Genomic DNA, 71,314 nt, shown 5'->3' on the forward strand with positions numbered 1-71,314 from the left:
ATTTTAATGCACAGGGAATTAAAAAAAAAGTTGAGCACAGCAGATTGTTCCGGCAGCTTCTAAGACAGCTGTATGATTCCCCCTGCAAATATTTGCTTAATTTAGGCTTCCCCAACCTGGGGCCCTCCTGATGTTGTTGGACTTCAGCTCCCATCTGACCCAGCCAGCATGGTAAAATGGACAGAAACACCTATGGACTACTGGATGGATAACGGTCTCCTTTTAGTGAAGGGCCTCTTTCCTTGCATTTAGAATCAACATGTTTTGCAGATTTCAGATTTATTCCTCATAAAGTGGTGGTGGGGACGGCAGGGAGGGAAAGAAAACTAACCGGGCCTGATGCAGTGCAACTCAACCTGGCCCCAATGGGCTAGTCTTGCTTTGAAGGGCGGATTTAAAAAGACAAGCTAAGAAACCAACAGTAGCCTGTATCCGTTATTCAGTAGTTTATTGTGGAGACATACAACTGCTTTGACAGCAAACACACTCAAAAGGGGGAACCACATTTCACCCTAAAGGACAGAGCCTTGTTCACCCGCCAACCAACCCCCCCCCCTTTGAGTTCCATTAATCTTTTCTTTAAGCCCAGCATGGATGGAAAAGAAACCCAAGAACAAATGCAAGTTATGAGTTAGTGCATCCTCATCTCTGAAATGTGCATGCCCTGGGTAAGGTGAGAAAATATATTGGTGGTGGTGCGTGTAGCTAGACATATTATCCCCCGCTGCCATTCCTGAACACGACACTGACGCCTGCTACCTTCCCTCCCCGAGCCCGCTTCACCAGTCCTGCATGCATCATTCCACCTTGCGGCATGTAGGATGGCCAGGTGGGGAGGACTCAGAACACACCGCTCTCCACTCCTTTCGGTTGGCCTAGAATGTTCAAGTCTATGCCAGTGCAGGCAATATGGTCCATTGGTTCAGAAGGCTGGTGGGAATAAGGAGAAGGAGGAAGAGGAGAAGTCATGGGGAGGGGGGGGAGAGAGAGAGAGAGAAAGAGGAGATTTTCATGCTACTTCTTCCTCTGCCTCCTCTTCAAACTCCCCTTCTTCAGCAGTAGCATCCTGGTACTGCTGGTACTCCGAGACCAGGTCGTTCATATTGCTCTCTGCCTCCGTGAACTCCATCTCATCCATGCCCTCGCCCGTGTACCAGTGGAGGAAGGCCTTGCGGCGGAACATGGCTGTGAACTGCTCAGAGATGCGCTTAAAGAGCTCTTGGATAGCTGTGCTGTTGCCAATGAAGGTGGCGGCCATTTTGAGGCCGCGGGGCGGGATGTCGCACACAGCCGTCTTCACGTTGTTGGGGATCCACTCCACAAAGTAGCTGCTGTTCTTGTTCTGCACGTTCAGCATCTGCTCATCTACCTCCTTCATGGACATCCTGCCTCGGAAGACGGCCGCGACAGTCAGGTAACGCCCGTGGCGGGGGTCGCAAGCCGCCATCATGTTCTTCGCATCGAACATCTGCTGCGTCAGTTCCGGTACGGTCAAGGCCCGGTACTGCTGGCTGCCACGGCTGGTCAGAGGGGCAAAGCCAGGCATGAAGAAGTGGAGGCGAGGGAAGGGCACCATGTTCACAGCCAACTTGCGGAGGTCGGCGTTGAGCTGGCCGGGGAAACGGAGGCAGGTGGTCACACCACTCATGGTAGCAGAGACCAAGTGGTTCAGGTCCCCATAGGTGGGAGTGGTGAGCTTGAGGGTCCGGAAGCAGATGTCGTACAGAGCCTCATTGTCAATGCAGTAGGTCTCGTCCGTGTTCTCTACCAACTGGTGCACCGAGAGAGTGGCGTTGTATGGCTCCACCACTGTGTCAGAGACCTTGGGCGACGGCACCACGCTGAAGGTGTTCATGATACGGTCGGGGTATTCCTCCCGGATCTTGCTGATCAACAGGGTCCCCATCCCAGATCCAGTGCCGCCACCCAGAGAGTGGGTGAGCTGAAAACCCTGGAGACAGTCACAGCTCTCGGCTTCTTTCCTGACCACATCTAGGACGGAGTCCACCAGCTCAGCGCCTTCTGTGTAGTGCCCTTTGGCCCAGTTGTTCCCAGCACCACTTTGACCTGAGCACCAAGGAAAGGGGGGGGGGGAAGAGGGAGGAAACGCACTTGTCTCATTATTGGCCTTCCGCAACTAAGAGTTCAACCCAGCGTCTCTCTGCTGCCTCTCGCAGCCATTCCCTAAAGCAGCTTTCCCCAACCTGGTGCCCCCGCCCCCAGCATTCCCAGCCGAGTCGGGCCCCTCCTTCCGACACTGCGCACCATCCTGATTGGAGTGGCGTGCAAATGAAAGTGCGCTTGCCGGCCAGGTGTGCAGCACTTTGCTTGCCATTTCCCCCTCCCAAATGGGAAGGAGAGCAGCATGCGAAATAAGGGGAACCCACTTGTTATCTTGATCTCTGCTTACAGGTAACAAGGGGATTCCTCTCCCCATCTCCTCCGGTAGCTTCTAGGACGGGGCGGAGGGGCCTGCAGAGGGAGCCCAGGACTCCATGGGCCAGGAGAAGTCCACAGGCCGGGGGACCCTTTGCAGTAGCAACAGCTGCCACTTTGGAAAGGCAGTCTGTGAACACTCCTCACAGATGGAACCTGCTATTTTGGGCTGCATTAATAGAAGTATAGCTTCCAAATCACGTGAGGTACTGGTTCCTCTCTATTCGGCCCTGGTTAGACCTCATCTAGAGTATTGCGTCCAGTTCTGGGCTCCACAATTCAAGAAGGACGCAGACAAGCTGGAGCGCGTTCAGAGGAGGGCAACCAGGATGATCACGGGTCTGGAAACAAAGCCCTATGAAGAGAGACTGAAAGAACTGGGCATGTTTAGCCTGGAGAAGAGAAGATTGAGGGGAGACATGAGAGCACTCTTCAAATACTTGAAAGGTTGTCACACAGAGAAGGGCCAGGATCTCTTCTCGATCCTCCCAGAGTGCAGGACACGGAATAACGGGCTCAAGTTAAAGGAAGCCAGATTCCAGCTGGACATCAGGAAAAACTTCCTGACTGTTAGAGCAGTACAACAATGGAACCAGTTATCTAGGGAGGTTGTGGGCTCTCCCACACTAGAGGCCTTCAAGAGGCAGCTGGACAGTCATCTGTCAGGGATGCTTTAGGATGGATTCCTGCATTGAGCAGGGGGTTGGACTCGATGGCCTTGTAGGCCCCTTCCAACTCTGCTATTCTATGATTCTATGATTTACGTAGTGAGGGATCATGCCATTAACAGGGGTGGGGAACATGTGGCCCTCCAGATGTTGTTGGTTAGCAACTCCAAGCAGCCCTAGCCACCATAGCCAATGGTGAGGGATGATAGGAGTTGCAGTTTAACAAACATCTGGAGGGTCACAAGTTGCCCGACGTTATTTTAAAAGGAGGCAAGCAGTTTTGCCCTTGCTTGCATGGCCCATGAGATGGAAGTGAAGACAGATGCCCCCCCTTTTATGGCAAACAAAACATTTCACATGAGGAACACCTCGACGCCTGTCAACTTCAGGGTCCATCCCAGAAACCTCAATGGAAGGTCGCACTTGGTGCTTTTCAAATGGGTAAACCCACCCCTCTCAAGCCCTGGGATAACTCATATCAGCATGCAAGGTTTTGTGCATAGGCAACAGATCCAGTTACGATTAGGCTTCTCAGTCATCAACTCAGCAGCAAAGGCGGTGTCTGTAAAAGGCTCTTGCGCTCAGGGTGGGACGCTTTTGTACCCTGCATGATTAAACTGTTCTTTCCGGCCTCCTACCATTTACCCATGCAAAGAGTAATTACCCTCCTGCAAAGAACAAGAGGTTCTAAAAAGCCCTAAGTTGATTTGGAATGATGTGTACGGAACTAGGACACAAGCCAAACGCACCGTTTCTGTGTACACAGCATTGATCTGCATAACTAGTTCTGTGCACACTCCCCACTCCTTTTTACTGCAAGGGAACCTTCCCCTGAGAAGTGTCCTTGATCAAGTGCAGTGACCTTAAGTGACACCCTCACCCATCCTGGATTTATATGATCTGAACATGATTCAAAGACATGTAGTTAAAACAATCTCTGCAGGAGCCAGAACCTGCCAATAGCTATAAAAGCTGGCGTTCCACATTATGAGATGCCACTGCTATTCCTCAATCCTAACGCTTATCTACAACTTCCCAAGTGGACTCTTACGCTCTCCGTTCTAGAACATTCCATTTCTCTCCACCCCACTCCCCTCCTGATCTCCCTCTGCCCACCGTAAACCAAGCCACGCTGCAAATTCTTCACAGGCCGTTATCAGAGGCAGTGATTTCCTGCTCATGCCTTCCCGCACCCCAGGCATACATGCCGGTCCATGCCTGCACTTGTGGAATCCAAGCTAGTACAGAGAAGGCCGAAAGGGGTTCCTGCCTTATTCCATCGTTTCTTCCTCCAGGCATGTCTCAAACACAGGGAAGGTGGTTTTAATTAAGAGTTGCTTTATGCAGAATGGGTGCTGCATCAAGCAGCTGCAGTTTTTAAACTTGGGAACGCGGCAAATAATCAGGTTACTCCTGCTAGCACCGGGCTCACCATTTATTAGAAATTCACCCAAGGACTCATAGTTTTGCCTCCCCTGTCCCACCCTGAAGCACACCGCACTTGAGAAAACGACCACAGCAGCCTTCCCTAATCTGTGGCTCTCCATATGTGCTGGAGAAAAAACCCATATCCCACCCCAGCCAGGATGATAGGAATTGTCATCAAACACCTCTGGAAGGCAGCAGGTTGGGGGAGGCTGCATCACAGGGTCAGAGCACACAGCACTCCTCAGTAGCCAGAAGCTGGCCAAGGCCGGAAACCTCCAGAGCCACATATGTGCCTAGTCTCACACTAGATCCAGTGAGAATTTGATTTGTAACTCCGTACTAAAGGAGGGGCCCTGCCCTCACCAAGGAAGACCAGAAACCCCAATCATATAACACGAGGAGCACAACTTGGAAGCCAATACAGCCCACCAAATACACTTGCAGCCCACTCTTAAGCCTTGGAAAGTACATAAGTGATTGGGGAGGGGGGGCAATCCTATGCGTGCTCAGACAGAAAGAAATCCTACAACTCCCAGCAATCCCCAGCCAGCATGGGAGTTGCGGGACTTTTGTCGGTCTGAACATGCATAGGAATGTGCCCTGAAATTATATGTATGTTCCTCACTGAGCAGCATACATATTCCTCCCTATTATCCGTACAAACATCCTGAAAAGCAGGTTATTCAGAAGAACTTAAAATTGTGACCTTGGGCCCGTCACAGCTGATTTTCATGGCCAAGCAGAAATTCGGACCTGGATCTTCCTAGCCCAAGCCCAACACTATATCCCCTACTTCACCCACTTAGAAGAAATTGTTTTTCACCATGCCTACTTGGATAAGAGCTGGCTTATCACCCCAAAGTTGAAAAACCTTTGGTTTGAGGCAGTGTGATAAGAGGTGCACATACACACTTGTGAAACTATCTGATCTTCTAACTTGAAGTGACCGTGTCTGCAGCAGCAGCGGCAGCAGCTGAACAACATGCCTTCCTGAACATTCCTTACCGAAGACAAAGTTATCAGGCCTGAAGATCTGCCCAAAAGGTCCAGACCGGACGGAGTCCATGGTGCCAGGTTCCAGGTCCACCAAGACAGCCCTGGGCACATACTTGCCACCTATGGGGAGAGAAAGAAATCTTTGAGAGTTGTTTTAAAAGAATCCATCCTCCTGCTGGCCAGCCTTCCCTCCCAACACATCCCTCCAGCATTTACCCGAACAAATGCACAGGCTGAGCAAATGAGCTGGTGCAAAGATGGGGACACGTTCGACCACCTGCTTCAAGGATAGGCAACTCAATGTCCTCTAGATATTTGGGACTACAACTCCCACAATCCCCAACTAATCCAAAACATATGGAGGGCACCTGGTTTGCCTATCCCCAACACCCACTCTCTGGCAGCTGTAAGGGTTTCCGCGGTAGAACTGCATCATGTCCTTTCAAACTGTCTTTTGGGTTTTCTACAGACTTTTCTACAACCAGGATGATCAGGAGTCTGGAAACAAAGTCTATGAAGAGAGACTGAAAGAACTGGGCATGTTTAGCCTGGAGAAGAGAAGATTGAGGGAAGACATGATAGCAGTCTTCAAATACTTGCAAGGTTGTCACACAGAGGAGGGCCAGGATCTCTTCTCGATCCTCCCAGAGTGCAGGACACGGAATAACAGGCTCACGTTAAAGGAAGCCAGATTCCGGCTGGACATCAGGAAAAACTTCCTGACTGTTAGAGCAGTGCGATGGTGGAATCAGTTACCTAGGGAGGTTGTGGGCTCTCCCACACTAGAGGCCTTCAAGAGGCAGCTGGACAACCATCTGTCAGGGATGCTTTAGGGTGGATTCCTGCATTGAGCAGGGGGTTGGACTCGATGGCCTTGTAGGCCCCTTCCAACTCTGCTATTCTATGATTCTATGATAAGTTGCTTCTGCAATGGGCCGCTTGCTATCATGATCTCTGACAGCTGCTAGGAAACATCTAGGAACTTTCCACGAGCGTCCTAAGTAGGTGACTGTGACAGGCTCTTCTCCCCAGAGTTCACATAAAGGTTTCTCTGCACAATCCCATGCAAGACATGGGTCATGTGGCAGCACAAGCAACCTGTTACATGAACCAGCTGATGACATGAGCCTTATGGATTCTATTACATCTAGCACCTCTCCCTGCGCCCACACCCCTTAGCCCAACTTACATTGGACACACAAGGATGGAGGTCAGGGACTTGGTGAACAGGAAGGAATAGGCCAGAGGTCAGCAGAGATGGGATAGAAAGATGTTGGGTGGTGAGATGAAGGCCGGGCTAGGGAGACCAGAGGTGGAGAAGGATTCACAACCTTCCCCAGCTTGGTGCCCTTTAGATATTTTGTACGACACCTCCTGGTGCTCCTGATCACAGTCCAAGCTGGTCGGGGCTGATGGGAGTTGAAACCCAAAACTTACGGAGAGCATAAGGCATGGGAAGTCTGCATTAATAGGACACAGCTGAGACCCAGCTTCAACCTGGTCACAAACTGAAGCCGTAAAACACAGCCAGGCAAGCAGGGCCACGTGCCACCGGGATACAACTCCTGGTTTATCCACGTCGCCCTCCTGCTGTAATCTGCTCAAGAACCAATAGATAATTGATTACTGGGTGGATTTGAAATGTAATAAATAAATAAGCAAGTGGCAAATTTCAATCAGGAACCGGGAAGGTCCTGATTGGATTGCCACTTTTAGCTTTGCCTTCCATTGATAGAGCATCCTTGGCCCAAAGGGAGAGTAGCGATGGCAGGGCGGAGAAGAGAAAGCAGTTGATTGCCATGGAGTTTGGGCAGCACAGAGTAAGTCAAGAGAGACAACCTTTGAGCATCCAAAATACAGTACAGCAGCGCAGTGTGAACACACCTGAGGCCTCATTGTAGTAGACATTGATCCTCTCCAACTGTAAGTCACTGTCCCCGTGGTAGGTGCCAGTGGGGTCTATGCCATGTTCATCACTGATGACTTCCCAGAACTGTAGAGGGGGGGAAGGAGAGTCAAAGCATTAGTGATCAAACAGTCCCAGAAACCAGATCCAGCACTGTCTCTTGTGAAACAAGCAAGCAAGCAAGCAAGCAAGCAATGGGGGCGGAATGCAGACCACTTTTTAGATACCACCATGAGCTTGCATATCTTTCATTTGTTTCCATGGGGCACGAAGAGAAGAACATCATCCCAGCGGTCTGGACTCCCATGTTAGCATGGAGGGTGCAACTGGGATTTTCTGCTTCAAAGGCACAAGACATAGGAATCCTTCCCTTTCATGAAGAATATAAGAAGGGCCGTGCCAGATCAGACCAATTATTATTATTATTATTATTATTATTATTATTATTATTATTATTTATTTATATAGCACCATCAATGTACATGGTGCTGTAAGATGGAGACCAAGGCTCCATCTAGTCCAGCACTCTTTTCACACAGTGGCCAACCAGCTGTCGGCCAGGGACCAACAAGGCAGGACACGGTGCAACAGCACCCTCCCACCCATGTTCCCCAGCAACTGGTGTATATAGGCTTACTGCCTCCAATACTGGAGTTAGCACCTGGCCATCAGGACTAGTAGCCATTGATAGCCTTCTCCTCCAGGAATTTATCCAACCCCCTTTCAAAGCCACCCAAATTAGTCTCTTGAGCAGGCTAGCCTTGCAAGGGGATGCATTTCTTCACAGCTGCAGTTGGCAGCCGTAGTTTCAGTCACTGTACACCTGCGGCACGGGAGAACCATGAACTCCAATACCTCCAAGGGGGGTAAGTTCAGGTATCCGCATCACCCACCCCACCCCCCACCTCACAACTCAGATGCCACATGTTGGAATTGCTACCCATTCTCTCAAGTGCTGGCTAGCCAAGGGTATTGGTTACTCTTCATTCAACACGCTCCATCTTGTCATCCTGTCCTCTGAAGGAACTTGCGTGACAGAGATGGCATATTTCATTTCACAGAGAAGCCAACCAACCGTGTGGTTTAGCATGCAGCTGTGTGCTCTGAGATTTTCAAAGGCTCTACCTTCAGGGAATGCTTTCTCTACAAGCTCAGCTGCTATGGACAACCACTCCCCCACCTATTATGGAGAATTCTGGGAGATGTTCAAAAGGTGCACACTCTAGGACATTCCACACGTGTTATGGCAAGAAGTTCAGCTTTGACACGAAAGCCAACTCAGCTCTTCTGTATGATCAGGGACAGCCCTACCATTAGGCCGAATGAGGAGGCCACCTCAAGCAGCAGATCCTGGGAGGCAGAGAGCAGTCGGATTCTGCATCTGGACTGGGTGGGGGCATCTTTTTCTTCACGTCAGGCAGCAAAATGTCTTGGGTGGCCCTATGTACGATACACATTTATCTCATTCACTCAGACATCCTCATTCAGACATACACGCACACCTTTTTTTTAGTTGTACACCTATGAACACATAGCGGCTCAGTTCATTCAGGGCAATGGTCAGGCCTAGTAGGCCAGCCTGTTATCACCTGATGACACCCAAGCACACACCTGAGCACTCCAGGGCTGCAGGTGTCAGGGAAAGGGAGGCAGTGGCAGGCCAAACTGTCCGTTAGAGAAGCTGGTTTGCCATAATTGATCTTTGCAGTGAGGAACCTCAGATGAACTCCTGACACATGCAGCCCCACAGCTTCCTGGAATACAGTTTGAGGACCATTAGCTTTAGTAAATTCATCCAGTTACCAAGAGGGAGAATGGAAAAGGAGGCAGCAGGAGCATTCAGGAGGCCTTCAAGAGGCAGCTGGACAACCATCTGTCAGGGATGCTTTAGGGTGGATTCCTGCATTGAGCAGGGGGTTGGACCCAATGGCCTTGTAGGCCCCTTCCAACTCTGCTATTCTATGATTCTATTATGCTTTAGGGTGGATTCCTGCACTGAGCAGGGGGTTGGACCCGATGGCCTTGTAGGCCCCTTCCAACTCTGCTATTCTATGATTCTATGATCAGGAAAAACTTCCTGACTGTTAGAACAGTACGACAATGGAACCAGTTCCCTAGGGAGGTTGTGGCCTCTCCCCCACTAGAGGCCTTCAAGAGGCAGCTGGACAACCATCTGTCAGGGATGCTTTAGGGTGGATTCCTGCATTGAGCAGGGGGTTGGACCCGATGGCCTTGTAGGCCCCTTCCAACTCTGTTATTCTATGATTCTATTATGCTTTAGGGTGGATTCCTGCATTGAGCAGGGGGTTGGACCCGATGGCCTTGTAGGCCCCTTCCAACTCTGCTATTCTATGATTCTATAATCAGGAAAAACTTCCTGACTGTTAGAACAGTACGACAATGGAACCAGTTCCCTAGGGAGGTTGTGGCCTCTCCCACACTAGAGGCCTTCAAGAGGCAGCTGGACAACCATCTGTCAGGGATGCTTTAGGATGGATTCCTGCATTGAGCAGGGGGTTGGACCCGATGGCCTTGTAGGCCCCTTCCAACTCTGCTATTCTATGATTCTATGAACAGCAAGCAAGCATGAAGCCAGCCCGTTTCATAGAGCCATCAGCCCCACTAAATTCAGCTTGTGGATGACGCACCATTGCAGGACTATAACCTAATAGTTATTTCTCTGCACTTCCAGACAGGGCTCCGACTCAGACTTCTTTAATTATATATCGATATAGGAAATAAATTTCCTATATATTTCCTACATCGACTGGAAGCACGCAAATTTTTAGAACCCTAACCTGTTAAAGCCTGGGTCTAAAGGCTATAGCTAAGACATTCTGGTTTTTTTTTAATTTTATTTATTAAAGAAGCCCAAAAATGAAAACAATGAGGCTCTTCCAAACACCAAACCACATGTGTTCCAGGAGTACAGGTCACTGATAGGAAGAGATGACAGCTCAGTGGGAGAAGCACACACTTGGCATACAGAAGGTCCTGGGTTCCGTCCCAGGCATCTCCAGGTAAGGACCAGCAACGATACCTACCTGAAACCCTGGAGAAGCACTGGGTCAGCATAAGCAATGATAGACCAATGGTCTGACTTGATTGTATAGGAACACAGGAAGCTACCTAACATCACATTATACCTGCATATTTGGACTGACCATTAGAGGAGTGGCTACGTACACATTCACGGGAAAGACAGATCTAAATATGGCAAGGTCCCAAGAACACTAGTATCACACTACTTGTATCTTTTGCACAAAGCAGATGCATTGTTAATATAGCTCCCGGTACATCTCTCTCTCTCTCTCTCTCTCTCTCTCTCATATGCTATAATTCAGACACGTGACTAATCTGCAGATACCACACCCAGGGTTTAAAACTAACTCAGCAAATTGTCACACAGTCATTTGAACCAAGGAAGTCGGTCACTCTCTGGTACAGATGCTGCTGAGTCAAAAAGCACATTTGCTATGACACAAGAAGCCACCCAAGTTTGCAAGCCAGCCATGATCCACAAGGGACCTCAAAGGAGCCAGTTCGGGGAGAGCAAGCTTAGTTTGTGAGGTTTTGAAGCTGGGAGAGATGGGCCACCTGTCAGAACTCTTAAAACGTTCAAATTATGGGTTCTGACCACAAGATCTTAGTAGAAACCACACAGGTGCACTGAACCCCATAAGGATCAATGCCACAGCTGCAAAGCTCCAGATGTGCACCAGCCCATGCAAATAGATATGAAGACTCCCCCGGAGGGCAGCCAGCCAACCTTTGAAGATCTTCACCTTGCAGCTAGACAGAGCCAGGCAAAGCAAGGAGCAAGGAACACAACTGGAGGGAGATGATCCCACTCTGACAAAATGGCTTGGGGCTGAAGTGGAAATGGAGGATGAAAGGCTCAAAGTAGGTGTGGCTTTCAGGGCCTTTTGGGGATCAACTATTGTGTGGCATGTCCAGACGAATTAGAGCAGCCATCCCCATATATGTACAGCAGGAGGGGCTAAAGAAGGCATCCCCACCCAGCCATGTTGGCTGGGGAATGCTGGGGATTGTAGTTCAATACATCTGGAGGGCACTAGGCTGCCTATCCCTCAGCTAAACTATACCTTTAAATATGTTAAGCCCCCATGGAGGATGCATCCATTGACTAGTTTATGTACCTTGCAGTAGATAGATCTATCAAAATGTATGGCGTAGCAGCTATAGTATATTGCACCACATATTGGAATCACGGAGAAGTATTTTGTCAGTGACTTGTCCCCAATAATTCCAACAATCTTCGGAAGGGGACAGTCATGCCACTGAGCTCAGGAACTTAACAGAAAGCTTATCTCATCAGCCTCAGCCAGAACTGTGGCTGCAGGGAACAAGAGGAAGGAAGGCTTGCCATACGCTTGGGAATCACAAACATTAGAAGCCATGCACATGGATGGGGCCTTCTCTGTCAATAGATACTGATGTGAGGACATCTCTGGGCTCTAGGTGTCCAGACATTTAATTCCCAGAGTACAACATAGACTTGGATACAATGACTTTTGGTGGGAGCAAGGAGACCAATGCAGATGCAAGTTGATTGACCCTCAAATGATAGGTGCCACAGCTACACTACACACCTGATAGAAGACAGTCAACAAGGAGTCAGGTGGAAGGAGCAGTACAAGGCCAGGCAAGAGCCTACAATCGAGGTCTCCTACAATCGAGGTCAACCCAGCTTGGCTCTTCTTGTGTGCTCATGTACAAAGTGATCACTGGTTACCCAGAAGCCAACAGGGATGAGACACGGATGCCGTCCATCACTCCTCAGGCTCCTTGTGTATTTGGTACCCACAGCCATCAAGGCAGTTGGGCACCTGAGCCCCCCATGTTGCTGGCCCCACTGAAATGAATGGGAGCTGAGCAAAAGCACCACTGACCCATTTCAGTGGGGCTCATCCAGAAGTGCTCCATTGGCTGTGCTCATGGATCATCTCTGTCTGTCTCCTGCTCCAGCCTCACTTCGTTTCATGATGGGGCTGGTTCTAACGCTCCAGACCATAAGCTGCTCAGGATTTTTATGCAGCTCACTCAGAGTGAGAAGATGAGCTTGATCTCCTGATCTAAAATTGTTTCCCTGCTAATCTAGTTGATCCAGAAAGTCTTTCACATGCAAAGCATCTCTCTCTCTCTCTCTCTCTCTCTCTCTCTCTCTCTCTCATCCTTTCACTCTTACACACACACTACACCTCTACATGTCCATCACTTGATGATAACTGCAACTGCATACATCAATAGGCCACTACAGATCCAACACCGGATTTTTCATATTATCTCATTGTTTTGGATGGCACCAGCCCACTAGCTGCCAGTCATTAAAGGGGCCTTCACACAAACCACACCACGTGTGGAGGAGTTCTTGGGTCAACATGGTGTAGTCCAGCCCTGCCCACCTTTGTACCGCCTCTCCTATCCCCTCACAAACATCCAACAGCTGTTCATGACAATGAGCGCTCTGTGTGTGCAGATGTCCACCAAGAGAAGAATCCATTCTCATGTCAGGGGAGGCAGCATGAGGTTCCAGCTGTGTCCCCTCAGTGTGTTCTTTCAACATTTATTTATTGATTACATTTTTATACTGCCCATCAGCTGAAGCTCTCTGGGCAGTGCATAATTAAAAAACCATAAAATATAACAAGTATAAATTTAAAACATTAAAAAAGTTAAGAAGGAAGCAATATAAAAACCTGCTCCATTAAAAACCAGGGAAAGCCTGCGTAAAAAGGTAGGTCTTCATCCGTTTTCTGCCTCCCGAACCGCACGAGGGAGGGTTTTCCAGAGGGTGGGGGGTTCCGCTCCAGAGAGGAGGGTCACATTTACACCATTAAGTATTCACTCATCAAGTATTATCATCAAGCCCTATGAAGAGAGACTGAAAGAACTGGGCATGTTTAGCCTGGAGAAGAGAAGATGGAGGGGAGACATGATAGCACTCTTCAAATACTTAAAAGGTTGTCACACAGAGGAGGGCCAGGATCTCTTCTCGATCCTCCCAGAGTGCAGGACACGGAATAACGGGCTCAAGTTAAAGGAAGCTAGATTCCAGCTGGACATCAGGAAAAACTTCCTGACTGTTAGAGCAGTGCGACAATGGAATCAGTTACCTAGGGAGGTTGTGGGCTCTCCCACACTAGAGGCATTCAAGAGGCATCTGGACTACCATCTGTCAGGGATGCTTTAGGGTGGATTCGTGCATTGAGCAGGGGGTTGGACTCGATGGCCTTGTAGGCCCCTTCCAACTCTGCTATTCTATGATTCTATGATAGTGAAATGAGCCGACGCTCACCCACAGGCAAACCAAGGAAATCAGCTACAAGCTGGGGAAGGCTCAGTTCTGTTTTGTTCCCCATTTCCCACCCCTGCTCTGTTCCCACTTACTCTGTTCCCACAGCTCTGTCCCCTTTAATAAGTGTCTTTATGATCACTGGACATCAAGTGCTGCAGTTCGCAGCAGAGATTCACAGACATCGGGGGCTGGGCAGATTTGTCGCTGCCCTCAACACCTTCCTCTCCTGCGTCCTGCGGCACTTAGGGGAAGGGAGAGATGTTTGTGACTGTGGCGAGGTTTTGCAGAAGGTGCCAGGAAAGCCTCTCCGCTGCCTAAAAGCTGCAAACGCTCCGTGGGAAGAGGGAGCAACCAGCAACCATTTCCCCCGACCCCGTGCCCAAGTTCTCTGTGAGCTGGGCTTTGGCTCAATGGTGGAGCACCAGCATCTCCAGGTAGGGCTGGGAGAAACCCCTGCCTGGAAGCTTGGGGAGCATAGACAACACTGAATACTAAATAGACCAATGGCCTCAGTTAGTGTTAGGCAGTTTTCCTCTGCTCCTATGGAAGTCCAGGGGTGTGTGGGTGTGTGTCTGTGTAACTCTTGGCAGGCAAGCAAGCAGACTTATGGAACCTGGGTCAGCAAGGAGGCAGATATGAATGGGTCTACTCAGGGGTGCCAAATCTTCCTGTGTTAACCCTCATGTTGATGCCTCTGGGTTTGCAGCTGGTGCTGCTGCTCCCATGGAAAGGCCAGGCGGTTGAGAAGCAGGAAGGGAGAATGCCGATGCCTAGAATGTTCACTGGTGCTATTTGTGTGTGACGGCGGCAGGCAGCAGGGTCAACTTGGACCTGTGGTATCCAAGGAACTCCTCTGTGTTCGAGGGTAAGCAGAGCAAGACGGGAGTGTTCAAAACCCGGCTAGCAACAGCTGTCTAATCTAGGGATGGGCGGGCACCTACTTGCCTGGAACCTTGTGAACCAGAACTGGAGCCAGACACAAAAGATGTATAACTCAAACTCAGCAATTCTGAGCCCAGGAGTTTGTTTGGAGTACCAGAACCGAACAGGAGTCACAGCCTTTCCACACGAAAATCCACTCCTGGTTCCCCCCCCCACTCAGTATAATTTAGTGTGAGGAATATTTAAGACAAGTGAGAGTCAGAAAACCTTGCTAATCTGCTGCAAATTGCCCAGAAATCTACTAGCCCATGTATCTTCTGCCCTCCCCTGACTTAGGCCACAGCTAGACCTAAGGTTTATCCTGGGATCATCCAGGGTTCGCCCCTGCCTGAGCACTGGATCCCCTGTGTACCATCTAGATGAACAGGTTTGGCCCCTGGACGATCCAGGGATAAACCTTAGGTCTAGCTTTGGCCTTAGTGAATTAGCTGTTGCCGTATGCCCAATTTCCTCTCTACATGGAAAAATGTCCTCCAATCTTTTAGGCTCACAGTCAAACTGGCCTCCAAGCCAACACAGAGAGCCCTGCTGCAGCAAGACAGTGGCTAAAAGCCTAATCTGTGAACAAGCAGGTCACCTCACCGGGTAGCTTTAGATTAAGTCTGTTCTGACTCAGCTCTGCCCCCCCCCTCCCCATCTTAAATATAGATGAGAATACTGACCTACCCTACATGTTTGTTACACGGATTTCCAGGAACATGAACATACTTTGAGCACTCTAATACACCACATTGCACTCTAATACACTATATTAATACTAAGTATGATGTAGACCCCCCCCCCCCCAACTCTTGCAAAAGCCTAGCTCATATTTGCTGCCAGGAATCTATTCCATTGCAAGCATATCTTCCTTGTTCTCATCAATGTCAGATGCTGATCTGGGAATAAACTGTTACCATTTAAAGCATAGGGGGACACCCCCCCACACACACACATCAGGTCTGACCCACCTCCCACCTTGCTAACAGGACACCTGGCACAGCCTATTCCCAGCCATCCCTCAGTGCATTTTGCCACACAGTTCTAAAATGGAGTCGCTGTGTCAGTCTTTGCCTCCCCACCCCTCACACTGCTGCAGGAACAGCAGCAGCATGAGTGGCAGATTCTATTTATACCCAATGCCTGTGAAACTAGAGGGGGGGGGGAGAGAAGAGAGAGAGCATGCCAAAGCGAGAACTCAAGGGTAGATGAAAAAGTCACATTATCCCTTAACCTCCCCTACACACACACACATACACACAGAGACACACACACACACAGACACCCCTCAAAGACAGCAGCTAGACCAGGAAATAGAAGCAAGCACTGCAGTCATAATTCCAGCAGACTGCTAGCCCCAGAGCCTGACGTTACACTGGAGAATCAAGCCAAGATGGCTGACCGGCTTCCCTCAACACTACCATCGGCTGCCAGGTTACTTGCAAGGCTGCAGGAAGGGCTTAGCTGAAGCAAGGTTTCACCGACTTATTCAAAGACAAACCCTCCTTCTCCAACCCTCGCCACTCCCGCCACCCGCTCTGAGGATACACTGCCGAGCCCTCTCCCCAAATTCGGAACGGGACCCCCAGTTTGGGTCCTCTTCTGAACTCCCCAAAAGCAGGAGCCCTGTTCCAATACTTCTCTCCACGGGGCAGTGCCCTAACACAGAGAGCGGCCTTCCATTTTGACCACTCACAATCACCTCTTCCTGGCACCCTCCAGGACAACCCCAGTTGGGCTTTTAAATTGCTCCCAGGGGAGAGGGAACATCTCTGCAAGGCGCCTCCCGCTGCAGGCCTATCACTGCCTAGGTTGAAACCCCAGCCGGGGCCTGCAGCTGCCGCCTTTGTTCTGCTGGAGGTACGCATGTGGGAGAAGCAAGCCAGATCGCGTTACCATAAAGGGTGAGGCTACTCTCCGAGTGAGTCTGGTTCTGCGCAGAATCCAGCCGGCGTGCCCTGGTACACAGCTCATTCCACAGCATGGGTGTGTGTGTGTGTCAGTGCTGGGAATATCAATGCAACAGAAAGCCCTTCACAAGCTCTCAGAGCCTCACTTTCTACTGCTGCAACTGCAATGAACCTCAAGGTCAGGATGAATCCGCGGCCCCAAGGAAGCACACTGGGCCTGCCTGGGCATATGCGTTCACCCAAGCATGCTGAGCAGATAAGTCTTTAAGCCCTCCCTGGGTTTTATTAATGCCGTCAGATCTTCACCAGGTTTAGCCACACAGTCAGACAGATGTTTTAAGATGAGGGTAGTGGAAGATTGAAAGCCACAACTTTACGTGTGACAGCCACAGCATAATCCACCGGGGCATTGCAGCAAGACAGCTGCCCAGCCAAAGACAACAGCCGCTTTTATAGTGAGCAAGTGAGGACACCAGGAACTGTGGTAGCCAACAGGCTGGAAGACAAGGGTGCCTTAAAAAAATGGCCCAACTGGGAAGTCTCTCGCTCCAGAGGGCCACAAATGAGCACCTCTGGTTTATTCAGAGACTGATCCCTCCCCACAGATGACTTGCTGAGCTCTCAGACAGAGGGAGCTTGAGCTTTGCAGTGGTGACTCACTGGGGTAATAATCCAGTGTCTGGGCTATACCACTTTGGGGCTTGCACGATGGAAAGGTCCTCCACATAGAACACAGGCTGTCAGGACTTCTGTTTTCTACACGAAGGAACTACATTGTATGAAAGTGCACACCATCGTGCCAGCCCCTACCAATAGTCTTAAGTGGTATAGTCCTGACATGGATTTGTCACCTCAGTGATAACCAGGCCTCAACACACCTTAACTGGTTCCCTGAGATGGCTGGTTTAGCAGCACTCCCACGTTCTTCCACCCAACAACTTTTTCCTAAGCAGGTGAAGAACCTTCATGGGGGAAAGGGGAGAAAGTATCAGCAGTTCCGAAGTGAGAGCTCAAGGTCCACCCACTTGTGCTATCCATGACTCACACTTTTGATGGCAAGGTTTGCATTACCAGCAAGGGCGGAGCACTTCAGGATAACAGGAGCGGAAAGTGTGGCTGCATTTCTGACCTACTTCCTCTCCCTCTTGGGAGAAAGGGAACCATCCCTTTCCCAGGGGTTGGTAGAACTGTACCAGAGACAAGTGGAAGGTTAACGGAAGGGAAACATGACCGTCAGTCTTTTCTAAAGCTGTCAGGAGATGAAGATGAGCCTGACAGAACTGCAGTATCCCCTAATCTGGTGCCCTCCGGATGCTCAGGACTTCAACTCCCATCAGCCCCAGCCAGCATGTCCAATGGTCAGGAATGCTAGGCGCTGTAGTCTAAAACATCTGGAGAACATCAAGTTGAGGAAATCTTTTCCCCTCTGGTTGAGGAAATTGCATCCCTTCGAATAGAGTTCAGCTCAAGATGCAACTAACAGCTCCCAAAGACCAGGAGTTAATCCCAATCTATTTCTAACCATCACTGCGATGCTCAGACCAAAGATCAATGGCACCCAGCAAGTTATGGGGACTGGCACAAGTAACCCAAGCCATGACTTAGGAGTGGCCATCTTAAGGGGAATGAAACCGTGCACAGTCCAAGAAGGGCACAACATTCACCCAGGGTGTAGGCGTCTGGGGAGCAGGAGAGAACGCCCCAAGCTTAAGGCTGCTTCACACACAGCAGTTCCCTTGGATACTGTAGAACTGGCTTCCCCAGCTGGGGGGTTCTTCTAAATGTGTTGGATGACAACTCCCATCACCACACGATGATGGGAGTTGTAGTCGGGCAGGAGGAGGCTGCTGTACTGCATTCTACATCCCCGCTGCAGTGCGTGACAAGTACAAGTCTACTGCGCTGCATTCACACGTAGCCAGATCCCAGATGTGCAGCCAGCGGGCAAGCCCAATTCAGCAGACTCCGATTCCTGTGGCGCCCATGGGTGGGGAGAGGGACGGGGGGGGGGGGGGTTGAATCTTGCTTGAAGCCGTTCCTGTAGCCCCGCAAAGCTGGCAGGAGTCCTCTCCCACCCTCCTAAGCCTGGCTTAGGAGTGGCAGGTCAGCCCAGCCTGTCATAGCCCAGAACGACTCCATCAGGCCTCACCATCCCTCGAGACCAGGATAAACCGCGATCGACTGGATTTGCATTAAAAGCTCATGGTCGCCCAACGGGGCAGGCAGAGCCCCCCGGGGAGGGGGGTGCCACGTGCCGGGCCCGCTACCACGCCCGCACCGCACCGCACCAGGGCTGGAAGGAGGACGGCGGTGACTGGCACGCAGGCAGGCAGGCAGGCAGGCAGGCGCGCGCGCGCTCGCCCTCTCTTCCCGAAGGGTAAGGAGGCTGGAAGCCATGTTGGCGGCCGCATTGCAGAGACCCGCCCGGCCCGGCGCTCCCCCGCGGGGCCGAGGCTCGGAGGGGCCTGGGCTCGGGACCGGGCGGCAGAGCCGACCGCCCCTTCGCCGCCGCCGAAAGCGCCCCGCCAGCGTTTCCACCCACCTCGCCCTGCGTGCGCTCCAGGCGCATCCCCGCCAGCCCCACCAAGACGCGACTGCGCTGGAACCCGGGGAGGGCAGGGCAGGCGCGGGGGGCGAAGGCAGCCTCGCGGAGCTCCCCCGCCCAACTTCGCCGCCGCAAGCCTTCTTGCCGGGCCCCGCTGCGGCCCCAGAAGGGGCTGCGTTCTTGGCGACGGGGATCAGCGCTGAGCCCCGAAGGAGGCGGCGGCGGCCTCCGGGGCCAAGCGCGCCCCTGGGATTGCGGGGTCGGGGGGGGGTTCTGGCTGTGGCTCGTCCCGCCCTGACCTTGGCCCCGATCTGGTTGCCGCACTGGCCGGCCTGCAGGTGCACGATCTCCCTCATGGTCGCTCCGCGGTTGTTTCCAGCTGCGCACAGGCTCCGACTTCGTCTGGCGGCTCCTCGGCTCCGACGCGCCTTAAATGGGAGTCGGGAGGGGAGGGCTGGCGCGGGCCACTGCGCATGGGCCGCAGCTGCCTGCCAATGCCATGGCCGCCCGGCCCGGCCCGGCCCTCTCGCGCGCCCCAGTGCCTCCGGGCGCTTTACTAGGCGGCCGAGCTGCGTAAACGCGGCCATCCGGCGCGTCTCGGCAATCGACATCCGAAACCCTGGCAGACAGGTGTGCCCTCTTCTCTGTCCTGAATGCGCGCTGCGCGGCGCTAATTGAGCGAGTGACCCGGTAGTGGGGAAGAAAACGCACTCTGTACATGCCCAAAGGCACTGTGGTAGGGTGACCCTATGAGAAGGAGGACAGGGCTCCTGTATCTTTAACAGTTGCATAGAAAAGGGAATTTCAGCAGGTGTCCTTTGAATGCATGTAGCACCTGGTGAAATTTTGTCTTCATCAAAACAGTTAAAGCTGCAGGAGCCCTGCCCTCTTGACCAGATACAAAAGAGAGGAGGGCGCCTGCAGCTTTAACTATTGTAATGAAGAGGGAATTTCACCAGATGCTGTCTGCATACAAATGACACCTGCTGAAAATCCCTTTTCTCTACAACTGTTAAAGATACAGGAGCCCTGTCCTCCTTCTCATAGGGTCACCCTACACTGGGGCATTTATTTCACATATTCTAGGGCTCTGGCCTTCTGAAAGCCAAGAGGTGAAGGAATCGGAGCCTTTAGACCCGGAAACTGAGGCATCTCAGAATGGAAAGGCTTCTGCTTTTGCTTGCGGAGGTGTGCGGGTGGCCCAGTGCTTATTCTGGGGGTACCCCCAGTGCTTATTCTGGGGGTACGCCTTACTCATGGTGCTCCTGCAGCCGTGGATTGAGTCTGGAACTAGGAAGAAGCAGGAGTCAGCCTCAGCCTCCTCCTTCAATCAGGGGAAAAGATTGCAGGGAACTTCTCTGTTTCACTGCAAGGCAAGGTTACAAAGAAAGAAAGCCAGTTGCCCCCCTCCATCCTATGCGTCCCTACCCAGAAGTAAGACTCATTGATTTTATTAGGACTCCATTTCCAAGAGAATTTTACACATAGCATCCATATCACTCCAGAGTGGTATTTTCTGGGCAGTTTACAATAGAAAACCTGACGTTTAGAATCAACTATGGAAACCCTTAAAAAAGTTTAGTGACACATGTCCCCCACACCCTGGTTAGAATGTACTATTGGTAGAATTCAGTGAATATTCTGGGCTTTGCTAAACGTTGGGAGATTCAGGACAGACAAAAGGAATTACTTCATACGGCACATAATTAAACTGCGGAATTCGCTCCTGTAGGATGTAGCAATGGCCACCAAGTTGGATGGCTTTAGAAGGGGGTTAAGGCTTATCTATGGCTTTGAGTCCTGATGATGGCTAAATGCTACCTTCAGTATGCCTCTGTATGCCAACTGGGGAACGACATGAGTCGGAGAGTGCCATTGCAGTCATGCCCCGCTTGTCGGCTTCTCACTGCGTGAACAATCAGGCCTTCAGTCTGATCAGCCGTGCTCTTCTTACGTTCTTAGCCTGTCCATCAAAGAGAAAAATGTTGTAAATCTGTGGTTCTCAATTGTTGGTCCGCGTAACCCACCCAGGGGGTTCGTGGCACCATTCACCAATTAGCGCTGCAAGGTCTGCATTTTAATAAAAGAAAAAACGCCGTCTCCTGCCCTCTGTTTGCTTCGATGGTGACGTCATACGCGAAAGCACCTGCGTGATTTAGCGACTAGCTTCAGAGATTACTTCCTTGCACCTAATCCTGAAAACTCACGGAGAACGAATCGTTTTGAATGTGGTGACGTACAACTAACAACTCTTATCTGCGGAAGAGCAAGATGCACTTGTTGACGTGACTTGCGATGGTTCATTGAAATCATTTTTTCAAAGAATATAGACTGGACCAATTCTGGGTGAAGGTTTTTCCTGATTATAAGAAGTTAGGTGAAAAAACTTTGAAACATCTAGTTCCCTTTTGTTCCACATATCTTTGTGAACAAACATTTTCGACATTTTGTTATATACACTGATGGTGCTATATAAATTAATTAATTAATTAATAATAATAATAATAAGAAGAAGAAGAAGAAGAAGCATAGAAATCGTCTCGATGTTGATCCAGATTTGAGATTAAAAGTAGGAAATAATGAACCGGATGTGGAAGGGATTGTTCGGGACAAAAAGAGGCACGATTTCTCCCATCACATTTAGCTTCAGTAGCTGCTAGACATGTCATAATTTGTTCAGTTGTAAACTAGACATTAGTTAAATTAAATTCGTCTTTATATTCCTAACTAAATTTGTCATTTTTGCATGGTAATATCACAAATATCACAAATTTTATGGTCTGTTTTTTAGTATCCCTAAAATCCTTTGCTTATTAGGGGCTACCCCTTATTTTCTCCAAAAATTTGCTTCGCACAGGTAACTACCATAGAGATAACAAAATTTTCAAAAGTAGGGGGTCCATGGCTTGGCATTTGAAGAACAAGGAGTCCGCAGTACTTAGCTAATTGGGAGCCACTGTTGTAAATAATACTGCACTGATGCGCCATGTGGTGCTCCTGAGGGTTTCATCAGGGAATAAATAAGTTTCTGCTGCTTGGTGGTCTACTGCACTATGTGCTTTAAAATGTAATAATAAATTATATAATTATTTCTTACCCACCTCTGCCTTTGGATTGAGGTGGAGAAAAAGTAATAATACACTCTTCTTTTATTTTTAAAATAAATAAATAAAACAACATCGATAAAAGATGTTATAAGGTAAGTATTAAAACTGAATAAAAGAGCAATCCTAAGCCCCTTGTACCATGGAATGGAGCTCTTCCAACAGTCTTCTGATAGATGGTCCCCAGAATGAATGCTGCTGTGTGCCTTAAGAATGTTTGGAGTCAGTGTGCCCAGGATTGCAGCCTCTGGTAAAGTGGAAGATACTGGCTGCATTCAGACATAATACTAAATCATGGTTTATAATTATAAGAACAAACTCAGGCACACACATCCTCTTCCTCTGGCGTGGCTACAAGGAAGAGACTGAAAGTTACCGCTTCTGTTTTAGATTAACTTCAGTTTAGCATGTCATCTGAACAATAAACTGGCATTGATCTTAACTGTGCTTAGTTGAAACAAGTGCAAAAAGAAGGAAAACCCCGTAGGGGAGTAAAAAAAAGCCAAAGGCAAGGGCAGAACCAAGGAATCTTCTACAATAATATTATTAGTAAAAGGTTTATTAAAGTGCCAGGTGCCTACGCGTTTCGAACGCGGTTGCGTTCTTCCTCAGGATGCAACCGCGTTCGAAACGCGTAGGAACCTGGCACTTTAATAAACCTTTTACTAATAATATTATTGTAGAAGATTCCTTGCTTCTGCCCTTGTTGTTGTTTATTCGTTCAGTCGTTTCCGACTCTTTGTGACTTCATGGACCAGCCCACGGCGGAGTTTTCTGTCGGCCGTTGCCACCCCCAGCTCCCCCAAGGTCAAGTCTGTCACCTCCAGAATATCCTCCATCCATCTTGCCCTTGGTCGGCCCCTCTTCCTTTTGCCTTCCTCTTTCCCTAGCATCAGCCTCTTCTCCAGGGTGTCCTCTCTTCTCATTATGTGGCCAAAGTACTTCAGTTTTGCCTTTAATACCATTCCCTCAAATGAGCAGTCTGGCTTGATTTCCTGGAGTATGGACTGGTTTGATCTTCTTGCAGTCCACGGCACTCTCAGAATTTTCCTCCAACACCACAGTTGAAGCAAGCCTGCTTCAAATCTAATAGTTAACAATAGCTACAGTTTGGCTGGTTCACATGACTTGGCAAACTATGGTTAGACTGAGAGCTTTATTACACCAGCGTTATACTGTGCAATCACTGTGAATTGCATGCAAAGGACTCCGAAGTTTCCCAGCTTATAATCTGCTTTGATTGTGAAGTACTCCCATGCATCCTGCTTTAATTCCGCTTCTTAACCAAAAGAAGTGCAATATTTTGCTACTAGTTTTGAAGCGTATCACTTGTTGTTTTCCGAGTGGCCACTGGGGCACTGGAGCAGGATTTGAAGAAAATTTAAACAAATGCTTACATCTGCTTAAGCTTTAGTGATAAAGACATCAAAATTGGCACAGTAATAGATATTAAGGAGAGCTTTAAGCATACCAAATTTGAATCGGATTGGGTCATCTGTTGCTTTTGTAATGATTTTTTTACATTTCCCTCCTTAAACCCATTTCCTGGTATGCAAAGGATCTAGCCACCCGGTAGCAACAGCAACAACAATGGCGACAGCTTAGCGCTGTAGGGGATAATTTGAGGGAAACAGGTACGTGGGATGAAGCTCTAAAACAGAAGCAAAAGCTTCTGAATTCCTCTAGGCCATACTGGAGGAGGGAAGGGTGCAAGCTGGAGCTTACTGAAGTTCTTGCAATGCTTAACCATGGCACAGCAAGATGTGTGAATGAGATCACTCTTCTCTCTCACCCCAAGATCATGTCTGCAATCTTATGCACACTTCCTTTGAGATACGGTCCATTGGGCTCAGTGGAGTTATTTTTTCTCAAAAGGCAAAAAGAAATAATATTCTTCCAAAGACAGGCATGAGATCTGGAGCGTATAAGATCCCCACTAACATCCGAAAAGTTTCCTAACTCTTTGTTGGTCTACAATGCTAACATGTTTCTATGTCTCTGCCATACATTCTCTTTGACACTTGCACAGCATGAGACTAAACATGTTTATTCTTTCTAATACAGCGGCAAGCAGACTTCAGGTTTGCCAGATGTACTTCATTTGTTCCTAGAACGTTTTGAGATCCATCAATTGGAGTGTGGTACAGAAGAGACAGAATTAAAGAATTCTCAGCCCAGAAACTTGTTTTGAATATGAGAACTTCTTTCCACACAAAAATCCATTCCCCACTCCTGGTGGGCAGGGCTGGTGCTACCATAGAGGCCACTCAGGCGGCCGCCTAGAGCGCCAAGCTAAGAGGGGCGCCGGGCACAGCACAGCATGTAGGTCAGGAATTGGGGTTTGCTTGTTTGTTGAGCTAGATCAGTGGCTTGTGGGTTGATGGGGTGATCTTCCTCCACCCATCCCTGCGGATGCCTGAAACCTTTATCCTTTTGAGCAAGAGCTCTATAAAACACAACTTGCAGCAGTATCTGCTCAAGCCTGATGAACAGACTGGCACTGTATGGCTTGCCGTTCAGAGGGTATTAATTACAAGGACTCCAGGGTAACGATTATCCTATTATATGCTGGCATTCACTGAAAGCTTAGAAACAGCACAGGATGAAATCAAAACTAGAAAGGCAGGAGCTGTGGGTTTCCTTTCAAAGCACAGAGCGGCTGGCTTTCCTACCAGCTACTGCTGTAAATTCTTGCAAGAGCCTCTGTTGATCATGGCCTAAGGATCCCTAGAACAGTTTTAAGGCTACATCCCTATGCACACTTACCTGGAGGTAGACTGCACTGAACACAGATAAGGTGGCCATGTGCTGTACTTTGTAGTGGACAGTCCTCTGTTTGAAGGGCTGCCCAGTACAAAGAGACTGAATAAAGAGAAAGAAACATCAGAAGAGAGAGCTGAAGCCCAGAAGCAGGCCTGCAACAGTGATGGAGTTTGTCTGCTTGCAGCCAGTGTGGCATGATGATAGAAACATAGAATAATAGAATAGCAGAGTTGGAAGGGGCCTACAAGGCCATCAAGTCCAACCCCCTGCTCAATGCAGGAATCCACCCTAAAGCATCCCTGACCGATGGTTGTCCAGCTGCCTCTTGAAGGCCTCTAGTGTGGGAGAGCCCACAACCTCCCTAGATAACTGATTCCATTGTCGTACTGCTCTAACAGTCAGGAAGTTTTTCCTGATGTCCAGCTGGAATCTGGCTTCCTGTAACTTGAGCCCATTATTCCATTGCCTGCACTCTGGGAGGGTCGAGAAGAGATCCTGGCCCTCCTCTGTGTGACAACCTTTTAAGTATTTGAAGAGTGCTCTCATGTCTCCCCTCAATCTTCTCTTCTCCAGGCTAAACATGCCCAGTTCTATCAGTCTCTCTTCATAGGGCTTTGTTTCCAGACCCCTGATCATCCTGGTTGCCCTCCTCTGAACACGCTCCAGCTTGTCTGCATCCTTCTTGAATTGTGGAGCCCAGAACTGGACGCAATACTCTAGATGAGGCCTGACCAGGGCCAAATAGAGAGGAACCAGTGATTTGGAAGCTATACTTCTATTAATGCAGCCCAAAATAACATTGGCCTTTCTTGCAGCCATATCGCACTGTTGGCTCATATTCAGCTTGTGATCTACAACAATTCCAAGATCCTTCTCGTTCGTAGTATTGCTGAGCCAAGTATCCCCCATCTTATAACTGTGCATTCGATTTCTATTTCCTAGATGTAGGACTTGGCATTCATCCCTATTAAATTTCATCCTGTTGTTTCAGCCCAGCACTCCAGCCTATCAAGATCACTTTGAAGTTTATTCCTGTCTTCCAGGGTATTAGCTATCCCACCCAATTTTGTGTCATCTGCAAATTTAATACACGTTTCCTGCACCTCCTTGTCCAAATCATTAATAAATTTTTTGAATAGCACTGGGCTTTGTCAGAGAGTGGTGTTTTGATTAGGGATGCCAGACCATGGTTTCAGGTGAGGATAGGTCCCAATACTCTCCCCCCCATAGAAGGCAGGAACTCCTATTAGAGTAAGATCAAGAGAAGAATGAGTCAGGTGGGTCAAAGGCACAGCTGTATTAACCATTATGCATTATTTATTTATTTATTACATTTCTATACCACTCAATAGCTGGAGCTCTAAAAGGTCTTCACCTGGCGTCTAAAAGCATATAATGTAGGTGCCAAGCGAACCTCCTTAGGGAGCTTATTCCACAGCCGGGGTGGCACAGCAGAGAAGGCCCTCCTCCTGGTAGCCACCTGCCTCACTTCCTTTGGCAGGGGCTCATGGAGAAGGACCCCTGAGGATGACCTTAGGGTCTGGGCAGCTACATATGGGAGGAGGCATTCCTTCAGATAGCCTGGCCCCAAGCCATTTAGGGCTTTAAATGTTAATACCAGCACTTGGAATCGGGCCCGGACCTGGACTGGCAGCCAATGAAACTGGAAAAGGACTGGCATGATGTGGTCTCATCGGCCAGTCCCTGTTAGTAACCGTGCTGCCCTGTTTTGTACCAGTTGAAGTTTCCGGACCGTTTTCAAAGGCAGCCCCAGGTATAACGCATTGCAGTAATCCAAACAAGAGGTTATCAGAGCATGGATAACTGTAGTACTATAAACTATAGTACTATAAACTAAGGCTCCCAAGGAAAGCACCTCCGAAGGACAGCTAACAGGAGTTTCTGAATGTGACGTGTGCACCCTGGTCACTCTTTGCACAGCGCTTCTTTCCAGTTCAGAATGTGATATTTCTCATAGAAATGAGTTATTTATTTGTCAAGATCGAAAGTCACAGAAGTGTAAATCCATAACATTGCATTGTTATTCTCTCTAAATTTCTAGGGGTGGGGGCTGAGGCCCAAAGCTAACAGCTTACTACAATCATGTGATGTAGTCCTCTATTATTATCCTCTTATTGCACATTGACGTTGGGGATTACATCCACCTAGTATTATGATCTTTATATTTCAGATGGGAGTTGATGCTGATAATAAATAGTATCTTATTACAATTCTAATAAAGGCTTTAGGAATTGTCACTGTCTTGCTCCAGTTCTCCAGTGCAGTACAACGGAGCACACCCATGTCACACATCATTATATATAAAAGGGGGGAGCATATAAACAGAAGAATAATTACATAATTGACATTTAAAGTGAACTCATTTCTCGCACAGTGTTCCTGTGTCTAAGTCACCTGAAATAATCACACAATCATGTTGAAAGAAGACAGTACAGCAAACAAAACTTTCCTCAGGCTACCAGAAAGGTAAATCTACTTGAATTACCACTCCCTACAACCCCTCAACAGTTCAACCACCCAAAGTCAGCACTTGGGTAAATACAGAGATACATTGTACTTTTGCCACTCTGTGTACAAAGGAGAAAGAAAATGGAAACTAGGGTGTGTATTAGGCACAAAGCAGGAACAGTTCCTAGCTTTCCATGCAAAATAATGCTATGGGTGCTGTGAGAGCATTCTTTGTTAAGTTAATGGCTTGCAAATAGTCCAGGAAGTTTGATGAATGTTTCACCAATAGAAGCTAAAGACAGGAGAGATTCTCCTGATAGCTCAGTATCTCCAATATTCTTACTGCTATAAATCATATTTTCCCTCTCCTTCCTCTTTTCAGCATCTTCCCTCCCACAGAGTCCCTTCCCACCATTTTAAAAAAAGAATGAAGCCATAGAAATAGAAAAAAGTCGAGAGTCCCACACACCTTAACTTCTTGTAATATGAAATATGAAAGCAGCCATGGGCCATATGGGCACAGTGTGTTGCCACTCTATCCTTTGGCGTCATGTTGTTGTTTATTCGTTCAGTCGTTTCCGACTCTTCGTGACTTCATGGACCAGCCCACGCCAGAGCTTTCTATCGGCCGTCACCACCCCCAGCTCCCGCAAGGTCAAGTCTGTCACCTCCAGAATATCATCTTGCCCTTGGTCGGCCCCTCTTCCTTTTGCCTTCCACTTTTCCTAGCATCAGCCTCTTCTCCAGGGTATCCTGTCTTCTCATTATGTGGCCAAAGTACTTCAGTTTTGCCTTTAATACCCTTCCCTCAAGTGAGCAGTCTGGCTTGATTTCCTGGAGTATGGACTGGTTTGAACTTCTTGCAGTCCAAGGCACTCTCAGGATTTTCCTCCAACACCACAGTTCAAAAGCATCTATCTTCCTTCGCTCAGCTCCAACCCCCCTGCTCAATGCAGGAATCCACCCTACAGCATCCCTGACGGAGGGTTGTCCAGCTGCCTCTTGAAGGCCTCTAGGTTGGGAGAGGCCACAACCTTCCTATGATGAAACCCCTGTATGTTTTGAATTAATCTGGAATTGCCAATAAGCTGTGGTGTAGTAGAGCCAAGGCTCGCTGGGAGACAGCGCTGGCACTTTTAAAATTATTGTTATTAGTAGAGATGCTAATGTCATCTGCCACTCCCACCCCCATAGAATTCTCTCTTCACTCTGAGCTTAGCTGCAATCCTCACAGCAGCTGGGGGGGGGGGGGGATGTATTCTCCCAACAGTAATATATTGGCCTGGTTCACATGATCACTCCAGCCCACCATGGCTTATTTAAGCCATGGTGGGTTGCAGGACATGCTGGTGGCCACTGTGAAATTTCAAACTGTGGCAGGTGGTCGCCACAGCTTATCATGACATGCGAACCCAACAAAGTTGGGTTGTTGTTGTGGATTGTGGGTGGATTGTTAAGCACAGCAACAACCCACCTTCGCCAAGTTTGCGTAACACTGAATATTCACAATGGGCGCTGGAACACATCACTACTGCAGTGATCTGACCCATGGTTTCTTGTAGCAAGGGAAAGTGTTTTGGGGTGGGGTGGCCTTGAATAGATAATTAAGACCCATTAAGGTCTACAAAAGGCCTGCTCCTAACTGATGAAAACTCAAAGAATTGTTTTGTTGCTATGGTTCAACACAGCTGCCTGCAGTTTTGGACTCTCCTTGAAGGCTGTCAGGACAATCTCATGCATAATTTTTGTGAACCACCCAGAGAGCTTCAGTTATTGGGTGGTATAAAAATTAAATAAATAAATAAATAAATAAATAAATAAATAAATAAATAAATAAATAAATAAATAAAGTAACCCTTACACAGGTAAGGAGAGGGGGAGGATCTGTTTACAATTTGAATTTAGAGAGAATCAGACAGAAGGCTGTGAGGTGGCTGAAGGTGAAACATCTGTGGATTGTAGTTGCTCTCTCTCTCTCTCTCTCTCTCTCTCTCTCTGAGGATGTAGTGCAGAGTCATCAGATTTGCTGCATGTAATAGTGCCGCCTCCTCGCTGCCAAAATGTTCCACTATATTTGTAAATAAGAAAATTATTACAAAGACAACACAGGTCTCCAGTGCTTCTTCATCCAAAGGAAAATGCAGCCAAGAAAGATCCCCACACAACTTCTCACCACTCAAGGAAGCAGGGGTCAGCAAATAACAGAAACCTTGCTAGCCTGGCCTGAATGAAGTGAAGCATATTCCCTGGATGTGGGACTGGTCTGGTCTGGCCTGGCCTGAGGGAGGAGGAGGTATCCATGTAGATGCTTTTATACTCTTCTTGGTATAGGGAAACCTGGCTTAGGTGTCTGAGGCCTTAGCTCACCTCTTCTACACAACTACTGTGAAACTGTGGTCAGGGTGAGACAAAAGGAGGAACTGAGAACTCTCCTTCTGAACCCAACCCCGCTATCTCAGGCCTTAGCTAGACCTAAGGTTTATCCCAGGATCATCCCGGGGTCATCCCTGTTCATGTAAATGACACACAGGGGATCCCTGGAGCAGGCAGGGACGACCCCGGGATAAACCTTAGGTCTAGCCTGAGATAGCGGGGTTGGGTTCAGAAGGAGAGTTCTCAGTTCCTCCTTTTGTCTCACCCTGACCACAGTTTCACAGTAGTTGTGTAGAAGCGGTGAGTGACATCAAATGAAGCCAACTTTCTATAGGATTTCAAGCATGGTTACTGCCGCCCTCTTTGTTTCTCCATGTCCCAAGCAGCCTTCCCGTTCTGCTTCACATTGGATCTTTTGAGCTGGAGCCCTCCTTTCCCATAGGCTCTGGAACCTGCCACAATCCTTTTGCGTAGCTGGTCATTTGGGGGAGGCAGCCTCAAAAGACCTGATTTCTTGCAGAGGGGCGACTCAGTGCCTGACACAATGGGCTAGATTGAAGAACATGTGCCGGGAAAGGAGCCCAGCGAAAGAGCAAATGGGAGCAAAAGATCTGGGCACAGGTCCAGGCTATGAGTTACGTAACCGCTCACCCCCTTCTTCCCTTTGACTTCTCGTTTTCCTGCTCAATCCCCAAGTTATAGGTGTTCTATATCAACCTTCCCTGTTTTCTGTACTTTGATCCCATTTTCCCAATTCAGGTTTGGGGTGCTCCAACCCTAGGACCACAGATATAGGTTTATGTTTTGGCCTTCCAGGTGTTTGATGAGCACCCTGTTTTTTTGCAGTCATAGAATCATAGAATAGCAGAGTTGGAAGGGGCCTACAAGGCCATTGAGTCCAACCCCCTGCTCAATGCAGGAATTCACCCTAAAGCATCCCCGACAGATGCTTGTCCAGCTGCCTCTTGAAGGCCTCGAGTGTGGGAGAGCCCACAACCTCCCTAGGGAACTGATTCCATTGTCGCACTACTCTAACAGTCAGGAAGTTTTTCCTGATGTCCAGCTGGAATCTGGCTTCCTTTAACTTGAGCCCGTTATTCCGTGTCCTGCACTCTGGGAGATCAAGAAGAGATCCTGGCCCTCCTCTATGTGACAACCTTTTAAGTATCTGAAGAGTGCTATCATGTCTCCCCTCAATCTTCTCTTCTCCAGGCTAAACATGCCCAGTTCTTTCAGTCTCTCTTCATAGGGCTTTGTTTCCAGACCCCTGATCATCCTGGTTGCCCTCCTCTGAACACGCTCCAGCTTGTCTGCGTCCTTCTTGAATTGTGGAGCCCAGAACTGGATGCAATACTCTAGATGCGGCCTAACCAGGGCCGAATAGAGAGGAACTCACGTGATTTGGAAGCTATACTTCTATTAATGCAGCCCAAAATAGCATTTGCCTTTCTTGCAGCCATATCGCACTGTTGGCTCATATTCAGCTTGCAATCTACAACAATTCCAAGATCCTTCTCGTTTGTAGTATTGCTGGGCCAAGTATCCCCCATCTTGTAACTGTGCATTTGGTTTCTATTTCCTAGATGTAGAACTTGGCATTCATCCCTATTAAATTTCATCCTGTTGTTTCAGCCCAGCACTCCAGCCTATCAAGATCACTTTGAAGTTTGTTTCTGTCTTCCAGGGTATTAGCTATCCCACCCAATTCTGTGTCAGCTGCAAATTTGATCAGCGTTCCCTGCACCTCCTCGTCCAAATCATGAATAAAAATGTTGAAGAGCACTGGGCCCAGGACTGAGTTGTCCTGGGTTGGCAGCACAGCCTGGACATTTATGGAGCCCTCTGAGGGTCTGCCATGCTGCTGAGCTCCAACTCCAAACCCAGAGTGCTTAAAATCATTTGCCCCTGGTCAACATTTCCCATCCAAGTAGCCCAACAGGCTATGAATTGCCAGAAAAGAGGACAGTGCAGTTCATCTCACCATAGTATGGAAGACTGTGGCCATAGCTAGACCTAAGGTTTATTTCTGGATCGTCCAGGGCTCAAACCTGTTCACCTAGGTGACACACAGGGGATCCAGTGCTCAGGCAGGGGCGAACCCTGGATCATCCCAAGATAAACCTTAGGTCTAGCTGTGGCCTGTGACTAGGAGACGTGTCTGCCTGCCAGTTCAGTCTCCTGTTCATGTTTATGGTTTATCCTGTTTATGGTTCTTTATCTGTTAACGAATTGGACAGAGCAGTCCTTCAAATAGAGGACAGTCCTCTGTAAAAGAGGGCACCTTATGCCATTTATCCGGACTGGCAAGAACAATGTTTACAAGTTACATCCCTTCTTTTCACGTGCTGGCTTTTTTTTTTAACACAACTTGGGCGGCGGGGTGGGGTGCGGTGAAGCATGAGGAAGGCCAGTTAATGGCCTATTAGTGACTCTGGGAGGACACAGGGACTGTGAGGAACCCTACAGGCTGGTCACAGATGACTCGAAAATTGGGCAGGCCTGTATTAGAGGCCAGTAGATTCAGGGAAAGCATTCGCTGAAAGAAAAAGGAAAAAAAAGAAAGGACCCCATGAAAGCCGTTTGGCAAAAGAACAAATCGTTCAGTGTCGTCGTAGGAAAAAGGTGCTAAGATGAAGAGGCTGGCTGGCAATTTGGCACGGCCCACCTGGCAGGACAGCAAGAGCCTGAATTTGATTTTTTGTGGTGGGGTGGGGTAGGGGCAGGGATGTAGACTGAGGGGTGGGAAGGAGGAGTGTGGATTTATCGTAAAACAGAGATGGCCACAGCTTCTTCGTCTCAGAAGTCTGGATCCTCCGCGGCCAAAGTGCTGAGGCGTTAGACCCCACCCACCTATAAACCCACCATTTTTGAGGAAAGCCGAGGCTGGGAGAGAAGCATCTTGTCACTCGCAGATGCGTTGGGGAAGATTGGGAATTGCTGACTTAAAACTACCACCTTGTGCTATGCTTAGCAGTAAAAGAGACACCATTTCTGCACCCAGCGGGTTCCCCAGTTGACCAGACATCCCAGAGCGTTGCACAGAATGGCAGCCATGGTGGAACTTGAACGGCCCTTCCTGCTAAGTACGGTGTGAGGTGCCACTTCTGGGGGGGGGGGGGGGGCTGCCTCAGGCAGCAGATGCTGTGGGGCAAGAGCTGTGTGTGCTTCTCAGCCTGCCCTGCCTCCCCAGCAGTGAGCCTGCTGCCCTAAGGTGTGCCGTTACATTGCCAGCGTTGAAGCCGGATTCAGCTGCCACCCGTCAGCCAGTATATGAAAAGGCAGCAAAATGCCTTGGTCCTGCCCTGCATCCCCACAGAGGGAGAGGAAGTGCCCCAAGGCTAGACAATATAGAGGCATTTCCTCGTCTCACGTTGCAACAGGAACCTTCTGAGTTTATTTATTTATTATTTCTTTATTGCGTTTATATACCGCCCCATAGCCGAAGCTCTCTGGGCGGTTTACAACAGTTAAAAATGGTAAACATTAAAAAGTGTTCAGAGGAGGGCAACCAGGGTGATCAGGGGTCTGGAAACAAAGCCCTATGAAGAGAGACTGAAAGAACTGGGCATGATTAGCCTGGAGAAGAGAAGATTGAGGGGAGACATGATAGCACTCTTCAAATACTTGAAAGGTTGTCACACAGAGGAGGGCCAGGATTTCTTCTCGATCCTCCCAGAGTGCAGGACATGGAATAACGGGCTCAAGTTAAAGGAAGCCAGATTCTGGCTGGACATCAGGAAAAACTTCCTGACTGTTAGAGCGGTACGACAATGGAACCAGTTCCCTAGGGAGGTTGTGGGCTCTCCCACACTAGAGGCGTTCAAGAGGCAGCTGGACAACCCTCTGTCAGGGATGCTTTAGGGTGGATTCCTGCCCTGAGCAGGGGGTTGGACTCGATGGCCTTGTAGGGCCCTTCGAACACTGCTATTCTATGATTCTATGACTTCGTATAAGTAAGACATCATATGCACCCCACTCCTTACTAACTACTGTCTTCACCAAACTTTACATTTGTGCAATCACTGAATTCCCAAACTCCCAAAGACCTTGACTGGTCTTGAGGTGGCATCTCAAAGATAATGGTACCACCCACCCACCCCTAGCAGCTTTGACACCTACCCCAAAGTCAGCAGCGTTTGGAGTTATTTTGCATCCAATGCCACCGTTTGCTGCTTGTACTATTATCCTTGCGGTGCTCACCAACTTGTTTTCCAATGTTGTGCACAATGGGAGCTCTTTTCCTCCCCCCACCCACCCACACCGTACTCCCATAAAATTCTTCTCCTTTTTCCTATTCTATAACTATAAAGTTTTGTATGAGGAATCCCAAGAGCTGAGGCCTCGTCTAGTGGAGGCTAGCCAGGGCCCACTATTTAGGGACAGAGCCCAGGGGTCACGTCTGAGAACTTAGGCATGTACAAGGTGGTATAGTGGTAAGAGCAGGAAGTGGACAACCTGGTGCCCACCAGATGCTTTGGACTACAACCCCTGGCCATGCTGGCTGGGGCTTGTGGGAGTTGTAGTCCAAGCCACCTTAGCAGGCTGCCCTAGACCTGGTTTAGAGTGTTGGACCAGGGAGATCCAGGTATAGATCTCTGTTCATAGAATCATAGAATAGCAGAGATGGAAGGGGCCTACAAGGCCATCGAGTCCAACCCCTGCTCAATGCAGGAATCCACCCTAAAGCATCCCTGACAGATGGTTGTCCAGCTGCCTCTTGTGTACCAAAAAATCTTATTTTCCCTTAAGACATATTCATATTCACTCAGGTATGAAGCTGAGTGACTTTGGGCCGGTCATTGTTTCTCAGCCTAACCTACCTCACAGGGTTGCTGTGAGGATAAAAGACAAGCAGGAGAACCATGCATGCCTCCTTGAGCTCCTTGTAGGCAGGGTATAAATGCCATTGTACTTAAGGCAATTGGATGCATAAGGTCACACATTCAAACCCTGGCATTTCCAGCTGCAGGAGGGCAGGAGCACAGCTCAGTGTAAAGTAGCTTCTCAGGTTCCTATTTGAACAGGGAAAAGTCAAAGCTCAGTAGCGGAGCCCAACATTTGCATGCAGAAGGTTTTATCCTCAGCATCTTTGATTAATAAAGGACCTCAAGTATCAGGGTTGGGAAAGAGCCCTGCTTGAAGCCCTGAAGAGTGGGGACCAGCCAGGGTAGAGGAACTCTGCCCTCCCTGTGTCCAGTGAGCTACTGTGCTCAGGTCAGAGAGCTCTCTTCAGATTGTATGGCAGGCCAGAATTATCCTAGCCACCCCATTACAGATGCATGTGGGGAGAACTGAGGCACGGGGGTTGTTTGTCTCCTCCTCCTCCTCCTCCTCCTCCTCCTCCTCCTCCTCCTCCTCTTCTTCTTCTTCTTCTTCTTCTTCTTCTTCTTTCTAACAAGGGGAAAAGTTGGGGAAGCTTGTTGGCTGTAGGGTGAAACTGAAGCCAGTGGTGGATGGGAGCAGCAGACCCCAAAGGGGGCAGGGAAACCCCATTTCTCTCCCCCCCCGTCACCTCCTTCTCTCTCTCTCTCTCTCTCTCTCTCTCTCTCTCTTTCTCTCTCTCTCTCCTTTTACCTGCCCCCACTTCCTACCTAGCAGGCTGCAAGGGAAAGGGACAGGTTGCTCATCACTGGTCTGAACTATTTGCCAGAAGGCTTTTGAAATGAAGGGTGCAATCCTAGGCATGTTTAGACAGAAAAAAGTCCTACAACTCACCGCATGGCTGGCTGGAGAATGCTGTGAATTGTAGGACTTTTTTCCTGTCTTAACGTGCATAAGATTGAGCCCTAAGCCAAGGGCTGCAGGTTGCCCACCGTGGTCTAAGGCTACCTAGGTTAGGGGTGCAGTGATATTTGAACCAGGACCTTTCTCAGCCTAACCATTATACCACCTCTGAGTAAGCAATTAAGGGAACTTTGGGAGGCTGTGGGCTAAGCATTTAGTAATATAAGCAAGAACACACCAAGGCTTAGCCCTGGCTCCTTAGTTTCAGTTTAGGGCCAGAGTTCAGCCCTAGAACACACATGTGAGAAATCCTGACTAATCCCCACATACTTGAGATTTTAAAAGCAGAGCTTTCATTCGAGGACAAACGACATGTCTTGTGAATTAAGCCCTAGCACCAATCATTTTTTAAAAAATGAATAAAGAAGATGCAAAGCATTGTGGGATTTTTGAGCCAGTTGTTAAATTTAGTGAGTTTATAACATTTCTGTACAGCTTCACCCAACCAAAAAGAGCCCCAAAGAGATTTACAAATACAAACAAACACAAATATAATACAATATATAACAACATCCATTTAAACCATTCAAATTTACAAGAGTATCTATTTGAGTAAAATGATCATGTAAAAGATAATCCTCTCTGCTCCCCCCCCCTCCATCCAGCACAGGAGTTAAAAACAAAAGTAGTCACCAAAGCCAGGCCATTCAGCTATCTAAAGCATGGGGAAAGAGAAACTTCTTCACCAGGTGCTTTAAAAGATGGCAATGTTGGTGAGTTTCCATGGGGAGAGCAATTCTATCATGTTAAGAACTAACAAATTAAAAATGTAGATAGCTGTAATAACTAGGGTGACCCTATGAAAAGGAGGACAGGGCTCCTGTATCTTTAACAGTTGCATAGAAAAAGGAATTTCAGCAGGTGTCATTTGTATATATGGAGAACCTGGTGAAATTTCCTCTCCATCACAACAGTTAAAGCTGCAGGAGCTATATTAGAGTGACCATTTTAAAAGAAGGCAGGGCACCTGCAGTTTTAACTATTGTGATGAAGAGGAAATTTCACCAGGTTCTCCATATATACAAATGACACATGCAGAAATTCCCTTTTCTATACAACTGTTAAAGATACAGGAGCCCTGTCCTCCTTTCCATATGGTCACCCTAGTAATAACTTTTGCTTTAGAAAAAGAATAAAATGAGAGAGAGAGAGAGAGAAGGAGAGAGAGAGAGAGAGAGAGTCATCTACATTATAACCAGAAGATGTCACCCAAGGCCTCGAATGCAAGCTTATTCTCAAAGTCTTCGACACCATTCCTCCCAATGGAACCACTAATGTGAAACCAATTAGCTCTTGCATGGCTCAAATTGTGGCTCCTTCCAGGCAGGTTTTTCTACTATATCTGCACTGGGAGTGACTGAATGATAATAATAAAAAAGCCCAGTTCCCTGCCAGCTCTGGCCCTATCATTAGACAGAGTGGGGCGGTCACCTCAGGCAGCTGATGCTGGAAGGCGGCAGCAGCAAAGTGCTGGAATAAAGAATTGTGTGCCATGTGGTGTTCTCTGTGCCCCCTAAACTAGCTTGCTGCCCTCAGGTGTGATGGAGGATACTTCCCCGTAGTCAGTATTGAAGAAAGATTCAACTGCCAGCCCAGTCAGGTTTTGTACCTGGAATGGAAGAGATGTGTGTGTGTGGAGGGGGGCAGGGCCGGTGCTACCATAGAGGCCACTCAGGCAGCCGCCTAGAGCGCCAAGCTAAGAGGGGCACCAGGTGCCGCGCAGCACTCACACATATTTTTGGCTGTGAGCCGGGCTGGCCCAGCCTGAGGATTCAGCTGGGCCTGGGCAGGCGAGGTGGCACCCCGCGCCCGCCCAGCCGAAGCGAAGCCAGGGACACTGGGGTGGGGTGGGGCCTCCACATTCGGACTTCTGCCTGGAAACTGCCCTCCCAGAGCCACTCTAGCTGTCCAAAAGCCACCCTCCCAAAGCCGGGAGGCCGCTGCTGCCAGAAGAAAAGGCACGTGGTGAGCTCGACCCTGGCCCAAGCCAGCCTCTGCCTTACTCCCGAGAAAAGGGCACTGGGTCACCTCTCCTCTCTCCTCAAACAGTCCGCGATGTCCAGGCAGGCGGGCAAGTGGGACTCCCTCTCCCTTCCCCCAGAAAGCTAGGGACTTGTGGACTCCTCGCAAGGCAAACTCTCCTGCTTCCCGATCCTGCGCACGTGGATCAACGGGACTTGCATCCGAGAAAGCGTTGCACCGGGAGGCACCAGTGCGGCCCGATCCGCCTATGCCTCCTTACTCGGAAGCCTTATTCCCCCGAGTAAACGTGTGGAGGGGATCGGGACGCCAGGCTGCATAGCGGGTTGCGTTCGCACGGAAGTAAGTCCCGGTGAATTCCAGACGGCTCGGTCCCAAATCGAAGTGAGCCAGTCCCAGCTCTCCACTCGGGGCTCACGTTCGGACTTCTGCACAATTTGGGGTGTGTGCAAGTAGCTCGCCTTGCCTAGGGCACAAAATAGTCTGGCACCAGCCCTGGTTAGCAGGACATTCTTCTGCCTCATGGAGTCTGTAAAATGAAAGTAAAACCTTTGGTGTGTGTTAAGAGTGCAGCACGCCTCAAATTTCAATTCAGAAAAATAGTGAGTCCTACTTATCAGAATATGCATACTCAGCCACTGCCATTTCCAGACAAACAGTTTTGCAAGTTTTCTGGAGCACTACAAAAGCCTGCAAAACCTGTCTGATGAGAGTTGACAGTGGGAGGAAGAGAAGAAACAAATATGCACACCAAGAGCAAGGATGACTTTATCAAATCAGCCTTCAGCTCACTAAGGGGTGGGGAGGGGGAAGAATACACCCTGCAGTCCGTCCTCAGCCTTAATTTAAATTCTTTGCATTTGCCACTTTCTGTCAGGTCTCAGCCCTGTTCCACCCTTCTTTGTGGGAAGGGAAGGGAAGGGAAGGGTCACGGTTGCCATTGTCCAGTGGGGAAACTGAGAGGCCGAACGCACAACCTGCCAGGAAATGACCCTGCGCTCAAGTCCCCTTGAAATGGACGGGAAGGTTCTCACTCTTGCCTCTCACTAGATGACAGAGTGACTCATCTGCATGAGTAACAATGTGCCTTGATCCATCCTCCTCTCCTTCAAGTGTGTGGATGTGTCAATGGGTTTAGACCAGAGCTGGGGTGATGATGGGCCTTTGACCTACAATTCCTATCAGCTTTAACCAGCATAACCAATGGTGGGGGTGGGGTGATGGGAACTGAAGGCCAAGACGTCTGGAGGGCCACAAGTTGCTGATCCGTGATTTAAAGAGGAGGCAGGCTCAGCATCACAATTTGCAAGACAAAATGACATGGCAATCAGGGGTGGGTGAGTGAGTCCTTCTAATTTGAAAGAGGCACATCCCGGTTTATATCACTGTGGGTTTATCCTTACCAAAAGGAGGGGGTGGGGAATAAAGAAAAAAGAAATAATAAATCTATTAAAGAAAGTTGCAAAACTACTTGAAGGATTGGAGGACGAGAGCTTTACGACATTGCTGGTAGGTGGATCTGCTCCTTTAAACTCCATCACAATGAAAATGTACACACACACACACACACACACACACACACACACACACACACACACCTTTGCCTGAGAAGAGAAATATGTATGTTTATACACCTCTGCCGCTCTCACAATGGTACGCTTGTATGCACACCAAAATTGGAGGCAAACTTTATTCCAGTCTTTTCCAACCTGGTGCCCACCAGATGTGTTGTACTACAAGTCCTATCATTTCCACTGGCTCTGCTCCAGCAGCAGCATGAAGATTCTTCTTTCCCTGTTCTGTGGGGTGGGGGTGGGGGACACCACTGGATCAGACCAAAAGATGTTTGGAGCCAGGGTGCCGATGCTGGTTGTCCTTCAGCTTAAACTGATAACAGGGAATTGGGAGTCAGGATCTGCCTTGGGGATTATTACAGGATCTTCAGGTGTACTTTAGACTTGTAATTCTACACCCAGCGGGTGCTGTTTGTGATGTTGCGCACCATCACACCAGTATTTAATCACACTGTCCATTTTATTTACTGTTTTACCCCACGACCCTCACACCACACCGTCCCTTTCCTGATGTCATGTCACCTCTTCCCCTCCATTTTCCGTGTTTTTCTGGGGTGGGGAAAGTGTGGTATTTTTTTCCATGGGGGATAATACTTCCATTCCATCCCCGTGTGTTGCTGTCCTCGCACTATGTCGCAGAATGTCCCTCCTTGGGGGCGTGGGCATTGAAGGGCGGTCTTGCTGATGAAAGAGGAGGGCGTTGGTGGTTCTCTTCTAGTGCGCCAAGTTGGTCGAACAGACTTTCGCTGCTCCAACCCCACTCTCATTGCTCTATCATCCACCCATTTCAACTTCCCTCTTCTTCTTTTTTGCCCGCTGTACAAGATGCCCAGCAGATGAAACACTAAATCGCTAAACTTTAGACAACAAAACCGGAGAGAGCCCGGGGGAAGGCGCCCACATCCATCAGGATGTCCATTTACCACAAGAACCAATGAACTGGAGGAGGAAGGAGAAGAGGCGGGGTGGGGCGGTGATACCAGGAAGCGAGATCCGGCTCAGGTGAAAAGGTGAACAAGGCGAAATAGTGCAACAACGCACGTGAAAGTGACCAGTGCTTGATGTGCTAATGAAATGGAGGTGGAATTCACAGATGCATAGATGCCATTGGTGTGCGGACAACAGGTTCAAAGGGTTCAGTTGAACCCTGTTCCACCATGTTGCAGTAGCAGGGCCGGTGCTAGCTGTAGGAAAGAGGGACAAATTTAGCTGCTCCCCAACCTGCTCCTCCTCTGGAAGGCTTTTTTCACCAGTGCAGCCGCTCCCCCCCCCCCCCACAGCTCACTCGCTCTCGCTCTTTCATTCACTCACTCACTCACTCAGACGCTCCCTGCTCCCAGCTGCTCTGCCTGACCTCTCGCGACAGTTGCTGAACAAGGTGGGAGCAGCAGCCATGCTGGGGCCAGGAAGCAGCACGTGGTGGAGCCGAGGAGGGGACTGTTTCTGTAAGGAGTAAGATTGCCCGTAGCTGCGGACTGGGGCCCTCCCCCCTTCAGAGCTGCCACCCTCCTCTCTTCATCAGCTCTGCAGGTACTGTAATGCTTGGGAGAAAGAGAGAGCATGCCTGTTTACATGCCTCCTCTCCTCATCGCTGCCCCACCGCCCACCCCAGTCTGGCCTCCAGCAAGAGAAAGGAAGGGGGGAGAACTACAATGCCCCCCCCCAGGACCTCCTGGCTAAGGAGGGTTCATTCAGCAGCACCTTTTTCAGAATGCTTGCTAAAACAATTCCTATTTGCCCTTGCTTATTTTAGGGTGTCCAACCCCCTTTTTTCAAGCCGTTCTTTTGGTAAACATGGGATGTGTGTATCTTGTGTCACTTCAAAACAGAGCTGCAGCACAATCCTATGTACGTCTACTCAGAAGTAAGCCCCACTGAGATCAATCAAACTTACTCTGAGGTAAATGTGCATAGGATGCAGCCTGAAAACGAAGAGAGGATGAAAAAAAGACAGGAGAAAAAGAATTGTAGAAACAGAATAGCAAGGTAACTGTGGGATATTTAACCATATTTAAAGACAATAAGTACAGTAAAATTAGTGCTCCTCTACTTCAGTCCCAATCAAATAATTACAACAGTGCAGTACAGATTACTTGTTAATTAAAAAAAATAAAGTTTACTTCAGTTTTCGTTTATTTTGTTTGTTTGATGAATGAAAAAAAAAGTCCTTTATTGCTGTATATTCAATCAATGTTTACCTTAAAAATATATATATCCCTGGCTGAACCACCTAATGAAATGTGCTGCGCACGCCTATGACAGATGCATAGATGCACAGATGCATAGCAGGGGAGGAAAGTTGGTGTGGTGGAGCTCTATAAAAAGGTGAAGACCTTTTTATTCTCCCAGCATTTTAACAGTCTATAAAAAATTTTAACTTGGTGTTTTAAATTTGTAATTTTGCATTGCTGCTGTTTTAATCTAGTTGAGCTTGTATATTGTATTTTATATTATGGATTTATACTGTTGTTTTATACTTGGAATGTTTTTAATTTTTGTGAACCGCCCAGAGAGCTCCGGCTATTGGGCGGTACAGGAGTGTAATAAATAAATAAATAAATAAATAAATAAATAAATAAATAAATAAATGTACAATCCTTGTCAAATTGCTTCTTTTCTGCATGCTGCTGGTTAGTAGCCAATGATGAGAACGCGTGTTGGAATTCACTTCAGGGCCATCAAATGACTTCTGTGTTGTGTATTTCCTGTTGCCTGTCCTCAACTACTGCCAATTGGTTCCCTTGGACAGTCTCCCAGTTCTAGCATTCTTTCTCTTTGGCCTTTGTTTCAGCCTCAAGCCTCCCTTCATGCAACGGGGGTGACATGAATCCAGACTTCCCCAAAGTGACGCTCTCCAGATATTTTGGACTTCCACTCCTCTCAGCCCCAGCCAGTATGACCAATGGTCAGGAATGCTGGGAGCTGCAGCCAAGATACAACCAAGAGGTGCACAAGGCACACAACTACTACTGTAAAAGAAAATACAATCAAAGAATGAGTGAACATTGATAACACAAACAGAAGTTTTGTAACAGGAACAAGATTCCCTTGATATAATCACAAGCAATCAGAGCAGATAACAAGAGTTATACACAAATGCAAAGTTGCACAATTGTGATAATAATGGTCTGTCTCTGATGAGGCAATTTGCGAAAACAGGATTTTTTAAAACCGGTAGCCTGTGAAAGGATTAAAAACACTGATGAGAGACTACTTCGTGTCTTAACACTACTGATTTATACTGCTACCACATTGCATTGTTTTGTTTATTAGGTTTGAATACTGATGATACTTTTTTGTGTCTCCACAGTGTAGATTATTATTACAATTGCATAACTTTGCATAACTCTCTTGTTATCTGCTATGCTTGCTTGTGTTATTATATCATTGTATTTTTGTTCCTGTGGAATTCCCTGCCTCTGGAGGCCAGGCAGACGCCAACCTTGTACTCCTTTCGGCGCCTCCTGAAAACATCTTTATTCCAAGAAGCCTTTCTTTAACATGCAGCCTTGGATTTCTGTTATTGCTTCTTTTAAATTTTGTTTTAACTGTTTTTATTCTGTTTTTATTTTCATTTTACCTTGTACACCGCTCTGAATTTTTTCAATGGGGAGCAGTATATAAATATTCTAAATAAAATAAATAAATAAATAATAAATAAAACTTAGAATCTAAGGCCACAGCTAGACCTAAGGTTTATCCTGGGATCATCCAGGGTTCGCCCCTGCCTGAGCACTGGATCCCCTGTGTGTCACCTAGGTGAACAGGTTTGACCCCTGGATGATCCAGGGATAAACCTTAGGTCTAGCTATGGCCATAGAATCATAGAATAGCAGAGTTGGAAGGGGCCTACAAGGCCATCAAGTCCAACCCCCTGCTCAAGGCAGGAATCCACCCTAAAGCATCCCTGACAGATGGTTGTCCAGCTGCCTCTTGAAGGCCTCTAGTGTGGGAGAGCCCACAACCTCCCTAGGGAACTGGTTCCATTGTCATACTGCTCTAACTGTCAGGAAGTTTTTCCTTATGTCCAGCTGGAATCTGGCTTCCTTTAACTTCCTTATAACTGGCATTTAATTATAAATGGCATCCTTATAACTGTTTGTTATAACAGTTCACCCCTTCTTTGACTGTATTTTCTTATACTATAGTAGTTGCGTGCCTTGTGCACCTTTTGGTTATATCTTGTTTATATCAACTACTGCCTTCTCTATTTATGCAGGGAGTTTTAGGGAAAACATCTGGAGAACACAAGCTGGCGGAAAGCTGCATTAATCTAACTGATAGGATTGCAGTGAGATAGAATGAGATAAAAATCACATGACCAGGACTGGCCTGAGACATTTTGGTTGGTAAGAAAGAAAATACATACACACAAACACACACGGAGTTTATGCAGAACACTGTAGGGATTTCTCCTGCACAAGCCTTACTGAAATGAATGAGAGATGTGCAAGAACATAGTTTGGGGTTTGTGCAGGAGAACTTCTCAGTGGTTCAGCCTTCCTCCTACTCCGACTGGTGGAACACAATGGTTTTTAATCGGACTTGCAAGTAGCCTGAGGGCTGAACTACACAATGCGTTGACGGCATAGTGTGCAACTTGCGCTGCTTTTACTTACAGGTAAGAGCATGGAGCCATGGTCTGGATCAGGACCCCCATTTGTGGGTAGAGGAAGTTTAGACCTTCCGCTCCCAGCAGCCCCGTTTTCCTAAATTCACACTTACACAGAAGCTAAAATAATAAGAAGGAAAAAATGGGGCGGGCGGGCGGGGGGGAAGCCTCCATCCATGACTTCCCATATCATACAAACATAACTCCTTTGTCTCATTATCACTTCTGGTCAAACACGTTTTGCAGGTGTTTCAAAAATACCAAAGAAACAAAACAGTAAATAAAACAAAATCCAGCACACCCTGTTTACCGGAGGTGAAAGTGAGAGGAGTACCTGCTGAAAGGAAACCGCCCCCCCCCTCTTTTGGATGGCCTCCATATTCTGCGGCTCTTCTGGTGCCCTCTGCTTGCCTCAGGCCAGGGCTGGTAGCCTCTGCGCTCTGCACGTGAAAAGGCCTATGCAAATGAGTAAAAGACAACGGCGAAAGCCAGGGTTGTTTGTCCCCGCCATGAGCAGTGGCTGTGAGGGACACCAGGAAGGACTTGGTGGTGCCAGGCTGGGCCTATTCCCCCTCCAGTCATGGCCCTGGCAGCCTCATGTCTCCAGCACCCACACAAGGCAGCACATAAAGGAGCCATTCAGAGTGGCCTTGAATGGAGTCGGCTGCTATCCTGGGAGAGGCTGTTCTGAAGGACCGACTGGCGAAGAGGGGGAGGAGAATGGTTCAGCCGTTTCGTAGAATCATAGAATAGCAGAGTTGGAAGGGGCCTAAAAGGCCATCGAGCCCAACCCCCTGCTCAAGGCAGGAATCCACCCTAAAGCATCCCCGACAGATGCTTGTCCAGCTGCTTCTTGAAGGCCTCTAGTGTGGGAGAGCCCACAACCTCCCTAGGTCACTGGTTCCATTGTCGTACTGCTCTAACAGTCAGGAAGTTTTTCCTGATGTCCAGCTGGAATCTGGCTTCCTTTAACTTGAGCCCGTTATTCCGTGTCCTGCACTCTGGGAGGATCGAGAAGAGATCCTGGCCCTCCTCTGTGTGACAACCTTTTAAGTCTTTGAAGAGTGCTCTCATGTCTCCCCTCCATCTTCTCTTTCATCTTTTCATGGTGGGGATGGGAGAGCCAGGCTGAAGCAGCCAGAGGGAAAGCTCACCTATGCTGCCCATGCCAGGTGCGTTCTTGATGAAACCACAGGCTGGGTTGTGTGCCCTGCCCGGGAATGCAGCCCCTGCTGGGGGGGGGGGGCAGGAGTTTGTGTAGTGGCTGAGCTGTAGAACTGGGCCAGAAAAGTGCCTAAGAAACATAAGCAAGTGGAACGAAGCTCAATAGCTGCAAAGCTGCAGAGGTTCTGGATGCGCACTCCGGAAGAACCACCTCTAGCAGCAGTGCGCAAACCGTGGCCTGGAAGCTAATAGTGGTGAGAAAACAGTGACCTTGGAGGGGATCGCAGGGCAGGGGGCTGGGGGCTGGGACAGGCCTTAACCTCCCCATTCCCCAGTGGTCCTGACACTGCTGAGATTGCAGTTTGCCTGCCGCTAAGGAACAGGTATCCCGATTTGAGGGTGCAGATAGTTGGGAGGGAATATGGAGACAAAGAGTGTTGAGAAATATGTCTGTGAGAATAAAAGAAAATTACTATAAAATTGTATGGAGGTGGTATCTGACCCCGGTGAGATTAAACAGAATAAACAAGCTGAATTCAGCAAATTGTTGGAGAGGATGTGGGGGGAAAGGAACGTATTTGCATATGTGGTGGGAATGCGAATTTGTACAAAAATTGTGGAAAATGGTGTTTACTGAGATGAAAAAAAATTGTTGGAATAGAGATTGAAGAGACACCTACAGTGGCATTACTATCATTATATGGAAATTTAAAGTGTAACAAAGAGACTAAAGAATTGATAACAAATTTGTTGACAGCAGCAAGGTTAATTATATCTAGGAACTGGAAGGTTCAAGGAGATTATCATATTGAAGAGTGGTATAAGGAAATTTGGGATATAGCTATTAATGATAAATTGACATGTAATATAAAGCTAAGAAAAAGTATAACAAATGTAAATGAATTTGAGGGAATTTGGAAACAGTTCCTAGAATATGTATTCTCTAAGGGGAGTGGAAAACCACCACCAGAAGAAACAATGAGATTTTGGAAGCAGGAATAGATCCCGAAGGGTGGAGGGGAGCACTTATGTTATGTTATGTGATTAGGTAAAATGATAATTATAAATGTGGAATTGTAAGCAATTTATTATTGATTTATGTGTTTTAATTAGTATTATGTTGTTGTATTTTAAGATGTGAAACCAATAAAAATAATTTTAAAAAAACCAAAAAAAAAAAAAGGAACAGGTATCCCAGCTGGGATGACTGGGCAGTTAATGCCTCTCCCACCTCCCAGCAATCTCTCAGAGTTTAACCTCCCCAACTCCCTTTCCCATCCCAGCTATCCCATCCCACTAGGGAGTAGGGGAAAGGGTTCATGCTGAGATGTGCAAGGAGGGAGAGAAGAAAATTTTGTGGTTTGCAGATATATGTGTGCCCCACCCCCACCCCAGCCCACCTATCTGGCATTGTATGTGACCGGCCTAGGGGCAAAGAGAGAGAGAGAGATAAAGAAAGAAAAATAAGAAAGAAGCCTGTCCATCCCTGATCTATACAATCGTTTACCACAACACTTGGCATTTTTAACCATTAGCAAAATGCTAGTCGATCTCAGGTTGATTTGTGGTAGATGGGCAAAGATTTCTGACTCCCAAGTGTTCAAAATTAGCAGCAACAAAATGACTCCTGTCCTGCCCTAGCTTATACTGTGGAAGCACCTTGGAGAACGCCTTTAGGGTTTTGACTGGTTCTGACTGAAACTCGGAGCAGACCCACTGCCTCCCCCGCCCCGAACATCAAAGCCACCAGCCTCTGCTGCCAGAACCAAATCTGAGACAGAAGGAATGCTTTTGAACTGTTTCTTTACATTCCATAAAACCTATGAAGCTCTGGGCTAAGGAGCATCTCTTCAAACCAAGGATATCAGCAGTCCCTAAAGCTGTGCGATGGTCAGCCCAAGGCCACCCTGACAAGCCGACTCTCCTGCCACATTGGCTGGTGTGCGTGTGGCTTCTCTCTGCACCTGAACTGGGCAGCTCCGCTCTGTTTGGCCTCGAGTTCGTATTCAGTGCTGCCAAACAGGCCTTTGCAATGACTCCTCCAAGTTCAGCTGCCCTTGAAAGCACACTCAGGGAAGACAAGGCCAGAGCTCATCTCAATCTCCAGTCTGCCCAAAGTCAACAACACCCATATGGGAGGCTTCAAAACTTCTCTGGATCCACCCAACTTAACATGGGTTGAAGCCGAAGGAACCTTTTAAGTGTATTTGAGAGAGTTTAGACACACACTGGCTACATTTGTTTTCAGAGTAGAGAATGATGTGTTGAACTTGAAACCATTCCCATCACACTTTGGAGTATCTCACTGTCTTCACCCTTTGTCCCTGGAGGTTGGGTTGGAAGGCCAGAAGAAAAGACAAAGAATCATAGAATAGCAGAGTTGGAAGGGGCCTACAAGGCCATTGAGTCCAACCCCCTCTGTGTGACAACCTTTCAAGTATTTGAAGAGTGCTCTCATGTCTCCCCTCCATCTTCTCTTCTCCAGGCTAAACCTGCCCAGTTCTTTCAGTCTCTCTTCATAGGGCTTTGTTTCCAGACCCCTGATCATCCTGGTTGCCCTCCTCTGAACACGCTCCAGCTTGTCTGCGTCCTTCTTGAATTGATCACCCCTCTCTGGTTCCGGGATCCCCTGTGGATGCACAGAGATGATCCCAGGACAATCCTGGGCTATAGGTCTGGTCTAGCCATGGCCTAGGTATACTAAGTCTGGATGGAACCCCTGCAATTTTTCAGCAGGTGTGGGCAGGAAAATGTGCAACTGAAGCAGGGTGGGAAAGGTTAGAGAGAGGGGTTCGGGATGCCCCCTTCTTTCTCTATATCTTAGTCTGCATTTCCAGTTGCAGTGTCTTTTCACATCCTGAAAAGCATGTGTTTCCCCTCTCCCAAGGCTTTTTAGAGCTGGAAGAGATCCCATTCGACCAGCAGTTCTAACCTCCAAGCAATCTTTCTAGAAGGCTGCAGTTGACTGGTGGTCAAATCTTTTTTCTATCCCCCCCCCCCCAACTTTCACAGTGCTGAAATAGGAGCACTCTGAGCAAGAGCTATTTTATTACCATTATTTTAGGAAAGTTGACTGGGAGGTGAAACTGACACATCTTGTCAATTTCAACTACTGCCTTCCTGTCTCCCTTTGAAGAAACCACATTTGGAAACAATGACTCAAAGGAGACCCTTCAAATGTCAAGAGATGGGAGGTAGGGTTGAGGATGCAAGGAAATCCTGCAGTTTTCTAGCCTGCTTGTGAAACTGCCATAAAAATCAAGAGATGAGTTTGACATTGAGTAGAAAAAACCAAGCAGACAAGTTTCCTAGTGGAGCTGTGAAAGTTGAATAACCCTGCTTATTCAGAAGACTGCAATACACTTGTCCCCTGCTGCAGTCACTATTTTAAACACACACACACACACACACCGGAGTGCAAAAATGGTGATGAGAACCATTGGCTTCAAAATGTTATGAGAAGGGGTTTTGCGTCAACCGTAACAGGTCAGAAAAGGGGAGGGGACAACATGGCAAATTTGTCAATGTCGTTCCAGTGTGTGCAGGTGAGATGCACATACCAAAACAAGCATCAGATCCCTTGAAGTGTGGACAGCCAATGGGAATTGACAGAAGAGCAACAACTGGCAATACTAGGAGACCTTTGTCTGCAAGCGCCCTTAGACTGTGGCATTATTTCCCATGCGAACACGGGAGGTCTTTTTATTTGCCCCCTCCACTTTCCTTGAGAAGACATTTTCCTCTCTAGGCACTTCCAGGATAAGAATGCTTCCCCAGTGACAAGGCACAAATAAACACTTGATTCTAATTTAGAGCCAGCTTTGTACAAATAACTTTATAGGAGTTCCTGGACTTGTAGCTTAGTTTTAACGTTTTCAGACCTGAACGTATATCACCCTGCGCTAAGAAACTATTAATTCAGTCTGCAGAGGTACAATTCATGGTTACACCTTCCCTTTGGTCTCTGCTGACACTTGCTTTTCTACCAATAGCTTCTTAAAGACAGCTTCCTGCCTTAGGGTGTAACAAGCCACAGGCAAATGTGTATTAACAAAAGCTTGACGGGCCCTTCTTCTAAGGAGAAACAATTTTGGGGGAGGGCAATTTGGGGGCTGAAAGGGAGGGATCCTTAAAACACAGCTTTTTGAGAGCACCTCCTCAGCTACTTCCAAAGCCTCCTCTGCAGCAGTTCCTAGAGACTACATTATTGGCTACATAAGGACTATTACTTGGATAACTGAACTTACTTTTCGTATATATGATTCTGTTAATTGCATCTATTCTGAAACCAATCTCTGTATTTTCCAGCAGCTGGAAGATGGTTTCAAACAGAGGTGTGGCTGGATCGAAAAACACAGCTAGAAGGAATGAGCTATATCCATAAGGCCTGGAAGCCTACTTTTGCCTTAAAATGCTGGCTACACATCTCAAGAACCCACTCCGTGTCCGGTAGTTTTGCCCCGTGCAAACATGGCTCAGAGAAACGTCCTGAAGTCCAGGTGCCGTCTATTTGGCATTCCCAACCTGCTGGGTCATAGCTATTAAACCAGATGATTGTCAGTACCATTTATTACAAAAAAGAAATACAATTCACATTATGGGGTGGGGTAGAAGAGGTGAGGGAGTGGAGGGTTTGTGGGACTTGGCAGCATCTGGGAGCACCAATGAAGTGGTAGAAGCCCACAGGTCCTCCATGACTTTGTAGAGATTCTCCTCCTGTCCCCTCCAGCTTCAGGATTTGTGGTTCATTCCTTCATGCGCCTGTTTCTGCAAGACACACAACTGCCTTTCAAGCAGCAGAGATGCACTGCTAGAATCCTCCAGCGGATCAGTCCTCCTCCTAGCGACGCAGCACAAGTACATAATACTTCAGTGGTGGAATCATTCCAGTACCATTGAGGAGGAAGGGTAGGTCTTCCTGAATAAGAGCAATGGTAAAAAGATGGGATTTCCTTCTGGAGCGTCCTCTGCAACCATAGTCTAAAAGGAAGCTCAAAACCATAGTGGTGATGTGGACATAATGTCCTCTGACGAAGGGGAAGCTCACAAGGAAATGAAGAGTGGCTTGGTGTGTTCAAGCCCAAAGGGAAACCAGACCAGGAGGAATCTTTGGTGCTGGCACAGAGGCGCCCTCCTGGGGCATTACCCTCTTGCCTTCCTGGTGCTTTAAGCAGTTGGCGCAACCGTGGAAGTCGGCACTGCAACAAGCAAAATCCCCCAGTAGCCCCTAGCAGGCAGTAAAGGCAGCGGCTGTGCCATCTGGTGCCCGTGCAGTCAGCATGGTGGCGAACGCCAAGCCACCGGCACAAATGGTCAAGGCCCCTTCGGCCAGAAAAACAGAGAAGGCCTCCCCGATTGTCAGCGAGCATCCCTGAGCAGCCTGTTCCTGGCATCTCCTAGCAGTCTGTGTGGCAGTCGAGGCTGGGAGTGACCTTGAGGGACGGAGATGCGGGGTAAAGCTGGTGTTTGCACTGGAACATGCTGGAGACGTTGAAGGCCTGAAGGTGGAAAGAAGAGGAAGGCACTCTGTGAGAGCTGGTCGGGCCTCAGAGGTCAACGGAGAGGGGAACCTGCCTTCCCTCCCACTCTGCCAGTTCAGGCCCCGAGTCTACAATGCATCATCTAGCCTTCCCCAACCCGGTGCCCCCTCCAGACGCTTTAACCATTGGCCATACTGGCTGGGGCTGATGGGAGCTGAGGTCTCCTGGAGAAGGCTCTCAATGGCTACTAGTTCTGTCAGCTATGTTCTACCTCCAGTATCAGAGGCAGTAAGCCTGTGTGCCCCAGTTGCTGGGGGACGTGGGTGGGAGGGTGCCTCTTTACAGAAAACGTGATTGTTATAGAAGAAGAGTACCTACAAACATGTGCAGAGTGCCATTGCCTCTCCACTTAATAACTGCAGCCTCTCCCCACACACACGGATTTGAGGAGCGTGGTTTCTTTCCAGCGCTCTAGCCTGCAACTTTTTTTAAAGAAATGAGCCACTAGCTTCACCTTTCTTAGCAGCATCCTATGAACATGGTCTAAAAGGATGGTTTTTTTAAAAACAACAACAACAACAACAACCCAACAACTTAATGGCAGTATTCCCAACACATGGCTGAACCTTGTACATATCCTATATAATTCACCGTACCCCACTCCATTTCAACACCTTTTGAGAACGCATTCCTCCTTCATAGTGCAGGATAAGGTTACTGATAGCTGGGATGCCTTGATTCTATTCCCAGCTCCCGTAGTAAGAACCCTGGGCAGCAGCAAGACATCTCAGCCCCTGAATTCTACGTTTCCCACCCACCCCACCCCTTTGCTGTACTGGCGAACGATGGGTGGGGCTGGAATCCCACAGCCAGGGTAGGAAACTGAAGGATTTCCTCCTGGCCGCCTGCACACAATGCTGCCTGGGGCGTGCGCTTCCTGAGTTATTTCCTGGCACCTTGCTCACCTCCACAGAGCAGATCCTTCGAAATCACTTAGTATCTGCTCTGCTCTCCTTAACCCCCATCCCGTCAACCCAGCAGCAATGGCAATACAGCTCCTGACAATGCTGTGGAGCAGGGAAAAAGGGTCGAAAGGCTGGAGCACCTTTCTTGCAAGTGTTGGGGGGTATTTTAACTTAAGAAGTTAATGAAGGAGGGATGAAGGGGAGGGAATAGCAAAAGAGGCCTCTTCTCACTTGCCCCACTGTGAGGGCTGATAGGTTGGGCGAGTACACGAGAGAGGACCTTTTCCGTGGTAGCCCCACAACTCTGGAATAAGTTGCCATCGGAGGGCTGCCTGGACCCGTCATTGCAGGTTTTGAGGAAGGCCCTGAAAACTTGCTTATTTACTCTGGCCTTCTCCTGATTGTGTTTTATCAGGCTGGGTTATAGCTACAATTGTGTTGTAGGTTCTCTCTTATGCTGGTGTTTGTTTCTTGAAACTTTCGCTGTTTATTATTATAGGCATTGTATTATACACATTTTATCATTGTACACAGCCCTGGGAGGGTTCCTGCCCTGAAAATTTGCCTAGAAATATTTCCGGGTGAAGGAGAAAGTGTTGGTTATCACCTTTAAAGCCCTACATGGTTTGGGAACAGGCTCCCTGCGGGATCGCCTTCTCCCGTATAATCCGCCCCGCACACTCAGGTCCTCTGGGAAGAATCTACTTCAACTAGTACAAACTAGATTAATAACTGTTACCCAGAGGACCTTCTCTTCTGCTGCTCCCAAACTAGATTAATAACTGTTACCCAGAGGACCTTCTCTTCTGCTGCTCCCAAACTAGATTAATAACTGTTACCCAGAGGACCTTCTCTTCTGCTGCTCCCAGACTGTGGAATGGCCTGCCGGAGGAAATTCGTCAATTTGACGGTCTTTTAGAATTTAGAAAAGCAATAAAGACTGCTCTATTCCAGCAGGCCTATCCAGTGAAATTTTAGAATGTTTTAAAGATGTTTGAATGTTTTAAAGATGTTTGAATGTTTTAAAGATGTTTAAATTATTATTATTATTATTATTATTATTATTATTATTATTATTTATTTATTTATTTATTTATTTATATAGCACCATCTATGTACATGGTGCTGCACAGAGTAAGACAGTAAATAGCAAGGGCCTGCCGCATAGGCTTACATTCTTATAAATCATGTATGGTATGTTTTTAATCAGTTTTTAATGTGTATTTTCTATCATGTTTTTATACTGTTTGTTTTATACTTTGAATGGTTTTAGTTTTTGTGAACCACCCAGGGAGCTTCGGCTGTTGGGCGGTATAAAAATGCAATAAATAACAACAACAACCACAACAAAAATAAACATGATAGAAGTTCACAAAACTATGAACGGTGTGGATCAGAAGATTTCTGCTCTCTCTGCCTCCGGTAACACTGTAACAGAACTCAGCTCAGGGCCTAACCTCAGCTACCACCCTGGCGCCTTCCAGAGAAGGTGGACTACAACTCCCATCACCTCTGCCAGCATGGGAGTTTTAGACCACCGGATCTGGGGGTTGCCAGGTTGGGGCAGGCTGATCTAGCCAAAGAAACCAATTGGCAGCAGATTCAGGACCGGCAGAAGAAAAAACATCTTGAGCCAAGGTACACTGAGCTTAGAGAATTCCCTGTGCCATGATGTGGTGATGACCACTAGCTTAGACAAGCTTTAAAGGGAGAATAGACAAATCCATGGAGAACAAGCCAATGGGTCCTTCTCCGTGAGCCCCTGCCAAAGGAAGTGAGGCAGGTGGCTACTAGGAGGAGGGCCTTCTCCGCTGTGGCACCCCGGCTGTGGAATGAGCTCCCCAGAGAGGTCCGCCTGGCGCCTACACTGTATTCCTTCCGTCGCCAGCTGAAGACCTTTTTATTTTCTCAGTATTTTTACACCTAATTTAACTGAAATTTAAACTCTGCTGTTCTAATTCCATAATTTAATCGTATATCAATTTTTGCGGTGTGGTTTTAGCCTGGTTGTGCTTTTTATATTGTATTTTGTATGTGTGTTTTTAGATCGTGGGTTGTTTTTATGCTCTTTATGGTTTTAATTTTTGTGAAACGCCCAGAAAACTTTGGCTATTGGGCGGTATAGAAATGTAATAAATAAATAAATAAATAAATAAAATGGCTGTTGGTTGCAGTAGCCAAATGCATCCTCCACGTTTGGAGGCAGCGCTGCCCTGAACTCTGTACAGCACCATGTACATTGATGGTGCTATATAAATAAATAAATAAATAAATAAATAAATAAATAAATAAATAATAATAATATGACTTGCCAATGGGCAAACAGTGGGATAGGGACTGTTGTCTTGATGGCCTGCTTGTGAGGTTCTTGGAGGCATGTGACTGGTCACCCCTGGAAACTGGATGCTGACCATTGGCCATGGTGGCTGGGGCTGATGGGAGCTATAGTCGAAAACCTCTGGCGGGCCCCAGGTAGCGTTAAGCAAGGCTATTTGGCTATTCTTACTGCATAACCCAGCCAGGGTCTGTCTAGTTCTCTCTCCCACATTCTTCAACCAAAAGCCAACTGTCCCCCTCCTTCCACCAAAAAAGACGAACAGTTGAGAGAGCTTGGGTTGGACAGGCAAGGGCAGGCTGGGACTCACCACCCAGTACGCCACGAATGCTCCTTGTAGTAGCCCCACCACCACGTCAGAAGGATGGTGCCGATAGTCAGAGATGCGGGTCAGCCCCGTGTATATCGCCAGCATCAACAGCACAAACTGGACCAGGGGGCGTAGCGTTCGAGCACCCTGCCAGGTGAACCGTGCCTGCAGGTAAAACTGGGGTGGGGGTGGGGGTGGGAGGGGGTAGAAAAAGGGTGTAAGCGAACAGACTGTTTGCAAAAGGCTTTGCCCAACCCCCACGCTACCCAGCAAATCTTGGGTCAATTAGGCTATGATTTGCATCTGTTAGGTGCAACCTGGGTCAAGGTGCCTACTTCACCCACTTGGATGGCTGGAGCTACTGCACAGGTCAGAGGTTTTAGGGCAGCCTCCCCCAACCTGGTGTCCTCCAGATGTTTTGGAGTACAACTCCCACCATTCCTAACCATTGGCCATATTGGTTGTGGCTGATGGGAGTTGGGAATACTAGATAAGTCCTTGGTGGTGCCACATGGACCTATGGCCCAATTGGAATCCACCAGGAGAAGAGCCTTGAGTGTGGTGGCCCCTTCTCTGTGGAACTCTTTGCCCCTGGAGGTCAGGCAGGCACCAACACTAGGCTGCTTCCGGCAGCGCCTGAAAACAACTCTGTTTCAAGAAGCCTTCCTCAACTGACTAGCCACTGTTTTTCTGGTTCCTTTGCTTTTAAATTAAACATTTTTTAAATTTCCTTTTTAAAATCTCCTTCCTTTTTATTGTTTGTACCTATGTTCACCACTTCGGAATCTGTTTTAAATATTGAGCGGTATATAAATATTGTAAATAAATAAATAAATAAATAAATAAAATCTAGAAGGTCCCAGGTCAGGCAAAGAGCATTTTAGGGAAAGCAGATGGGACCTGAGCCTCCCATCCAACCTCACTCTCCCCTCCCAGACACCAGAGCCTCTCAGAGGGGAAGAGGCTTGCCAGGATGCCAGGTTTATCCCTCTTCTAAATTTAGGATGTGCGACGAAACAACGTGCGTCAGATTCTCAGGAGCTACAATAATAATAGCGAAGGGAGGAAAAGTAGGAGCACGCGAGACGGGTCAAGGCCCCAAGTAAGTGCACCAAAACAATTTGTCATGCACGGTGCTGCTCAAAGCGCTTTCCCATAAGCCACGGAGGCTGTGCCGTGCCCACCCCCAAAAAGCTCACAGAGCCGACTGCTCCACAGTGATTAAGCAATTAAGCCGTGCCCAAGCCCTCGGGACGAAGATAATAAACAAGGGCTTCTAGATTGCGTAAGAGGACATGGGAGGGGGGTAGCAAAATCCCCAGATCCCCTTTCCCTTCAATCTAAATCAGTCTTCCCTCTAGCTGTGCTGGACTGCAACTCCCATCATCCCCACCAGCTAACAGCTGGGAATGATGGAAGTTGCAGACCAACACAGCCAGAGGGCACCAGTTGGGGAAGGGTAATCTAAATCACCCACATATCACACCCAACCGCCCCTGAGCTGCACACCTCCAACATTTCACAAAAGAGAACAGGGACGGCTCTTGGGCACTTTCTGGCACCTACGTGATCAAACAGGGTCTATACTCGCAAGGTGCACAGCGCAAGCCCTCCCCCCACTCAAAATAATAATAATAATAATAATAATAATAATAATAATAATAATAATAATAATGATGATGATGAAGGCTCTTCTCTATTGCTACCTGAACAAACTCTACAACAGAGTCCTCTGCGCCCATTTAAAAACAACGAGGGTGTTTGTTCAAAGGCAGGCTGTACATCCCATCATGCCTCGGTGCTCCTTGTGCATGGCTGTTCTTTCACACAAGCACTGGAAACAAGATGGAGTTTCCCTCATTCAGGTATTTCACTTTAGAAAGGCAGATGGGCCTAACTCCTGAAGACACCCACCCTTAGCGACTCACACCGGGGCATTTGTGAAGGGCGTCCTCGTCCCCCCACCCCCACACAAACGTCGTCAGGAGTCAAAAGAGGCTCAGTGATTCACCAGGTACCAGATAAGAGGGACTTGTCCCTGGTCAGCCGCTGGAATGTATGACAACACGGAGCTCTGGCAGTTAAAACTAAGGCACCTCCTGCTCTTAAATGTTCTACTTTAATTATCTTCATAATTCTTCCTGACAGAAACCCACAAAACCAGTATTTAACTTTGGGTAGCTTTAGCCAGCAGTGGAAATTAACCGCCCCAACTACCTTTGCCTCGATGGAAAAGCTCCAGCCTTTCTAGAAGCCTGCCTTGGCTAGCAGCCTGGCCTATTCCCCCCCCCCCCCATTGATAAATCCTCATTCCACGGTTATTCACATTTATTTATTTATTTCATTTTTATACCGCCCAATAGCCGAATGTCTCTGGGCGGTTCACAAAAATTAAACGCATAGGAGTTTAGGAAAAAATTAAATCAAACGTACTACCATGGCTTCTCCCTGGGAACACCCTGGGAACTGCAGCTTGGTGAGGGTGCTAAATTCTATGTTGGTGATCTCCTCCAATCTACAGTTCCCAAGGGTCACCCTGGAAACAGTGAAGAACCATGAAACTGGATTACGTTTGTAGGATGCATGTACCCCACAGCCAAGGCTGAATGGGGAACACCCAAAGAGCACCCACCGACTCTGGATCGGGAATGGGAAGGCTCCTCCACAATTCCTAGACAATAAAAGTCTAGGCCAGCCTTCCCTAACCAAGCCTTCACAGAGCTGCTATTGGAGGACTCTTCTCAAAGCGCATTTCCACCAGTCTGTAGGGTTTTCTGGTATGTAGAATGGCTTGCGCTGCTAGATAGGGCTCTTGGGCCTCGTTTCACACATCCAGGCAACTCCCACCCCACCCCAGTGAATGAAACTGTGTGGAGGCTGCTCCATACAGCAAGACATTCCTAGGATGCAGCTCCTCGTACGATGGCAGCAACGTCTCCCCACGCCAGTGCAAAACGTCGTGTGGGTGCACAGAGATGAAGATTGCTGGAACCATCTAGGGATCCGCTCCCCGCAACAGCATAAGGCTGCTTCTCTGTACGACTGGGCTTCGTGGGCCGGCTTGCATGTATGCGTCAGGCCTTGTGGCTCACAAGGGGATCAGAAACATGGCTGGCAGGACCCTGCTGAAGCCTTTCCCTTGTCAACTCCAGCACAGGGAACTTACCACCAGGTACATCATGGTATACATGGCAAAGGAGGCATGGCCGGAGTAGAAGGACTTTCTGGAAGAGAGCAGAGAGCATGGGAGTAACAATTAACAGTAACAGCTAGATTTGTATATACCCTATAAAGGTTCGCTCATAGACCTTGACAATCCAACCCTTGTCATCTGCTCATGACACTGGTTTCTTTAGACAGCAGCTTCACAGAACAGGTTCCACCTATGTCAGACATGGGGAACATGTGACCCATCATCCCTCAGCCAATAGTCAGGGATGATGGGAGCTGTAGGCCAATAACATCTGGAGGGCCACAAGTTGTCCATCCCTGCCTACTTTGTGGCTCGACTGCTTGTTCAGAGAGGGCACAATCCGGACGCAGTTGTCTATGCGCGAATCCCACTGAATGAAACGCAGTGTCACGTGTCTGCTCAAATGTCATGCATTTCACTGAGACCGGGATGCCCTTACCATTTGCTGGACTGAGAGCCAAGTTTGGGGAGAGGATTCTATTTGGTCAGGACAGCCTCCCTGGACTAGGCATGGCCAGTGATGATGGGAGTTGTAGTCCAACTTATCCAAAAGGTGCCAGGATGAGGAAAGCCGTATTAGGGGGCGAAGGCTGGACACCTGGATTCTGGAGGTCCACCTGTAGTGATGGCTGAGTGGAGGGAGAGGGGCTGGCGCTTAGGGTTTCAGATACCAACAGGATCCTGCAGCACAATGTACGCCTTGTTCTCTAATGGAGGCCTAGCTTTGATCTTGCTTATCCATAGCAGTCCTCCCTTCCTTTCATCTTTCTCTCTCCCCCACTCTAGTCAGGGTTAAGAACCACAGCTAGCTGATAGCAAGCCTGCATAAAACTCTACTGGAGGTCTCTTGGTGTGGAGATAAGGGCTGAGAGAGAGAGGCTGGAGGGAGGTAAGCTGCAGGCAGAGGGTGGGGTCGGCACTCCTCGGCTACGTGTCTCTTTTGCTTTGAGAACCCTTAGTCTCACTCCTTCTAAGTGATTGGGGCAGTTCCATTAGACCTGCCGCCATCGCTTCTAGCCTGGCCTGGATAAACGGTCTCCACCCTCGTTGCACTTTTGGTCTTCTCAGCCAGGATGCCTCCATCTTGTTTCAACCCCTCCAGAGCTAAGAAAATAAATTCATGCGGCATGCCTGGCCGTGTGCCAGAGGGAAGGACTAGAACCAACAGATGGAACTCACAGGGGAGTAGATCTTGGCTGAACATCAGGAGAAACTTTGCAATGGTAAGAAAAGTCTCTTCCAAGATCTCAGGCCGGGGCGATCCAACAGACAGGGCCAGATTTTCACCTTATTGGCTGGGTCTGTGGGATCAACAGCATCTGAGCTGTGCAACCGGAGTTTCTCCCACTCCCAGGTTGCACAGGGCACATGCGTCGAGGCACATGCTACTTCATTGGTACGCCCCGAAATACTGCTGCCCCCTGCCAGTGCTTGGGCTGGCCCCGGCCACAGGGGTACACACAAACTGCCCTACTGGATCCAGACCAAGGTCCAACCAGTTCAGCATTCAGTTTGCAACAGCACCAACCCAGATATCCCAGAGAAGCTCAGCAGTGAGCTGTGAAGGTGAGAGCCCTCGTCTCGTGTTACGTTTCTCTTGCATCCAGCACTCAAGAGCTTTGGCACTTCCGTTGTGAGCTGCCAGGCTGCGCGCTGCTGATTCTCTGAACTCTTTCGATTTTCGTCTCTAATGCACCGGCATCTTTTCCCTTCCCAGATCTAAGGATGGTACCCGGATGCCCTGGCTCAAAGTCCCAACTTCAGTTGCTCCCCCTCCGAATTCAGCTGTTGGTGAAATCCAGTCTGCTCAACAGCTGCTCCTGGGCTGGAAGATGGACTGGTAAACTCAGCGGCAGCAGAAGTCTTAACAAACCCAGCTAGGCAGAGGCAACCAGATGTTTGAGTCTACAACTCCAATCAGTGCCAGCCAGCATGGCCAACGGTCAGGGATGATGGGAGTTGTAGCCCAAAACGTCTGGAGGGCAAGCTGGCCTACCTCTGACCCGGGCAAATGCCTGGTACTCATATCCCCTGCTTTCCTGAGTCCTGCTCCCTCTTCAAGGTCTAGACTGCTCTAGTAGCACAGCTAACCAACAGAACGCACCCTGCTAATAATGGTATGTTTAAATACATCGACATGCAATGAGGCTCATGAAAGCTGTGCTCGCAGCATGTAATGCACATGGTTGCAAAAACGTGTAAAATGAAGGAAACTCCAAACTGCCAGAAGTCTGATGTCGCACTGTACGCACACTGGGAGGCTGGGCCAGTTGTCTGTTTCACAAACATACAATTCCTGGTAAGGTACCGTATTTCTTCGATTCTAAGACGCCAATCGATTCTAAGGCGCACCCCATTTTTAGAGATGTTTATTTGGGGGGAAAAGGGCATCTTAGAATCGAAGAAATACTTCCCTCACTGCCCAGCCAACCTCCTCCCCCCCACTCCGTGCTTTCTTCTAATGGTTGTGTCCTTTTCTTTTTCCCCTCTGTGAGAGAAGAAACCGTCGTTTGCGCGGGAAGAAGGGGGGGCGTTGAAACAAAGAGTAAACGTAACTCTCCAGTCCCGCTCTTTACTTGTCTGTGCACCAGGGGACGACGACACGCGAGTGAGTCCCATGGAAATCGATGGGACTTACGAATAAATTTGCCCAACAAAAAACCAGGCGCTGACCCAACCAGCTCCTCCTCGCTCGCATGGCTCGAGGCTGCTGCAGGAGCTTCCTCTTTTCCTCTTACCGTATTGCTTCGATTCTAAGACGCCATCGATTCTAAGACGCAGTCCATTTTTAGAGCTGTTTATTTAGGGGGAAAAGTGCGTCTTAGAATCGAAGAAATACGGTATGTTGTGTCAACCCAGCGGGGAGATCCATGCGCTCTTATTTCTAGGAGCCTGCTGTTTTTCTGTGCGCTCTCGTCAGCAAGCACCCCCTTTTTCTGGGGGGTGGGGGGCGCGCGCACGGGGGGACTCGCACAACGCAAACACACCTCGCCTCTCTTTCCGCAGAAGTGCTGCCAGTGCAGACGTAGTCCTCCAGGTATCCCTCAGCGCAGTTGAGGCGAGTGAAGTTGGGCCGACACGTAGCCAGGAAATGCGGCCGCAGGCGGCCCACAGCAACCTTGGTCAAGTTGGTGAACGACTGGCCCACCATGCAGCCAAACAGGAAGGCGCCCATTTCCTTGTAGAGGGCAACCACGTACGGGTTGGACAGGGGGGATTGCGAAGCCTGGGGCAGGCTGTGCACCCGGCAGCTTTCCCCGAGGATAATCTGCGTTGGAAGAGAGAACAGAGAAGCTGGCCTGCACGGGTTTCCAACATGGGTAGGGGGTGTGTGCACTTGTCTTTGATGGGGAGCGGCAGCCCCCGCTGTCCCCCAGCCAACAAGGCAGGAAGCTGTCCTGCGCCTGCCAATGAGACGCAAGGAAGGGGAAAGGTGGACCTAAGCTAGCAAATGGGTACAGCAAGCTTTTGCAACTCCCATGAGCCCCAGCTAGTCCCCAATGGTCAGGAATGCTGGGAGAGGTGGTCCAAAATATCTGTAGGGCACCAGCTTGGGGAAAGCTGCTGTACAGGTAAGCCTATGCGGCAGGGTCTTGCTATTTACTGTTTTACTCTGTACAGCACCATGTACATTGATGGTGCTATATAAATAAATAAATAATAATAATAATAATAATAATAATAATAATAATAATAATGAGGAAGGAACTTTTTTGGGGGGGGGGATTTTTCCACCTTCAGACTTCATTCTCTAAGCATTACTCAAAGGCATATTTTGCAGGCCAAGGGGGGAATGACCCGCTCCCTGCCCCTGCGAAGACTCACCACTAGAGCAGCAATAAGGATGCCCACCGAGATGAGCACCAGGTCATTGATGGTCTCGGCGTGCTGTAGCGGGTAGCTGATGCTGCTATCATTGCAGAAGAAGCCGCGGCGTATAGGGGGGATGATGTTTACCTCACAGATCAAGAACGGCGTGGAGGCTGCAGCAACAGGGCGAGAGGAAACCGGGTCAGTTGTGAAAAGGGTCACCCTGCTCTTTCTGGCGGCAAGGCTAGATCAGGGCCCCAAAACCTAGAACGTTGTACAGCGTAGAACAGATATATATGATTCTAGTCCTCAACATCTCTCATGAGGAAGGAACAGAAACCAGGATGGGGCCATGCAAACCGGAGCTGGCTTGATCCTTAGTCGCTGAGTATGTCAGTGGGCAGGAAGCAGACTTAGGGGCTTCCAAGAGAGGCCCAGGAGACACACTTGCCCGCAACCCTTGAAACGGCACGCTGTGAGAGAGGGAGTGCAAGACCAGCTGCAGAACATACAGAGGTGTACTGTACACACACGGGGGTACCTAAACCCTGCCTCCACACGCATAACATCTGTCATAACGATGGGCATTTTGCTAATAAATAATAATACCGCTATTCCGCATTCAGAGAGCACTTTCTCTACATGCTTAAAAGTAGTTTTATATATATATTTGCTGCTTTTATATATAATACGGACCTGCGGTTTAGTGCTAAGAGGATGTGCTGCTGCACACCTAGGGCTTGCGCACTCCGGGCCTTGCTAGACCTACCTTTAAATCCTGGTGTGCGGAGGGGCCAGCCCGCGCTAGAAGTCGTGTGGGCTGTCGCTCCTGTCCACACGTCGACGCGACGAGGTAAAGCAAAGGCCCGTCATGTCGGACATTTTTTTCCTGCCTTATAGAGGCCAAGTGCGCAGGAGCGCACCAACGAAAAAGGTATGTTCTTTTTTTAAAAAAAACCAATAAACAGGGTTCCCCGCTTCCCCTCTGCCCCCGATTTACCCCCCCCGGTGATGTCTGATTCCCCGCCCACCTGCCATGTTCAATGTCCCCCCCCATCGCCCCTGGGCCGCAATTCCCCCCCATCTCTCCCGCCGGGTCCACTTCCCCTCCCAGCCCCGCTCTCCCTCCCCCCCGCGATTCCCCCCCGGCCCAATGGGCACAGCTTCTCCCGGCTACTTGCAAGTAAGCCACGTAGCCGGGAAAAGCCGTGGAACCGGCTAGACCTTCCGCAGCCCCGGGCTCAGCCCGGGACTGTGGAAATACTGGGCCACAACCAGTGCCAGTTATCCCAGGCCAAGGGAGGGTTTGTATCAGCCCGGGCTAAACCCTCGTCTAGCAACGTCCTCTCCTCTCCTCTCCTCTCCTTGAGTGACGGCAAAGATATTAGAGACTTCTGCTATTGATTGACTTCAGTTGAGCATGTCATCCAGCCCCTAAACTGTAATGAAACCTAACCACGGTTTATTGAAACAAGCCAGCTGCATAAACTAATGTTTGAAATTGGCTCATTTCAACAAACCATTGTTAAGACTAAGCACAGTTTGTCTCAGTCTGGATGCTCACTCTTGGAGGGATGCCCCATCCAGTGAGAAAGAGAAGCTCTGCTCAGCCCTTCCTGGATTCAGAGATACCATTTGGCATGGCTGTATAATTCTGCAACTATTGCCAAAGCCATAAGGACACTTTTTATTTATTTATTTAAAAAAAGAAAGCCAAGATCCTCCGGATACTGAATTCTGTATCAGATTCGACATACGCATTGTGGCAGTTGTCTCTGGATGGGATACAGACATCCCTCTTCATCCCCAACTTTGGAATACTTGAAGGATTTGGGTTTTAGGCCTCTCTGCCTTCTGGGATGGAGCAATATGTCTCTCTCCCACCGCCCACCGCTAGCTGCTTTTGTGACTCACGAGTTTGTCTTCACTCACAGCTACCTAAGCAGATGCAATCTTTTTAGAGCAGCGGGTCTGGTTTGGAAGGACCCTCTTTACATTCAATCCAAATGTACCTTTCCTCCCCAGCTCTGAAGGGGAAAACAGCTGCACACAGTACTGATAGGCTAGTGCCCGTGACATCACCAAAAGACCTCCTACTCCAGTGCTCTGGACTAGTTTTGCATGACGCACAGGGCATCCTGGGAGCAGGGAGGGATGATTCCTCCCTGGGCCCGGGATATCACCCTACCCTTTCCCCCCATTTTTTCCGTGGTCTCGGGATGATCCCGGGACTGCAGAAAGTGTGGCCAGGCGTCATGGGTTGTCCGGACTCCTCACGAATAACCGCGAGGAGCCAGGACCTGGGCATGGGGCACGGAGCTCTGTGTTCACCGGGGATGGGGGGGGAGCTGGAGGGTTTATTTTTAAAAAAAACACCTAACCTTGCATTCGAGCGCTCGTGCGTTCCTTTTCCTTTAAAAAACAAAACAAAATGGCGGCCACAATGTCGCACGCCACGTGTAGATGAGGGCGACAATCTCACGATCATAAAATCGTGAGATCGTTGCCCTCCAAACCCCTCATCTAGCCATGGCCAAGGTTTACATAGCCACTGAGGGACCAGCCATTAAGCTCTCTGTTTATATTATGTCTGTCTTCACCCAGTGACTCTTTCCTCGCTGTTGTCCAACATGTTATAAAAAAGCCACCTCGATGACCAAATGCTGCTTAAGGCTCATAACAGCCGCACCCCGCCGCCCTCCACGCTGTTGGAGCACGATCCTGAGCCAATTGAAGTTTTCCCTCCGTTTGCTAACACTAGGCCTTATTCTACCACACCTCCGTCAAGGACAACTTGGCTGCAAGGAATGTGGAAATGTGGGGTGGGGGTGGGGGAAATATGGCTTGCATGAGAAAGGTTTCTGGGGAAGAAAGCAGATTTGGGCCTACCAGTCTCAGCCAAAGGGATGAACGTTAAGCTTCTAAATTTCAACTCTGAAAAGAGTAGGGGTGTGCACGGACCCCCCGATCCGCCCCGCGGGCCGATCCGAAAATTTCGGATCAGGCCCGCCCCGCGCCGCTCCGCCCATAGTTCGCTCCTCTTCGTCGCGGAGCTCCGGCTCCGAATTGGAGCTCCACAGTGGAGGGGAGTGGCACCAGGTAAGGCCCCCCTCCCTCCTCTCCCTTACCTGCAGAGCCCGGTAAGGGCCCAAGGGGGAGGGGGGGCCTTACCTGCGTCCGTCCGCGGTCCCTCAGCTTCTTCAATTGAGCCCGTGGCTCAAACAGGAAGTCTGGGCTGCAAGTGAGAGGAGGGAGGGGGGGGTTACCAGGCCCTGCCGCTGTCGCCGCATGGGTGACAGCGACAGGGCCCGGTAAACCCCACTTATCTTTCTTGCGGAGCTCCGGATCGAGGCGAAGGATCCGCCTTCACCTCGATCCTCTTCGCAACGCTCCGCCAGCCCCCCAATCCTCTTCACCTCTGCTTTAAGGGGAGGCGAAGCACCCCGCTCCGCTTCTAATTCGCCAGTCCGATTAGAAGCGGAGCACATCCCAAAAAAGAGAGAAACGGCTGGACTTATCCAGAATCAGTCCAGCCCACAAAAATAAAAGTCTTCTTTCACATTCACCAGATTCCCTGGTAAGGGTAAGTGATGCCTACCAGCCACATACAGGGCACTGGGATGCGAAACCAGGCATGGAAGCCCTGGGGCACGGAACAAGGCGTTTCAGTCCTGGCTCTTTTGGCTCAAGAGCCTTGGCATAAGTTTCCTGGGACACAGCATGTCCTTTTTCCCAGCACTGTGGCCTCGGCACAAAGAATACCCCACCCCACCCTGAGGGCGATACCACTTACCACACCCAGGGCTTGTCTCAGTGAAACATTTAGGAAAACGGGGAAGGGCTTTTGGAAAGGATCACATCGTTTCATGCACACGGAAAAGCTGGATCAATATCAACTCCACATGAAGCGTTGCCACATAAACCAAAGGCGACAGACCTCTTTGGTTAATGGAACGCCCCATGCTCCTGGATCCGTCGCTCCAAATGACAGCCCAGATGGATGCGACGGCCAGGAGTGCCTACTATCAGCTTCGGCTGATACGCCAGCTGCACCCCTTCCTAGAGTCGGAAGACCTAAAGATAGTAGTGCACGCGCTGGTAACCTCAAGGCTTGACTTCTGCAATGTGCTGTACATAGGGCTACCGTTGTACCTAGTTCGGAAACTTCAACTAGTTCAAAATATGGCAGCCAGGTTGGTCACCGGTACACCTAGGGGTGACCACATTACACCAACATTAAAATCACTCCACTGGCTGCCAATTAGTTTCCGGGCAAAGTACAAAGTGTTGGTCATCACCTTTAAAGCCCTAAATGGTTTGGGTCCAGGTTACCTGCGGGATCGCCTTCTCCCATATAATCCGCCCCGCACACTCAGGTCCTCTGGGGAGAACTTACTTCAGTCAGCTAAAACTAGGCTGACATCAGTTTCCCAGAGGACCTTTTCTTCTGTCACCCCCAGATTGTGGAATGGCCTGCCGGAGGAGATTCGTAAAATTCACTCTCTGTGTGATTTTAAGGCAGCTTTAAAGACTAGCCTTTTCCGGCAGGCCTATCCAGATCAATGTTAAATCATGAATTTTTAAGATGTATTGATTCCTGTTCTAATGTTGTTCCCCACCTTGATCCAAAGGGAGAGGCGGGTAAGAAATAAATAAAATTATTATTATTATTATTATTATTATTATTATTATTATTATTATTATTATTATTCTGCCCCCAAGCACGGAGGTTCCAGTTCAAAGCTGCTGACAAGACCTCTACAAATTTGTCTAATGTAACGTAAAGTTTTACACGGAACAACACTTATACGTGATTTTGGGAGCCACAGCTGATTCACCATGACACTTTTGATATGCTTGTGTGCATTGGAGCCGAAGAGGAAACACATAACCTCAAGGTATTATAGAACATGCTATAAACCAGCCTTTCCCACACTGCTGCCCCCCCACGCCCGCTGTGTTGGGACTGCACCTTCTATTACTCCCAGCCAGCATGGCCAAGGGCCAATTCATCCATTTCTGTCGCTAGATGAAGCATCATTTTTTGTGCTCCCTGGACTGACCGATTCCATCTCCACCAGCCATGCAGATTAGAGAGGGTCACCAGGTGTGTCGAAATCGCTGTACAATTGGGCCACTGGCAACCAATTCCCTCCCAAGGGGCTTGGGTCTGTTCTTCAAGCAGGGAGTGCCGGCCAACCAATGTAGCAAGAGCAGCAGTGTGAGAAGCCTCGGTTCAGAACCCTTGTTTGGCCGTGACGTTCCCTTGGGCAAGCCCCTGCCCCTGCCCCTCTCAGCCTAACCCTAAGCCTACCTCCCGCCTTCCTGGAGCATGAGGAGCAGACAAGTATCAGAAATAAACCAACCCATGGCCCCGTAGGTGCGTGGTCCCGCAAGGGGCACTTTCCCTGGGTCAAGTTGCATGGACAGCTGGGGCCGAGGAGCCACCAAGACGGAGAATGCTACAGGGCAAAGACAATCAGGGTTCCTCTGTCAACCGTCTGAGCCCTGCGGGGACAGCTGAGCTGGGCCCAGGCACCCAGGGGCCCTGTGCACTGGCCTCTCCCTCCAGGCTGTCTTTGAGAAGGCTCCAGTTTTGCACTGGCATCTGCTGGAAACCAGCCACTTGGCCCTTCTCAGAGAGGCAGCAGGAGGTACGTGGGGCAGGAGAGAAGGGAAGAGGGCTATATATAGAGGGCAAGCTCAAGGACCAGAGCCATGGATCAGTGGGTCAAAGATGCGCATGTAACGTGTCCCCTTGGGAATTCCCCGCTTACCAGAGCCACGTTCCTGCACAGAAACTCAGGAAGCCAATGCAGTGAATCAGCTCTCGTCTGGGAAGGGATTGCATAGGGCAGACTCCCCCAACCCGCCACCCTTCAGATGCTAGCTGGGGATCATGGGAGTTGCAGTCCAGCACATCTGGAGGCTGCCAAGTTGGGGAAGGCCGCTAGGCAGCGTAGCTGGGATTAGGGACACAAAGACAGCCAGCTATGAAATCTGTGGGCCGCCTTTCAATTGCCGTGGGCCCCGTAGACCCATTTAAATGAAAAGTGTTCAAGAGCGTGCATCACCAATCCCAACTGGGCAAGCCGGCTAACCTCTCAGTGCTGCTATTATTGTTTATGATGATGATTTTTAAGATGCCACATATTGCTAGGCATTATAAATATTTGTTTTCTTTTTTCTTTTAAAAAAGGCCTTGCTTGGCAGCTCATGACACCACTTTCCAGTTCCCCACAAGTAGCCCCCTGGTTGGGACCATCACCCCCCACCCACGGCTCACCTTATATGGTGCCTCAGCCCTCCCATGCATGCAGATATTCCCTGGCACTTGGCGAGCTATTAATATACACGGCTCTCGGCTGCCTTGAGGCATCCCACGGCCTTCCTTGGCCAGTTGCCCAGAGCCAAGGGCTCAGGTCTTGCGGTCCAGATAGGCAGTGGGGCTGGCAGAGGGAGGAAACTGGGCTGCAGGTCCCAGAGGCCGAGGGCCAAAGTTCCGTGACTAAGGCAGAGGGCCGTCCAGTCCAGTTCTGGTTTAAAGAGCACCGTTAAGAACTGCTGTCCATCACCAGCGAGCCCCTGGGCAGCAGACTGAACAGGCAGGCACACAGGTCACCCAGGGCCTTGCTAGACCTACCAGGTAATCCAGTGGGGAGGCCGTTTTTTTTTAAACTAAAGGGCCATGTGCGCAGGAGCGCACCAGCGAGAAGATAAGGCTTTAAAAAAATAATAGAGGGTTCCCTGCCCCCCTGCCCCCGATTTCCCCCCTCACTTGCCAGTCCACTCCCCCCGCCCCCCCACTCGCCCGCTTGCTCGCCTGTCCACTTGCCCCCCCCGCTTGCTCGCCCGCTTGCCCCCCTGCTCGCCCGTCCCCGCCGCTTGCTCGCCCGTCCGCTTGCCCTCCCGGCCCCCATCTCTCCCCCCCCACGATTCCCTCACCCCCAGCCCGATGGGTACAGCTTCTCCCGGCTACTCGCGAGTAAGCCGCATAGCCAGGAAAAGCTGCGGGACCTGCTAAACTTTCCACAGCCCGGGGTTGCAGAAAAACCGGGCCAAAAGTGGATCCGGTTATCCTGGGTCAAGGGAGGGTTTAGCCTGGCCTGACCCTGGGATCCCTTGTGCGTCATCCGCACGCACAGGGATGAGCCCGGGTTTCAGCCCGGGCTAAACCCTCGTCTAGCAACGGCCACAGTCAGTTTTCCATACTATGGTGAGATGTACTCCATCCCTATTTAAATTTTAGTTTCTAAATTTGCATATATGCATACAAATTAGCATATGTAAATTTAATGCAAAACACTGCCCTGCACTTGGCTTCTCATTTCGGTGATGCATTTCCTCTCTTTCATAAGTGGCCCTCTAGCAATTCCCAGGTCCCCCCCCCCCGCGCCCCGCCACCACCACCACCAGCAGCGATACTTTCCACACACAACAATACTACTTATACATAACTTCCTGCCCACCACCAGGTGTGGTCATGAAGCGCCTTGCACTCTGAGCTGCAAATCCCAAATGGTTCGACTCTGACTCGCTCGGATGTCACTCCGTACCCATTGCACCACTAACACCGTGCCGGCAGAGATCCTGCCCTTGCTCTACAGCTGTGCATTACAACTCAAGTCATGAGTTCGAGCTGTTCCATGCCCAGGAGGGCCTGCTTCTGGGCCCCGAGTGACACTCCTCCTGCATTACTCTGCAGGGTACTACCCCTGTAGTACCAGGGATCGGGGTCACCACCACCTTCAAGCAACACCGCAAGAGCAACACTTCGCCTGGGATACAATCTCCCCAGCGCAGGAAAGGAGGAGGAGGGGGGGAGAGGAAGAGCAGGTGAAATCAAAAGCAGGCTGGCTGGGCTTGGAGGGAGGTCAGAGGCAGCCCACGTAGATGGATTGGGGCCAGCTGCAGGCGATCCAGCAGGAAGGAACAACAGGGCTCTCAGCAGGAGAGCGCGATTCCATGTGCTGTTGGGATGAGCCAGTGGAAGAAAAAGGGGTCGTTTTGACTGGCCGTTCCCCCAGGTTCTAGTGTGGCTTGCTCCCTACACGGGCTCTTCCTGACCTAGCCTGGCTATACATGCGCCTGGTAGCCTGAGGAGCAACCAGATTCCGGCCTTGCCTGCCTAAGCCCTCCCGTCTCTTTCTGGATGCCTCTCCCTCCCAGTCTGCCAGCCTTGTAATCACCCAATTCCTCCCCCCAACACCCAGTTGGCCTACTTCTGATCTGCCAGCCAGACACTTCTGCCTTTCCAGGCCATCAACTGAACTCCTCATCTTAAACCAGCCTCCACCAACCTGGTGCCGCCCCCAACTACAACTCCCACCATCCCCCAGCCAGTGCTAGCCGGGGCACTATGCGACTTGCCACCCAATGCATGGGCAGGTGGGGGAAGGCTGGCTTAAGCCTTGGTCTGCAATCAGTCCTGCCTTTGGATGATTTTGGGCTTCTGCCCTGTGCTCTACCCCAACACTGGCTCCAGTCGTGCAGGGATCCATACTACAGTGGCTCCCAGAGCAACCCCGACATGCACCCTAAGGGCAGCGTCCCCAGGAGTGATTGGCCCCACTTCCAAGCCAGCCTGGGCTACAAACGAGCCGTGGCCGTGCCTTCCACCCATACCTGTTTCCAAGGCACCCTATTCTGATTGAGGTTGCAATCCTAAACACAGCTACCTGGGAGTAAGTCCTACTGAACTCAGTGGAGCTTAATTCAGAGTAGACATGTGTAGGATGGGCGTTGTGAATATACCAATTGCTGGCGTGTGCTGAATTTGTACTGGATAGTGGTGCATTCTTATGAGGAACAGCTAAAGCATTTGGGGCGGTTTTGAGTTCAGGAGGAAAAAAATACATCTAAAGAAGACATAAACCTGAAGTTTATAAAATCATGAAAACTGGATAGAGAGACATTTGTATAATAACATTATCTTGTAATAGTAATTATTTTTAGAATATTCCCTTATAATATTAAACTTTGGGATCAGCCAATGAAATTGATTGGCAGTAGATTCAGGACAGAGAAAATGGAATATGTTTACACAAGTCATATTCTCCTTCCCTCTTTATTGTTTACTACAACTTATTAGATTGTAAGCCTATGCGGCAGGGTCTTGCTATTTACTGTGTTATCTGTACAGCACCATGTACATTGATGGTGCTATATAAATAAATAATAATAATAATAATAATAATTATCATGTGGAATTTGGTGCTGCAACACACGGTGACAGCCATTAGCTAAAAAGAGGACACAAATTTATGGAGAATAATAAGGTCTGTCAGTGAGTATTCACCACAATGACTAAAAAACAGAACCTCTATGTTTAGCAGCAGTATACCTCTGTGTACCAATTGCTGGAGGGCAAACACTGTGCTACAGGTGTTGTGTTCATGTTGTGCTTGTGGATTTCCTAAAGGCATCTGGCTGGCCACAGTTGGTTGGGCACAGAACAATTTCCAAAACCCATTAGTAAGAGGTTGCCCGTGGTATTAACTTCTTGACTTCATGGTGCTCTACAGGGGCACTACTCCCTCATGAAACATAAAACCAGTGTGCCTATTTTCATCTGACATATGCTGGAGAATGCGAGGATCATTTTCTATCTCTGTGATCTTTATTAAGGATCTATTCCAAATTCCTAGCTGGGACACAAGAGAAACCAGCTCAGTTAATAATTTTAGAACAAATAAAGCCCAGGTTTTATATTGGGCCTGGGGACAGGTCCCTGGTGCCTAAACTCTATGAACGTGCAAGACTTTTTGGTGCCTAAGCTGGAAAATTGAAAGCCCCCTCCCGTCCAAGACACACACACAGATTAAGACGGGATACAATCTACTAGAGGACAACTTGTAGCACTCCAGGTGCTTTTGCCTACAACCCCCATCAACAACAGCCAGCCTAGCCAATGGTGAGGGATGATGGGAGTTGTTGGCTCAAACATCTGAAGGGGAGGACAAGTTGCCCACCCCTGTACGAGGACATTTTCCTGCACAAATCTCATCAAAACGGAGCTGCCCTGAACACACCCCTTTGTTCAGATGTGTTTCCCACACACTCTGCTGCTATTAAAGGTTCCAAAATGGGGCGGCTTGCCTTGCTTTGTGGTAGAGCCATCTCCGGTGGTACTGTCCTCTGAGCGGTACTGTTAAAGCTGCTTGCTAGCTTGGACCCATCAATACCTAGAGTGCTCCTTTCTCAAGCTCTCAGTTGGCTGAATCAACATGCCCAATACCTTTTGTACTGTGGAATTCTACTCCATGTAAG

General features: G+C 48.9%; 2 protein-coding genes across 2 annotated transcripts in view; both read right to left on the reverse strand.

The window, feature by feature from the left end:
* Positions 1-427: 427 nt before the first annotated feature.
* Positions 428-19,540, reverse strand: TUBB4A (tubulin beta 4A class IVa). Its single transcript, XM_063119080.1, has 4 exons — positions 19,429-19,540; positions 7,413-7,521; positions 5,538-5,648; positions 428-2,067 (listed from the first exon to the last, which is right to left on the reverse strand). Exons 1-4 carry the CDS (start codon positions 19,483-19,485, stop codon positions 1,010-1,012), a joined length of 1,335 nt encoding a protein of 444 aa, XP_062975150.1. The 5' UTR covers positions 19,486-19,540; the 3' UTR covers positions 428-1,009.
* A 29,963-nt stretch (positions 19,541-49,503) lies between these two features.
* Positions 49,504-71,314, reverse strand: part of LOC134393998 (phospholipid phosphatase 3-like) — a 28,015-nt gene continuing 6,204 nt past the window's right edge. Inside the window, exons 2-6 of the mRNA XM_063119082.1 lie at positions 61,061-61,218; positions 60,223-60,503; positions 57,209-57,266; positions 54,043-54,219; positions 49,504-50,450 (exon numbers count right to left, since the gene is read on the reverse strand). Coding sequence (XP_062975152.1) covers positions 50,349-50,450; positions 54,043-54,219; positions 57,209-57,266; positions 60,223-60,503; positions 61,061-61,218 — 776 coding nt within the window. The 3' untranslated portion in view covers positions 49,504-50,348. The remainder of the gene's footprint in view (positions 50,451-54,042; positions 54,220-57,208; positions 57,267-60,222; positions 60,504-61,060; positions 61,219-71,314) is intronic.

Source organism: Elgaria multicarinata, chromosome 3 (assembly GCF_023053635.1).
Source record: "Elgaria multicarinata webbii isolate HBS135686 ecotype San Diego chromosome 3, rElgMul1.1.pri, whole genome shotgun sequence".
Lineage (NCBI taxonomy): Eukaryota > Metazoa > Chordata > Lepidosauria > Squamata > Anguidae > Elgaria > Elgaria multicarinata.

Excerpts from the sequence above, each read along its gene's own strand:
- TUBB4A (XM_063119080.1), bottom strand. The coding sequence starts at position 19,485 with ATGAGGGAGATCGTGCACCTGCAGGCCGGCCAGTGCGGCAACCAGATC. Across the intron at positions 7,522-19,428 it reads GCAACCAGATCGGGGCCAAG|TTCTGGGAAGTCATCAGTGA; the intron begins GTCAGGGCGGGA and ends CCCCCTCTACAG. Across the intron at positions 2,068-5,537 it reads GCCTGATAACTTTGTCTTCG|GTCAAAGTGGTGCTGGGAAC; the intron begins GTAAGGAATGTT and ends CTTGGTGCTCAG.